This window comes from Malania oleifera, chromosome 2 (genome assembly GCF_029873635.1).
Source record: "Malania oleifera isolate guangnan ecotype guangnan chromosome 2, ASM2987363v1, whole genome shotgun sequence".
Classification (NCBI taxonomy): Eukaryota; Viridiplantae; Streptophyta; class Magnoliopsida; order Santalales; family Ximeniaceae; genus Malania; species Malania oleifera.
Genome location: NC_080418.1, coordinates 109,135,347 through 109,207,435, shown reverse-complemented (window position 1 = coordinate 109,207,435; position 72,089 = coordinate 109,135,347). Strand labels below are relative to the sequence as shown.

Below are 72,089 nucleotides of genomic sequence, written 5' to 3'. Positions count from 1 at the left end.
AAATAATTATTTTACTGCATAAATAAACCTATTAGAATATTTTATGATGATATACAACAAAGTATGATTTTATGCTTATCTTAGGAAATATTGTGAATATTGTGGAATCATGAAATGATGGATTTATACAGATTGTGAATATGACAGCTTTATACTAAATTGTGAAATTAGATCATGTTATTGTATTATTTTATGAATGACATTATATGGTATAAAAACCCTCATGGACCATATATGTAAGAAGCTCGGTACCGTAACTAGTATGATATGTCAGTGCAACCACACTATTATAAGAATGTTCATAGTTGGATAGTCGATTTGGCCAGAGAAGAGTAGAGTACCCTCCTGGAGTTCGGACCAGCTTGGGTGGCAAATCATACTTACAGATGAGTATGTTGACTTAGCCTGGTGGTAGGTCATGTAATGACCCGAAGAATAATGGTATTTAAATAATAACGAGGGAGGGAAAAAGAAACAGAAACAGAAGGAGGCAGCAGACTTCGTCGACGAGGGGGAAAGTTCGCCGACGAGTTGCCTTCTTGACCTCGTCAACGAGGTGACATGGCTCGTCGACGAAGATCAGTGTATAAATAGTCTTAAACTCAAATTTTTACACAAATTATCAGTAAAATCTCTTCTTTCTCTCTCCTCTATGGTTCCTCCCTCCTCTCACTTTAATTTCGGCCCTATTAGTCGCCGGATCGACGATCTGAGGCCACCACAACTCTCTTGGGGAAGTTCTCTCCAAGTCTGCCGGAGTGGATCGTTGGTGGGACGAAGTTGAATTTCAACCCAAATTCAGGGTAAGGTTTCTATGCAATATTTGGCTTTTTGGCAGTTGTAGGAAATGTAGTAGTCAAAGAAATAGAGATATTTGGTTATGAGATATATGATTTTCAGGGTGTTGAGTGGGGAGCCCTGTGGGTGTAAGACCTGTCATAGTAGGGGACTTTAGCAGGAATTAGGTAAGGGAAATATGTTATGTTAGGCAAACCTATTATGATTCAATATAAATTATATGTTTTCAGCAAATTATTATTTAGATTATTTATGCAGTTTCAGAGCCTAATAATGTTGATATTTAATTGTGTGGCAAGAGTTAGTATTAGCTCAGTATAAGGTTTCCAAAATTTTCAAAATACCATGATTTCCAGCATATGCACAGAAACTTGTATTTGTAGTATTTTCAGAATATTATGATATATCTATTTCAAAACCATAACATCCAGTTCATACAGTAAATCAGATATTTCAGTTATTCAATTAAGCAGATATCTCAGAAACTCAATTATTACAGTTTACTCAGCAATTTATATGATGTTATGGTTATTTTAGATGTTACAGAATCATGGTAAAAATAGTATTTTAGAAATATCAGTTACGTATATAGTATTAGACTCTGATGGATCATATTCAGCAGCAAAGCACGGTACCGTAGCTATATTCAGTTCAGAGTGCTACCCTTATTCAAATAATAGGTGGTATTCAGAAGTCGATCGTGGCTATGTTGTAGACAGGCTCCCCATCATATATGGGTTGAGGGGGCCGATCTGACTATTGGAGTTCAGTTAACTTACCTTGGTAGGCCAACCAGGTTAAGTCCCACCTTCAAGCCGCACAACCCTGTCATGAGGGGTTAATTCATGACTTCAGTTATCCATCCAGAGAATTTTCATAGTTATTATTTATGTATATATATTATGATCAAATTTACAGATGACAGTTATACTTATAAGTATTATCAGTATTATGAATATAACATTCTGAATAATCAGTTTATGTTAAGCTACATAAGCATGTTTTATGTGATAACAGGTATTCAGGTTTTTCTCAATTTTGTTATATATTGTATCTTGTTTTAGATCAGATTTTTCCAAGTATATGACTCACTTTCTACACCCAAGTAATAGCATGTTTCTTCTTATTGAGCATCGCCTCATCCCATTTAATTGATATTTTTCAGGTGATCCAATTAGGCGAGCAGATCAAGCTCGCAGGTAGAGGGGCTACAGTTGTGACGCCCCGAACCCTTAATTCCTGTTCCGGTGCGTTATACCTGATAATATCTTGATAGATCATAATCTATAACATACGCAACAGAAAACATAAATCATAATCTCCATATAACATAATACCAGAGTTTACTAATTCTAACTACCAACCATAATAAATTAATCATCCATCAGTATTCAAATATATACATGTCTCCAAAACATTATCCACTAATACCAGTATGTTTCACAACCATCCATATCTTATAAAACTTAAAATATAAATTATAAAACATAAAATATTCATATCAAAATTAACATAAAAATATACCCTTTTTCTTATATCTTCCAAAAAATGTTATAAAATCTCGAGCTCTCAAAGCTCGATCCTGAGAAATCCTGAAAAAAAATGAATTCATATTCGGGTGAGACACATCTCAGTAAGGGAAGAAACAATATATTAAAACAATATGTGACCAACATGAGATTATACATATCATTTTATAATATTTGTAAAACATTAACATAATACTGAAAGTCATTTTCTGAACCTAACCAAACACATGCAAATATTTAACCCATGAGATTACCTGAGGATATGGGTGGTTACCCGCCCATACAAGTAGCACCCCTCTGCTCTGATATTTAGGCAACCCAAAGATCGCAGCTAAAGCATACCAAGGTACTCACCTTACTGATTAAGCCCTCAAGTGATAAATTGATCTCGTACTCACACAGTTTATACAAAAGTTTATTGGTGAAGGCCCTAAGGATAGGGATATCTACCCGCCCATATAAGTAGGTTCCCTCTGCCCTAACGCATTATGCAGCTACTGTCATATCTAAAGCTACTAGTGCACTCGCCTTACTCAGCAAGCCCTCAGACGAAGAGTATGTCTCGCCCAATCGTAACATGTTCTATGTACATTCATACCTCTAATATCATAATACATCATTTTTTCTATCATTATTCAATCGTACACATATGTTCATATTCATAGCTTAACATTGCATTGCATTTCACTTTAAGTGACTCTTTCCCATTTGTATCATTCACATTTCACATTTCATTTCATTGCATTGTCATTCCATTATCATTTCATTGCATAACATTTTTTTTTCATTCTTTCGTACTACAGCTGCTCTTTAGCCATCATCAGTTAGTCCACATAGAAATGCGCTAGAATCTAACACAGCTCCTTTTAGCTGTCATCAGTTAGTCTACTTAGAAATGAGTTAGATCTGCTAACATACCTGCCTTTCAGCTGTCTTACATTTACATGGATGCATTTAACATACACAGGCAACATTGTCCATGTCACATTTTATTCTCATTGCTTTACTTACTTAACCCGCATCTCGTACATTTAACATATATTTGCACAAAATCTCATGCCACACAATTTAGTAATAAAATTCATACAATGCCTGTAAAATAAGCCAACCAACATTTAACGTTTATATACTGAAAATACCTTTCATTCCTTACATAATTACACTGAAAATATTTTTCCACTTTCATTAATTCATTTTCGCATATACATATCTAATAAACAGCCCTAAACTTTTTAAAAAATATAATTTAAATGGCTGGCATTTTACCCATTTTGAAAAATTACACGTACATATAACACAATTTATTTTTCATTTAATTCATAAAAATTATGATTTAATATATATTTTTCCTCTTACCTGGTTTCTTGAACTATTCCAATAGGGATTCCAAAAAATACCTGCGGCGCTCACCTGGACCCTAAATAAAAAATTCCTAACTCCAATAAATTAGTCATGAATAAAATATTATTTAAATATTTTCTTGGGCCATAATTCCTATATAAATAAATATACCCTTAAATTTAGCCAAATTACCAAATTTTCCAAATCGCACTCTCGCTTTGGAGTAGGGCCTAGAAAACCCCAATTGAAAAATTACCTACGCCAAAATGACGATATTGACAACTAGGACCCAGTGGTGGTGCTTGATCGTTGATTTAATAACAGATTTAAAGCAAAATTGAGAAAATAGGAAAAAATTACCTTTCCCCTGGAGCAATGCCTAAGTCGTTCCCACGACAAATCCGCTCCCGTAGAAATGTCGGTGACGGAGCTAGGAACCCAATGACACCTTCTGTTTCTCGATCGGTCGAATATTTGTCGAGAAATGAAGGAAGAGAGAAAGAGCTATTCACGGAGATGACGAAGGAATTCCAGAGGGGGGGGGGGGCGCAGCTCTCTGCAACTCAGTTTCAGATTTCAAATTGAAATCTGAAGGAAGCTTCTAGCTTCCTTTTTATTTTTTTTATTTTTTACTTACTTACTTAAACTTAAATATCATATACTTATATTTATATATCATATCCTTTTATATATATATATATCTTATCCTTATATATTCATATATGTATATATATAATCACCATTTTACTTACATTAATTAATTCAAGTTAATCATTTTTAACTAATTAATTACTAATAAACAATTTTAATTAAATATAATTATTTTTTTCTATTTTCTTTATTTGTTTATTTAATACATTAATTTAATAATATTTAACTGATTAACTAATCAATAATTACTTTTAATGTTAATTTTTTTAATTAATTAATTAATTTAATTTTTTTAATTTTTTTTTTCAGGTTATTACAATAGTGCTACCCTGCCAAGAGGGTGAGCGTTTTTGGGAAAGAGGGTATTTTTATATAGCCCTAGTTCAGTTTTGTATTTATATTTTGGGAGTATTTAGCACTCTGGTATTGTATTGTATATGTATATGGTTGTAGATACTTGACTTCAGCTTCTCACTGCTTAAGTTGATGTTTTATTCCATCAGGCGTTATCAGCGCAGTTTAACTTAATATATAAATATATAGAATTTTAGTAGGTCGTTACAGCCCAGCCATGACTAAGTCTAGTATTCAGACTACACAACCTGATCAAGTGGGGTTAATACATGATGTTATATGATTGTCCATTCAAGGAGGTTCTTTTATGCATATATGATGATTTACATACACAAAGGAATTTATAAAGCTAAAGCATATTTTGAGAAAAAAAGTATGAATTTTCAAATATATAGGTGTGAGTACAGTTTTACATGATTTCTCAGTTAAAGTTAATTTAATTAATGGATGTGTTTTTACTACACTAAAACTCATGTGGCCACACACTGATAATAATCTATTTCGTCTTACTGAAAAGTGTTTCACTCCAATAATTTTAACATTTTAGGGAATACAAGGAACCAAGCTTAGGGAGCTTTAGGGCGGGACTAGATAGTTTAGTATGAAGTAAGTGCTTGTGAGACACTAATATGTATATATATACATATATATATATATATATATATGTTTTTTTGTTTATTTGGGATGTAATGAATTATTAGAGGTACATGTGTAAATATGGTGGTATTAGAACTCTCGTATAGTTGTTGAGATTTATAATATGTTTCCGCTGCATGTTTTAAATGAGTTATGAATAGGTGAACCCGGTACCCCACTTCAGGTTCAGGTCGTCATAGTTATGGTATCAGAGATATATGTATGGATAATAGCACTCTGGGCCCCACCAGGTTCTGGTCGCTACACGTTAGGTGTGGAAATTTCTAAGGCATAATAAACTTCTTTTTGTCTTTTAATTAAGCATGTATGCATAGAAAGGGAGAACTTGTAAGATTGTGCAATTTCCAATTGTTTTTTTTTTTCCTAGAACCAAAAATAAAGCTCGACTTTAATATTGTTGGAAAAATAGTAGAAGAAAAATAAATATAATAGAATTAACAATAATAAAACATAGATATACTTATTAGAAATTAAGATGTGGAAGGATCACTATCCTTGAAGCTGCACCTACAAAGAACATATCTTGATGTGCATAGTTCTTGTGCGCACGATATCTAAGATTAATCAGTAAGCTCCATTTTGCGTGCACTTACAATCAAAAAGTTATATGAGATGTAGTGTTTGATTACCTAACAAAGTCTAAAACATACTAAGAGTATAAAAGAGTGTTTGGAAGAAGAGAGTTCGTATACATGGTTTGAAGTGGATCACACCTCTTAAGATTAAAGTGAAATAACTTTCAACGAAAGTAAATACAAAGCCATACAAAAATTCTTAATATTATAAAACTAACAAAACTAAAATATTAAAATTTAATTAAAAATATAACTAATGATTGTTAAATAGTATGTATTAAATATTGTCGATCATTATTTTTTGACCAAACATTTCATAACTTAGTTGAACAATTTAAGAATTGATTTAAAACAAAGAGGAGAAGAAATTTGTATAAGGCAGTTGACCAATGATTTAAAGGCAGTTCCCACTTAAAAGTGGTCTACCAACCCTTTCCCTTCCTATTTTTTCACACACGCGTGGAGAATTTTGGCGCCAGCCTGATAGGGATCAACTAGTCCCATAGGATGGTCAACTGATTTAATTAAACATTCAAAATTTGAATTTTTGTTTATATGACTGACTATTGATTTCACGTGTGTCATGTGTTCTAGTCGTTGCCACATGTCAAGCAATGAACTAGACATTGTTGGTTAAGGAAATTTAAATTTTGAATTTGAAATTTAAAATTTTGAACTCCATTTCTCTCTATCTTGCATTGTCTATAAATAGACCATGCATGGGTTGTTTTAAGGCACACCCTAACAAGGAAGAGAGAGAAATTGTTGCAAGAAAGTTCATGTGGTGCATTTGTGAAAGGAGGATTACATTTTGACTTTTGAGAAATATACTTCATTCTCTCAAATCCTTCTTCATTCATTTCCACACCTTTGTGTGCATGTTTTTGAGTACTTTTCCACTATAAATATAGGAAGTTCTTAGATTCAAGTCATACCTATTATCCTTCTTTTTAGTTTTCATGCTTATATTAAAATTATGCATCTATAAGTTTACACTATTGTGTTCTCTTTGTGTGGTGTAACATTTTGATTGTTTGTTTGTGCGAAGTGTTGTTTTAGTGTTTTTGATAGGTAAACATGCATATACTTGAAGCCAAATTGGTTTTGATACCATTTTACTCAAAAAATATATATTTTTAAAACCCCATATTAACCTCTTATAAATATTTATTTCATTACTAAATAAATTATCTACTGAGGGCATCAAAGTAAAAAATCAAATAACCGACCTCCAACAATCCCACTAAGAGTGGAGTCAGTGTCTGCCCCCACGGCATGGCGGGGTAGAAAGACATCAGCAAGTAAGAAGGACTATCGAGGGTTCAATTCCAAGTAATTACACTCACGGAACCAGCGGTACCTATGGATGGTGAGAGTTTACTCTGTGAGCCAATGGGGACCATGGATGGTGAGAGTTCGCTCTATGAGCCAGTGGGGACCGTGGATGGTGAGAGTTCTCTGTGAGCCAGTGGCGACCATGGATGGTAATGGAGATGTATCCTGGGAGTCGGGTTGGCCGAACGTCCAACTGATGCACAGAAGTCGTATCCACATCCGGACTTTACCCTAATCAGTGAGACTTAGGGGCGGAGGACGCTGATCCATAGGTTTGGTACTGCACCAAGGGGTCTGAAGGGCTCATTGGTGGCTAGAGTTCCAATGTAATATAAAAAAAAAGAAAATAGTGGATTCAGTTTTGTAATGACCCGAAGAATTTTGTAATGACCCGAAGAATAATGGTATTTTAAATAACAAAGAAAAGGGTAAAATGGAAATAGAACAGAAGGAGGTAGCAGCGCGTTCGTCGATGACGTGATAGTATAGGCTCGTCGACGAAGGTGTGCCTCGTCGACGAAGGTGTGCCTCGTCGATGAAAAGATACCGAGAGGATGTTTTGGACGACTCTGAATTTCATCGACGAATGGGAGAGTTCGTTAATGAATATCCTCTTGACCTCGTCAACGAGATGACGTGGCTCATCAACGAAGCCCATAGTATAAATAGTGCAAAACTTGGTTTTTGAGCAGAAAAATCGGCAGAAAACACTTTCTCTCTCCTCCCTACGGTTTCTCTCTCCTCTCATTTCGATTTCGACTTTGTCGTTCGCTGGATTAACGATCTAAGGCCATCACGACGCTCCTAGGAAAGTTCTCTCCAAATCTACTGGAGCAAATCATTGGTGGGGCAGAGTTGAAATTCATCATTGGGTTAAGGTAAGGATTTTTATGCCAAATTTGGCCTTACCATAGTTATAGGAAATGTTATTCACGGAAAAATACTGAAGTTTAGTTTTGGAGATTGTTGGATTTAGGGTATTGAACGGGAACCCTGCGAGTGCAGGACCAGTGCATTTAGGGGGTTTCTTTTCAATATTAGGTAAGAGAATAAATTAAAGCAGCTATTTTTCATACAATTTATTAATATTTATCAACAAATTAATTTTCAGGAAAACATGTCTTTTATTTGTATACCATGGTAAAAATGCATATTTGGGAAAAATGCTGCTGTTATATAGGAAATATGATTTTAGGATGAAATGTATGATTTTACTCAGCATTGTGTGACATGAATATTATTTTACATGATAAGTATTATATTATGGCAATTTTATGAATAAAGTAAAATTTTCAGAATTTATGAAATATTCGGTGCAAGGCCGTGATTGATAGCCGGCGCAAGGCCGTATGTATTTACGTTATTACAGAAATTCTATCAATCTATTTACGTTAAACTGTATATTATCATGTATTATGTATTATCAAAACTCGAATGATAGTTTAGTTCGGTTATAGAAGCACGGTACCGTAGTTATACAGATCAGATTACTATGTTTAGAATTGTGCTAACCACCCCATGAGGGGGTGGGAGATGGATAGTCGATGTGGCTTTCAGTGCAGAGTGTAGACATCCACCTAGCAGTCTGGACCAGGGTGTGGTGGGCCCATCGTACTTATAGAAATTTTTGACTCAACAGTGGTCAGCCAACCATTCTCAGGTCCCGCATTCGGGCTGCACAACCCGTCATGGGGGTAATACATGACATCAGCTAGCTATTCATCTTGGGGGAATTTTTAGTATTATTAGCTATATCAGACATTTTATGAACTGTATGATTTATTAGAAAATCCGAAAGTATATGATTATTCAGTATGTTATGATGAATGTTTTCGGGTGTATGAAATATACTGTATATGTATAATTACATCAAATATTCATGTTGTCATACAACTGTATTTAGTTTATTTTCCCTTACTGAGAAGTGTTTCACCCACGAACTTAAATAATTTTCAGGAAACTCGGAAGGACCTAGGGGTCGAGGCCGCTGTTGAGTCACTAGTGCTACCCCGTTAGGAGGGTAAAGTTTGAGTTAGGATCAAAAGATTTTGATATAGGATCCTAGAGATATTTTGTATTTTTGGGAGAGTGTATATAAACACAGTGTTTTGGATTATAATTAACTCTGGTATTATGTACTTTTGTGGTTATAAGATTGATGATTTACATTTACTGCTGCCTAGGTTCCGCTGTATATGATAGGTGTCTCCGCTACCCACGGGTTCAGGTTGACTATTTTACTTATTATATTTTATTGTATGATTTGATAAGTAGGTCGTTACAATTTCCTTTTTGAGTTTACGTTATTCTCCTCCTCTCTGTTTTTTGTATTCTGTTATTCTACAAGGGGATCATCTTTCTAAATCCCCAATCCCCATATTAACCTCTTGTAAATATTTATTTCATTTACGAAATAAATTATCTACTGAGGACATAAAAGTAAAAAATTAAATAACCCGCCAACAATCTCACTAAAAGTGGAGTTTTTTTTTTTTTTTTTTCAATTTACATTCTTCTTCTTCTCCTCCAAATCCTCTTCTCCCCCTCTCTATTTTTTGTATTCTATCATTATACAACATCTTAACGAATCAATTGGCATGTTTTCTTCCATTTTTTGTTTCATTTTTCATTAAAAAATAACTAGTATTCGTATCATTTGCCATAGTCAGCCACGACTCCCTCTCTGCACTTAGCTAAATTTGCAAAAGATTCATCTAAATTTGAGAATTCAGGGTTCTGATGCAATTTATTAATGAACTATTAAATTTAATAGTAGATTTGTGATAAGTATTTAAACTTAGTCAATCCTCTCTCTCTCTCTCTCTCTCTCTCTCTCTCTCTCTCTCTCTCTCTCTCTCTCTCTCTCTCCTAGTTTCTCAGTGTTTTTTTTTCTTATATGCATTGAGGTCGTAAGAAACTTAAAATAAACATGCAAATAAACTTCTTTGATGTGTTAATTAAATTTAATCATGGTGCTCTAAATTGATTATAAATGATAATTTAGATCTGGTGGATTGTTTGTTTCAATATTTGAATAGGGTCGCAACCATTTTTGGGATTTTTTTGCTTCTGTCCTTTCTTTTATTATGTGCATCATTTTTCTTTCTTTTTTGGTTTCCGACTTCATTTTTCTACGTACTTTGTTTTTTTTGCATGTGATAGTGTTTGCGCTCCCGATTTTTGGTAATTCTCTTCTTCTTCTTCGGATGACGATGATGATTTTTGGAACAATTAGTTTTGTGTAGTGCATGTTGAGCATGATTAATGCATGCGTTGCAATCTCTAAAAAAATAAATAAGTGCTTTGAAAAAATTTCAAATTGTATGTATTTTTCGCAGTTTGTTTAATCAATCTACGTTTTTCACCTCGAATGTTCGCGTAGATGAGTTTTAAAAGACAGAAGCATTTGTGAAGTTCTACATAACATGTTTTGATTTTGGAGAGCCTTTTAGGCTTTAAGGTTTTGCGTGATGGGGAAGATGCACTCAACCACGACTCCCGCACCGTCGCTAGCCCTGCTGTCCTCCCTCACCCAACTCGTTAAGTTCAATTATAGTTTAAAATAGAAGATAACAATTCATGTGTCATCTAACTAAAAAGTAACAAGATATATAATTTTAAAAAATTAAGTGGCAAGAAGTGATCCAAATTCAAATAAGAAATTTCATAAAAATTATCGAAATCTAAAAGAATTAAAATTTGAATTTTAAAATATTAATTTCAAAATTATATTATATGAAAACAAAAAGTGATTATTATTTAAATAAAGAAGTATGCTAAAATTATCAAAATTCTAAATAATGAAAACTTGAATTTTAAGATTAAAAAAATTGGACATGTTAACATTTTTTTATTTTTTAAAAGATATAATAGCATTTTTTAACAAAGAAAAAAATAATAAACACACACAAAATATTTCAATCACTAAAAAAATTAATAAATATATATATTTTAAAAAAAAAGTAACACGGCGGGAGCTGAAGCGGAGGAGGACAGGGTTATATAACAATTTATGTGTCATCTAACTAAATAAATAATATGATATATTATTAAAAAATTATGTAGTAAAAAGTGATCAAAATTCAAATAATAAATTTCAATAAAATTATCGAAATCTAAAAGAATTAAAATTTGAATTTTAAAATATAAATTTCAAAATTATATTATATTAAAACAAAAATGATTATAATTTAAATAAAGAAGTATGCTAAAATTATCAAAAGTTGAAGTCCACTCTAGTCATAACTCAAAAAAATTAAAAGTAACAAAAAATTAAATAGTATAAAGACATTTTGTAAAGTGAACTAAGAGTTAAAGAAAACTACTTCCAATTTCTTAAGAATGGTTCAACGTGGATGGTACTTTTTACACTTATACCCTCAAGTGTTCATTTTTTTTAACGAATAAAAATATACTTTATATAAGGTTAATTTTGGGTTTTGGAAAATGTCATCAAATGAGGGAATTCCTTTAATAGTAGTATACATGTTCAATTTTTTTAACAAATAAAATTATAATCTATATAAGATTAATTTTTAATTTTAGAAAAATGACACAAATAGGGGAATCACTTTTATAGTAGTATAAATTTTTAACTACTTATAGAGATAGTAAGAAACCACTTATGGAGAAGTGTTTTTCATAAAAGTGTCAAATTTGATAAGAGAACTGAATTAGAAAAGTATTGAAAGTTATAAGGGGTGTTTGGTTATGTTTAAATTAAGTGGTATTTGGATACTTACTTTTACTATAGGGTATTATATGATTATTTTTAAAAATATTTTAAATTACAAATATTAATATTTTAAATTACAAATATTAATATTTTAAATTAAAAATTTCACTAATAACTATTTTAAATTATTTATAATTAAAATTTAAATATTTACTATTAAAAAATAATATAAGATTATTATTTTTAATTAATATATTTAAACTTACTAAAGCTAAAGAAAGGAATAACAAGGACTTAGGAAATGTAAAATGTATAAAAAGTGAGGATCATATTGTTTTGATTAAGGACGAAGATCTTAAAGAAAGATGGTGAAGTTACTTTAGTAAGTTGTTTAACAAAACTAAATAGAAGACTTAAACTTATAATTGTCAAATGAGAAAAAGACTAAAAATATAAGATTTATTCGTAAAATTAGAGTTAACGAAGTTAAGTTGGCACTAAAAAAGATGAATAATGGGAAAGCTATGAGACCAGATAACATCCCAATTGAAATTTGGAAATGCTTGAGTGATAAAGGAATTATATGGTTAACTTATTTATTTAATACAATTGTAAAAACTAAGAAAATGTTAGATAAATGGAGAAAAAACACTTTAATACCTATATACAAAAATAAATGAGATATTCAAATTTGTAATAACTATCGTGGAATTAAACTTATGAGTCATACGATGAAACTATGGGAAAGGATAGTTGAACAAAGATTAAGGTTATAAATAAAGGTCTCAAAAAATCAATTTGGTTTTATACCTGGGAGATCTACCACATAAGCTATTTATCTTTTAAGAAAATTAATGGAAAAATTTAGGTAAAAGAAGAGAGACTTGCATATGATATTTATTAACCTTAAGAAAGCATATGATAGGAGATACCTAGGGAAGTTCTATGGTGGGTTTTAGAAAAAAAAAAGGTATATGTTGTAGGTATACCGATGTCATTAAGGATATGTACGATGGAGTAATGACAAGTGTAAGGACTATAGATGAAGAAACTAGAGAATTTCCAATTACCATAGGTATACATCAAGGATCTGTTTTGAGTCCTTATATTATTGCTTTAGTGATGGACCAATTGACTAAGAGTATTCAAAAGAAGGTTCCATGGTGTATATTGTTTGCTGATAATATTGTATTAATTGACAAAACTAGGGACAAAGTAGAGGCTGAGTTAGAATTATGGAGAAAAGCTTTGGAATCTAGAGGCTTTTGGATACGTAGAAATAAAACAGAATATATGAAATGTAATTTTAGTAATGATAGGAGGAATATTGGAGACAAAGTTAAAATTGATGATGAAAAAATAAATAGCACTTGTAGATTTTGATACCTTGGATCTATTATGCAAGTTAAAGGAGAAATTGAAGACGATGTAATGTATAGAGTTAAAGCAGGTTGGGTAAAATGGAGAAATGTTTCAAGTGTACTATGTGATCGTAGAATACCCTTAAAATTGAAAGGAAAGTTTTATAAGATAGCTATAAGACCAACTATGTTATGTGGATCAGAATGTTGAATGACGAAGAAACATAATATCCAAAAAGTAAAAGTTGTCGAGATGAGAATGCTTAGATGGATGAGTGGTATAATATTGAAAGATAAATTAATTAATGAACACATTCATGGTAAGTTAGGTGCAACTCCTATAGAAGATAAGATAAGGGAGGGATGACTCAGATGGTATAGACACTTGCAACGTAGGCCTTATAGTGTACCTGTGAGGAAGAGTAACTTAGTTACTATGAGGGCAGTAAAAGGGGTAGGGGTAGACCTAAAATAACTTGGGAGGAAATAGTGAGTAAAAATTTAGTATCCTTGAATCTATCAAAAGAAATGGTCCATGATCGCATAAATTGGCGGAAAATGATTCATATAACTAACCCTACTTAGTGGGACTAAGGCTTGGTTTTGTTTGTTTGTTTGTTATTTTTAATTAATAATAATTTTATTACAAATGTATATTTATAACATATTACTATCATATGAAATTATGATAAAAATAATATTATTAATTAAATTTAAAAATTAATTTATTTAATGTTAATTTAAATCAATAAGTAATACTATCGCATTGCGCGTACTCTGCGGCTTTTTAGGGGGTTTGGATTATAACATGGTATTTATAAGTTCCAAATTTTGATTTTACAAATGAAAAAGTGTCATATGAATTTGAACAGTAGTGACAGTATATAATTTTGAACCCGCTCAAATAATGCACTACCTTAAATAATGCAGTTCTTATGAAAGCTATGAATATCATGTTATAGTCCAAAACCTCTTATAAGTCATAGGGAATGCACATCGCACGTGCATGCATCTAGTTTCTATAATTGGCATGCATAGAGGATAGGTGTAAATAAGATCCATGCATTGATTTCACAAAATTTGCATTAAATTTTCAAAATTTGTGAAAAATGCATGCAGATGACCAATCGATTAGTCCAAAGGCTATTTTTAGCACCGTTTCTAGACTTTTCTTGAAATTTTAAGTTAGTAGTTTGTTTGCACGCTTACTAAAGTGTATGGTAGAGTTTGTTGGCTGATTATTCGGCATTGGTTTAATGGTATTTTCCTTAAAAAAACCAAAAACATCATTTTCAAATGTTTTCCACAAAAAAAAATTGTTTTGAAATGAATGTTCATGATGCGACTTTTGGAGAAATTTTATAATGATTTTAATTCACTTTTCAAGTGATTTCAAGATGAGTTTATGGTTCTTCCACAAAAAAACTAATTTTTAAAATTAAGAAAATAAATCATTTTCAAAGTAATAATCAATGATATGGATTGAGGGCGAAAAAATTCTTGTCTTCTAAAAAGTTAAAGACTTCAAAACTTTGCTCATGCAGTGAGTTTTTCTAAAAAAATCAAGTTTACACAAAAAAAGTAATTGATTTTTCATTCAAGATTTCAGGTTGATTTTGAAACTCCAAAATTTTTTTAATTGAAGTTTTGAAACCTTTTAAGAAACTATGAGTAGTTTGATCCCATTTTCAAATGGTATGTAGCCAATCTATTTTCACATAGATGCAACCACAACTTTAAAAAAAAAAACTAAAGGTCTTTTTTCTTTGTGCATGTGTTTTTTATGTTTTAGTGCTTTTTTGTGACATTTTGGAAAGTTATTGAGTAGTGGGATCTCGATGGTGTTTTGGCCTCTACATAGACGCTCTAAAATTTTTTTCAAAAGGTGGGGATAACGTAATTTTTTTTTTCAATTTTAAAATAAAAAGAGAAGGGAACCTACTATAGGTGGTCAATTACCCTTTAGGGGATGGTCGATCCGCCTTACCCAAGTATAAGGTAGGTTGACTGACCTCTAAGGGTGGTTGACCGGTCCTACATCCTTCCATTTATTTTTTTTGCAAATTTTTTATACATTTTGATTTCAAAAAGAAAAAAATTTCTTATGAGTGAGACACACACTTGAGATAAGAGCGGTAACAGATCTTAGAACAAGTGCTTTATGATGCTAATCCTTTAATTCAATTCCAAAAGAATTAACCCTATGTCTGCTATGCAAGAATGGAATGGGATAAGAATAGAATGGATTGAATGATGGAATGAAATGGGGAGTGGAATGGAATGACCATTCACATTCCACTGTTTGGTGACAAACATAGAATTACACTAGAATGGAGTGAACATTTTTGTTCTCCATTCCATTCTCAGGTTTGGTATAAGTAATTAATAATAAAATGGAATACTCATTTATTTTTAAAAATACATTAAATGTACAAATCTAATAATTTTTAAAAGAAATTAACTTTTTTAAAGATGAATTTTAACTAAAGAAAAAGAAATAAATCATTAATTCAAAATCCAAGTAGATTTCCATAAGCTCGTCTCCACGAAGAGATGCTGAAAACAGAGGAAAAAGGGATGGGAGAGAGAGAGAGTAGTGGAGCATAAGGGTGAACATAATTTGGTTTTAATCGAATTAATCGAATTAACTGACTGAGTGATGTAGGACAGGTGTGGTTGACTTAGTTCTACGGTTCAACCCTCATACACGTACATACACTCAAAACACTTTAGATTAAGAATTCATTTAACTAACATAAACACCACAAATGATGCTTCATTTCACATGTTGTCGGATTTTGGAAAAGGTGTTTTGTCTAGAAATTAAGTCCCAAGTGTTACTAATAAAGGAATCAAGCTTTATGTGTAAAGATGTTAATTTTAAAATCAAGATTACAAGTTCTAAGTTAACAAACTAACATTCTCACAATTGATTTTATTTAATAAGTATCAATATTGAAATCTAGGGTGTTGGCCTAGATATGCGTCTAGAGGGGGGGTGAATAGACGTCTTTCACGGATATGCAACTTTTTCTACAATCACATAGATTTCTTGGCAAGAATAAGAGTATTATATCACAGTATAAAAATAAAGCAAATAGCAATGACTGAGCAACACAAGAGAGAAAAGAGAAGAGAAGCTTAACGCAGCGATGTTAACGTGGTTCAGCACCGAGCCTACGTCCACGCCTTGAGACCAACTCAAGGATTCCCCAAATCCACTATATTATCCTCCTTCTAGCGGAGAAGCCTATACAAGCAGCTGCTCATAACGAGCTCTTACAATGGTGCTCACCTTGAGTCACCTTACAATGGCTCACAAAGAACCTTACAATATAAGGAGTTTGACAAGAAGTAGATACAATGTAAAATGTTCATTTTTTAACTGAATATCCCAATACAAACCTCACATTATTCCCTCTTTGTCAATGGAGTGTAAACAAAAGCAAGAGCAAATGGGCAAGAAGGCACACAATGAAACCCTAGTATGAATGCACAATAATTGTTCTCAACAACCAATATGCTTAACTAGTTTGAAATGAATGCATAAGACCTATTTTAAAGGCCAAATGGACGAGCTGAGCGCTGGAGAGCTATTGGGTATTTATTGATATGAGACAAATTGAAAACTAGCTGTTCTGGCGCATTTAATGCTGTTTGTAGCCCGACGTTCGTCGACGAGGTCACGACTTCGTCGACGAGCCCCATGAGTCCCTTCGTCGACAAAGCCCTGTGTTCGTCAACGAGCCATTGTTTATGAATTTAGATAGGTCTCAGTTTCTTTTCATCGACGAGTACCCTGTGTACATCAACGAACCATTGCATATACTTCGTCACCGAATCCCCTGTATTCGTCAACGAAGGTGCTTTGAACTTTTAGGTGGTCTCAGTATATTTTCATTAACGAGTACCCTATGTATGTCGACGAACCTTGGCACAGACTTCATCGCCGAATCCCCTGTATTCGTCGACGAAGGTGCTCTAAACTTTTTAGGTGGTCTCGGTATATTCTCGTCGACAAGTACCTTATGTACGTCGACGAGGTGCTGTGTTGTTCTCATCGACGAATCCCCTGTATTCATCGACGAACCCTTTACTTACCTTCTAAATTCATTCAAACTTTGGTTTTTGTTGAAGTAAAAGGTTTTCATCTTTGTTTTAGAAATGATCTTTAATCTATTTTAAGATGTATTGGGTTTAATAAAATATGTTTGAGGGTTATAGACATCTTGTGTAGTTTACTTGACTTGTTATGTATGTGTGAGACTAGTGCCTGTGTTCTAGTCTATCGTGATCTAAAGAAATATGTGATTTGCCCATCTCTTGCTCGATACTTTTGAACCGCACCATACACAAATGATTACAATATCAATCTCTCTTACTCACAAACACAACCCAGAGCTTGTGCTTGCTATGCAGGATCCATAAACGCTTTGGTTGAGTGGCAAAGTTCCGAATATGTCATATGTTGGACTTTGTTGATGGTCATCTGTTCTTTACTGGTTTGTTTAACTCTTATGCTTGCTTTGGAACTGTCCTGTGCATCTGAACTGGACTAGAGGAAAACTGTTAGTAACCTTAAAGAATAGCTAATGACTTGTTGTCATCAAAACAAGGTTGGAATGAAAGCTCTTAGCCACTAGGTCTAACATAAGGATTCAAATGGCTTATCAAATATGGAATTTCAGGATTTTAAGTAAAGTCTTACACAAAATAAAGTAAGGGTTCAAAACAAGTATTAAATTTACCAAGAGATTAGTTGGATGACTTGACATTGTTCAACATGAGTTAGACCACGCCATAAGTCCTTCGTACAAGCTTTGAATCACCAAGATGAACACAGCAATGGAGTGTAGGGAAGGTGGCCGTGTGGGAGTTTAGATGGGGCTGGCTGTGTGGGTGAGAGGGAGGAGATGGTGATTGTGTCGCTGGACAGAATAGTGGTATTTCACCACTTGATCTCGAGAGAGAATGACGTAGCCTCACACTACACAATCTAAGATTGGACAAACCTTTCAAGCTTTAGCAAATAAAATTTCTTTCAATTCAATATCAGCTCTACATTAAAGTTTTTACAATGCTAAATATAAAGACCTAGAATGGGGAGACAAGACATTAACATTCTTACACTCCCCACACAAGCATAAGAGACAAAGGTAATAAATACATATAACTTACTAACATATTAATTACTTCAACTTACTAGACACACACATGCTTATACTTAGTTGACTTAGACATATTACAAATTAAATATGAAGCATATGCCAAAGGAGGGGGCCCATAGATCCGTGTGGGGCCCATAAGCCCATGTGGGGCCCACATGGGTCTTGATTTGGATTTTGCTTACATATTTCGCTTGGGGTCTTTTTGTACCGAAAGTCTTCTAGTGGTCTTCAATTAACTCCACGCGTACCTATAAACAATTATGAACTGAAGTGGACATTGGGAGGTCATCCACGTGTCACCATTTCGGCATAAGGAGTGGACATCGAAAAGTTGTCCACGTGTCACCATATCTGCAAAGGAAATGAGTAAGACATGTTGATCCCCATCACCGAGTTCGATCGATTCAATCCGAGTAATTTATAGTTTGACTTGGTTCAGTTTTAAAATAGGGTAATTTCGAGTATTCGGTTTTCAATTTGTTTATGAGTAATTTGTATTTCAATTAACCAAATTACCTGAATTTTTAATTAATTAATAATTAAATATAAATTATTAAATTATATTATTTATGATTTTAATTTTTAGGCTAGGTTGGCCGCTAGGTTCCATTCAGGATTCAGCCATTCCTAAATCCCAATTTCCCATTTGCCTCTTCCAGACTTCCCTCTTCATACTCTCTTCTCTCTCCGGTTCTTCCCTTCCCAAGTTCGCAGTTCGCAAGTCGCAACTTTGCCGCCAGCCGGCACTCCCTGACTCCCAGTCCCAGTTCCCTTCAGCTTCACCTTCCCTTCCCAATTCGCAGTTTGCACACAGTCGGCGACGGCGAGTTCGGGCCTCCTGTTCCAGATCGGTAGATCCAGTCTTCCCCTTTGGACTTCGGCTTCCACCTTCCCAATTTCGCAGCTCGCACTCTCGTAGACTCGCAGTGCTCCTTTGGACCTCCCGTTCCTCAGGTTTTTCATTTTTCTGTTATGTTCAAAACTTAAAAGTCTTTGCAGTTTGATGTTCATTGAAATTTTAAAATGCCCTAAGATGAGCACAATGTGTTTGATTAAATGTATTTGAGAAGATTTCCTCCAAATTATTATATTCATGTTGATCAGTCTCCCGCTTTAAAATGGGTTTCTTTGTGTTATTTGTTTATATTTGTTTGAATGTTCATTGAATTTGAGTTTTGTTCCTTTTTAATTTTTTTTATATTTGTGTTTTCTTACTTTTGTTGTACCCAAAGTCCAGTGCCCTATTCTCTTCTTCTTCGGTTCTTCCCTGCTCTTACCAATAACCCTTGTTTGCGTATCATGGGAAAGTTTTTCGGTGTTGAGAATTTTTCTGATGAGTTGTCTTCATTAGTGGGTGCAAAATTCTCTTTGAGTACAAAAGCATAAAATAAAGGATAGAAAGAAGATAAAAGGATGGAGGATGAATATTTTTTTTTGAGAATTGCTTAGTTGTTTAAAGGGAGAATTACTCATAATTAATTTTATTTTTATTCGGTTAAATTCGGTTAACTAGAATTACCCAACAATTCAGTTCGGTCGGGTACGGTTCGGATAAATAGACCAATTCGGTCAGTTCAGTACTTCAATTATGGGGTGGAGTTAACCGAAATAATTCGGTTAATTCAGTTAATTGGTCGAATTGGTCGAACCGACCGATTGCACACCCCTAGCGGAGAGAGTTGAGGAGGGAGTGGGGAATTCCTATTTTTAGAATCACTCCTCCATTTTAATAATTAATCCCTATTCTCACTTTTTTGTTGGAATGAGCATTCCCACCTTCAAAAATATAATCATGGGAATGAAAATAAAATATTGAAATGATAATTCCATTTCATTCCATTCCATTGTACCGAATATTACATAAAAAATTATATTTTCTATTCACAATGTTACTCTTGAACCTAAACCTCTTTAAAAAAGGTTTTATTTATTTTGTATTTTCAAAATTAAAATAAACTGACAATTTCGCGTTTAGACAAAAAAGTTAGATAGTCAATTGTTTGGTTTTCTGCATCTTACTTGTTTTCCAAAATGATCACCAAATTAGTTGGCAACAAAACAGATCCTTTGAGTTTGGTGCCGACAATTATATATATATATTTTTAATTTGAAATAAAGCTGTACCCAGTGCACAAGGCTCCCACTTTGAGTGGGGTCTGGGAGAGGTGAATGTCAGCAAGCCTTACCCCCATTTTTGGAGAGGCTGCTTCCAAGTCTCGAACTCGAGACCACCCGTACCGAGGCGGAGGCACTTGCCATCGCACCAAGGCACGACATTATTACCAACACTTTGTTTCCCTTACCCAATGGCACAAACCCTAGCACTCTAGTAGCACTTATCCACGGCTCCATGCCCCTACCTCTCTCTCTCTCTCTTTGCCATGTCTCTACAACACAGTACATCTTTTGCATGGTAATAATATAATACATTTTATTTTGCAAGACAAATTTTTTGTAGTACCAATGCTCTTTGTAAGGATTCATTAGGGCTGTTAAAAAACATTTGAAAATCGATTCGATTTGAAAATATGATTCGAACCGAACCAAAATTTCAGTTAATCGATTTGTTCAGTTCAGTTCCTTTTTGTTTTTTCTTTACAGTTTTTGGTCTCAGTTGGGTTTCGGTTTTTATGTTCATGAACCAATGGTTACCCGAATGGAACTAATATATATATATATATATATTTACAATATATAATATTTATATTATATATTATTACATAATAATGTATATAATATATCTCAAAGTTACAAAATAATATACACATATTTTTTGGGTGATTAATTTATATGATAAAGTGTAAATGCACATACAAAATCAAAACCTAAGTAAATTATTTAAGTGTTCTTTTAAAAATTATAATAATTTGAAAATCAGTCCGGATTGGATATGAACAATCGGTTAACTGGACCATTAGTTAATCGAAAGGTTCGAATCAATTTCGGTTCACAAAAATACCAAATCGAAACCTTTTGTTCTATTCAATATCTAGAGGTTTGGTTAAAGTAATCAAACCATGAACACCCCTAAATTCCATGCCTTGTTGTGCATTATTTCCTACTAATTTCTCTGAATAAAATGCAGTTCAAATTCATTTGGTGTTGATTTCTTATAGAATTAGTGCTCCTGCCTTCAAAAATAAATGAAAACAAAACCTTTGAGTTTCGTTTGAAATTTTAATTGCATCTACCGGTCCACTGAATGGTAGCCTAAAATTCGATTAATAAAAATTCACTTAATCGTTTGAAAAGATTGGATTTCGATCGGTATTTTCTGACAGATTGAAATTTCAATGTGATTGAAGATCCAAACCGAGACACGCCCTAGGGATTAGAGATCAGATATATTGGTTTTTTTTTTTTGTATTAAAAAATTTCTGTACTTTTAGAACCGTCATTTTTGTCAAAATCTCAGCGAGGTGGCCTTACACTCTCGCCCAAACGAAGTTCAAACAGAAGAAAGTAGTAGAGAGAGGATATGCAGCTTTGTAACCATAGCCAAATGTTTGAGGGAAGCGTCTTAGCAGAGGGACTGCTGCACAGGGTCGTTGAAGTGGGTTTGGAGATCGACTGTTGACTACAAGGCCGTGTTTATTCGCAAATGTCGATGGGAAGCGACACCTCTTGGGTCGGGAAAAAGCCTTTGAGACGCCTTGGGGGCATGTCCGATGCCCTTTCTATCGCCGCTGATCTTGGCTTCTCAGTCACCCCTTCTCCTTCCCAGGTTCTCTCTCTCTCTCTCTCTCATGTCCTGTTTTCTTCATTTTTTGCGATCATGTGCGTTCGATCTGGACCCATACCACTATAATTTATAAGTAACTTGATTTGCTTTGATTCCCACAATTTAGTGAACTACATTCTGTTCCAATGTGTGTTTTCTTCAAATGCAATTATAATTTGAATGTTAACATTTGTATTTGTAAACTGAGTTGATCCCCATTGGGAAGCGAACAAATTCATGTAATTTGAGCTTCAATTTTTTTAAATTTGAGAATTTGGGTTGTTTGGTAAAGCATAGCTTTGTCCTTAAGTGTCCAAGTTTTGATGTCCTCTGGTGTTGAAGTCTCTAATTGAGGTAATATTAATTAAGACATGTTGATTTAGTGCTGGCATTTCCGGAGTAATTGAATGAATAGAGTGCTTAAGAGACTGGTATTGCTAGAGGAGCAAAATTAGTCTTTACCTTATGCCCAGAGTATCTCGTAACCCTGTACAACTAATTATCGTGAGTGCTGCTGACACTTAAACTTCTGGTTATCTTCATTGAAGTTTGTTAGGAGTGTAAAAGACAAACACACCCTATTATGAACTGTGCACACTGGATACGTTTTTGAAGACTTAATCCAAGACATTCTTAGGCTAGAGTACCTTTGAGCCATGCATTTGTGGATCCCTATGGCTCGAGCAACTAAACAACTATTTTTTCATTTGGCTTTATTTTTATCGAGATTTTCAAAGCAAAGTTAATATAAATGCATTGTTTTATGAAGCTACTTCTTTGGAATGTGTATGAGGTACCACTACTAATCAGTTATTGATATACATGCTCTACTAATTTAAAATTCCTTGGGAGTAATAAGAATGCATGCTGTTGTACTTTCAGTTGTGTATGCGAGATTGCTGAAGTGACAAACTATTAAGTGCCTATATTCTTAAATGTGTGTGGATGTAAGAGGCTAATGGATCTCATAGTAGATGGCTGGCGTTGTCTGTTTTTCTATGGCAAATTTCATAAGTTGTCTCTGAAGTTGAGCTCAATGAAACGAATGAACAACTTATGATCCGTTGTTTATTTGGTCTAATGCTTTGCTATTTGCAATATGAAACAAAGTGGGGCTTAACTACCTCACTAATCATAAGAATGCATAACAAGATGCACTCTTAAGCAGAAGAATGAGTTGCTTGCTTGTAGAACTCTTGGCATCTTGTGTTACTACTTCAGAAAACACAAGAAATACTGCTGGAGGAAAGCTGTTCAAATAGCCCCAGGAAAAGGCCTACAAGCTATAGGTATAGGGCAGACAGCATCTCAAACTATGAGGGAAAATAGTTGGTCTGAAATTCTAAGCAGGTGGCACATTTTAGTGCTACGAGGAGTATAGGTAGCAGCTCATATTTTTTGGGGGGCGGGGGGGGGGGGGGTGGACAACAAGTTTTATGTGAGTGACAACCAAGGTATTGCGGTCTTTTCCTTGGTTCTTTTGTGGTTGTTTATTTTGGTGACATATTAATTAATAGTCAAGAAGAAAAGGAGCATTTGAAACATCTTAGACAAGTCATCGAGGTTTTTCACTCTGAGAAATTCAATGCTATTTATTTATTTATTTTTATAAATGTGCTCTTTTGTGCGATAGTGGGAGTGTTCTTGGGCTTTACTATTTCAGCTTAAGGGTTGAAGCAAGATCCTAACAAAGTAAAAGCCATTTTTGAGGGGCCTTACAACAAACTATGTAGATGTTTGTAGCTTTCATGGACTAGCTTCCTTTTAATGAGAGGTTTCTTTGTAATTTTAGCACAATTATAAGTGCTATTTCTTAGTGCCTCAAGGAAACTCTGTTTTTATGGACAAAACAAGCAAAGAAGGCATTCAACTAGATCACTATACCACAGTTGAAACACTAGTCTTTGTGCTTCCCCAACTTTGATGAGCTCGTTATGGTAGAGTGCAATGCATCTTATGTTGGGATAGGGGCTGTTCTTAGACAACTGGCTTTTTTAGCGAAGAGTTGTCTCTAGCAAACTTGTGATACTCCACTTATGTTTCGAACATTAGATCATTGGCTGCATAATTTATTGCATTGAGATTTTGTAGTTCAGTCTAATCATGAAGCACATTGGGATCTTAATTCATAAAAGGAAGCTGAATCCTATTACACTAAATGGAATTACCTCCTTCAACAAGTCTCATTCACATTGAAACATCTGAACTTGTGAACAAAGTGGTTGATGCATTTAGTCAGCCAGCGTTGGTGCTCATTGGTGCTTTGGTTGATTAGCTGGTGTTGGATCTTCATTGTCGGTGTAGTACGACTTAAGGCAGTTGACATGAAATGCTGGCTGCACTTTGTTCCATGTTGAAGGGTCAATCTTGTAAGAGGCCTTCCCGACTTTCGCCAAAATGGGGACTAGTCTTGCATATTTGTGAATTTATCTCCTATTTGGAGAGACTTGAGTTTTTCTTAAAGGAGCTTGACAAGCTTCAAGTCTTCTAAGTTGAAGTGCAATGATCTTCTCCCTTGATCTATCCATTTTAGATTTCTCTTGGTGGGTTTCTCTAGCTGGCTTAGGTAATCTTTTGCATTCTGTCTCCATTCTTTGGTATGGATGTAAGCTATGAGATTGCTTCATCTCTAGGGTCCATCCACTATGTTGGGCTATAGTGGCTGCTGACATGCAACAAGCCCAAAAAGATTCTTGTTGGTAGTGGAACTCTTTTGGGGGCTGAAATAGAATTGAGCCATGCCAAGTAGTTGTGCTCGATTCTTTTGGTTGGCATTGACAAAACGATGTAAATATTGCTCGAGCAGCCTATTGAAGCACCCTGTTTGGCAATTGGACTATGGGATGATGGCTCGAGGAGATGTCTAGTTGTGATCCGAGGATTTTGATTAGTTTTCATCAAAAGTTTCATTGTGTCTTGTGGACCGTCCTGAAACCTCATAGTATGTTTAAAGAATAGTTGTCGCTTGTCAAGTATTCTCTATTAAAGAATACTTTTAATGAATGTACTATACTTAAAAAATTGTTCACAATTGCAAAGATAGAACCAAGATCCCTAACTCTGTCAATGTTTGTGATGAAATCAAGTGAGACACTTTCCAACATTCTCATAACCACTAGAGGGTTTCTTGTAACCTTGCAATCTTCCCTTGTGTATTTGATGGTGAGACAAGCCCCACCAATAATACTCTTGCTTCAACAATGCCAAAGTCTGATGTTATACTAGGTGGTTTGCCCATAACATATCTACTAATGGGCCTTCTTGAGATTATAAGCTCAAGGGATATAGATCCAATTTCCTTGTGTCTATGGTAAGCTGTTCTCAATAGAGAATCGACTAGATTTTCCTTTTTCCTCTAAGTTTATGATGCTGCTCTCGACTTTTGCATTGTAGTGGCAACTTTACTAGCTATCAAGTGTTTATGGCCATAGGCTCAACCTTCAGACCCAAAGCATCTGTAAGCTCATTCATTTGTTGTAGCTTGTGATCAAAGATGAAGTCAAATTTTGCTAAGAATTGTTACCAATGAGCTTTCTTGGAGGATAACTTAAGCTGTGATGATTGAGTTGTCATGTCCCTATTTTTGGCATGTGACTCACTGTAACTCCATCTAAAATCCAATGGAGGCACTAGGCCTAGGCAAGAACTTGTATTACAAAACCATCATTTGAAATTGTTAAGGAATGGGGTGAGCAACCATGAGCTCAGTAGACATTCTTAATTCCCCTATTCAAATAAGGATTTCAATACTTTAACATATGATTTCTTATATACACGCATAATCGTGTATGAACACACTCTTTATTCTAAACAATATGCATGAAAAACACACTCTTTATTCTAAGCAATCTCTTCATCAAAATTTACCAGCAAAGACATCAAAATAGCATGCATTGACACATTTTTTTTTTTTTTTCAAAGTAGCAGTGCTGTTCCAACTAAGTGCGCATTTGATCTCAAACAAGTGCCAAATTCTAGCTTGGCGAACCACTGCTTAATGTGGAAATACCAACAAGTGCCAAATTCCTGTTTGGCGAACCATCGCGTAATGGGGAAATACCCTCTAGCGGTTTAGGGCCTTTCACCCAAAGGAGACACAATCCTTACTTGCTCAAATTCAACAATATCACAGCTACAAACAGCACATAGTGCCAGCTATTTCACATAATAGCAATTCAACATTTGCAGGCACAAGCTATGCCAAAGAAAGTAATACCATCATCCTTAGAGATGAATGTATATCACAAGAAAATTTCCCAATTAGACAAAATATGCATCTATGATAAAAGAGAACATATATCCGCCATATCAAGTAATTAGAAAAGCAAGCTTAAACCTTCCTTATTAGGATTCAATCCATGCAAGTTTCTACCCCTTATTTCCTTTGAATACCCAAAATCCCTAGGTGAATAAATGAAAATTAAGAACACCTACCTTGATTTCCAGCTTTGTCAAACTCAGTTTAAGTTTCCCTCTGAATTTCCTGTAGTTGCTCCTGATTTTCTCTGAATTTACTTGATTTCTTGCAGAGTTTTCTCACATTCCCTGTCTCTCTCTCTCTCTCTTGAGTTAGGGTTTACAGCAAGAGTTTGTGGTATTTTCTCTGTTGTGGCTGCTTTGCGGGGCTGGAATGGTGAAGACAGCAGCTACTTGCTGCCAGCTGCCTTTCAAGTTTCTCCCTCTCGGCTGGAAACATGACAGGACTGCAGCAGCTGGTGGTGATAAGGGTCTGTGGTGCTGCCATCTGTGCGCTAGGTGTTGGCTGCTGGTTTGAGAAGCTGCTAGGTGGTTCCTGCTGGTTTGTAAACTTTGTAGTGCTGCCAGGAGTCACACCTGGTTTCAGCATGCCCCGTCCTGGTTTTTTTTTTCCCCCCCTTTTTTTGCTTTTGTTTTTCTCTCTCTTTGCCCTCAATTCTATTTTTGTTGATATTTTAACATATCCCTCATAATTTCCTTTCATATAAGCTCCTCCTACCACTAATAAGTCAAACGGAATTTCCAATATTAGTTAATACAACTTAATTAATGAATAACATGGCTAGTATGAACTTATTTATTATGAAAACAAAGCAAGATCATGCCAATTTATCAAAGTAATTTAAATTTACCTTGGCCTAAAGGGTATGGTCACATGAATTGTCTGTCTTTGCAAGGAACTTAACTCAGGTGGTGTCTAACAATCGAAGGCAATGGATAATTGCTAACAGTACTTCTTCTTTGTGGTGTACTTCAGTTTGGATTTACTAAGCTTCTTACTCTTATAGGCAACAAGATGGCTCTTCTGCGATAAGAAACCACCTAGGACTAAGTTTGATGAGTTTGTACCTCCAAGGGCTTCTTGATGCAAGAACATGAAGAGGACTGATTTGATCTATATAGTTCCATTCAAGTTGTCAAAGGCTTCCTAGCACTCCTTTGTCCAATTTCGTATATGACCTTTCTTAAGAAGTTCAACAGTGGGATGGCTCTCTTTGAGTGTCCCTTCACAAAATTTCAATTGTAATTGGTGAGGCTGGCACCTTCACATTTTTGAAGACCTTCTAGTTTTGGATAGTTCTCAACCTCTTCTTCTTGGGGTTGTTCATCACATGACCAAGGAATATAATTTGCTTGTGAGCAAAGGACTATTTATCTTTCCTTGATGCATAGGTTATTCTCTTTCAAACACCTTCCACTGCTCTTAATGCTTTTTAAATTACATTTGCCAAGGTATACCTCCATAATTTGTTTGGGAAGTGATGGAATACTTTGTTCATCAAAGTGCAAAAAGTTGTTGGCACAAGTTAATCTAAGGACTCAAAAAATATCCATAGCAAGCACACAAATAGTCTTCTACCATCACCTTCCACCATCTACTCTTGATAGTAACTTGGTTCAAACTTGGTGAAGCACTAGGCATGACTAAGTTTGATCAAATGAACCCATTATGGATAGTTGTTGGTCATAGTGACTTTTTTAAGTGCGCTATATTCCACATACAACCACAATCTCCTACGACCTATCATATTTCGTCTAAAAAAACATAGGTGCTTGGAATGGTGCTTTAGAGAGGGTTGTATAAAAACTACTTTAGTAGTTCATCAAGTTGCTTCCACAATTCAGCTTACTTTAGGGGCGTGATTCAATATGGTCCCTTAGCTGGGGTTTCACTTGGTAACAACTCAATCAATTTCATAATTTACACACCTTGTTGTGGAGGCAAGGTGTAGGTAGCTTACTAGGTAGCACAACTTGAAACTCTTTCAACATGAATTAATGGCCACATGCACAAACTCTTGATCCATTTTTTCTACCTCCACTGAGGAGGCGAGATAGGTTGCTTTACCCCTCATCACTCCCTTTTTAAGTTGCATGGAAGAAGAACTTTTCATCATCCCCTTTCTTTGGTACAACTTGAAGTATGCTAGGGTGATCACCCATAAAGAAAAAGCATGAGGATGGCTCTGGCCCTAGTCTTCTATAAATTCCATCTCTATTACCACCTAAAAGTCATTCCATGGAAGAATAGTAAGATTGGCACACCCCGCTGTAAACAATGTTTGAGAGGAACATGCTTGGCCACTCCGGATGTCAGTTTGGTAGTTGAGATCATTGCTTTCATATAGCCAAAGTATTTGCCAAGTTTTAAGCTTAATATCTTTTCTTTGCCTCACGAGTTACAGTCATGGTTGATTAGTGTCTATCATGGCACATAGGAATTCTTCCCTTTGGTCTTTATGTCTACAAACATCAATCCTGTTGCTTGGTTACCCTTCGATTCTTTCATTTGTCTTTGCAATGTGTTGATATTGCACCCATTTTTGTGGCTTGCTTTTTCCTTGTGACTTTGCAGCAATGGAAGCTTGCAAGAGATTAAGTGAAGACTTTTAAGGGCAATCCACAACTTAATGAGGGCCTTAGCATAAGGAATAGACAATCTTGGCGGTGCAACTAGGGGTGTTAGAAGCTTGAGATGAGGAAGACAGCATTGAAGATTTTGGCTTGGTATTGGCTCTCCTAGCCTTGAGCAGGTCTTCTTGAAAGACTTTCAATTGCCCCCACAATGAAGGAAGTTTCTATCGAGAGGCTGCAATGTCTCGAATGTCCAACAACAAAGCAAAGAAGTGTTTCTTATATTCCTTGACTATTCTTGCATGTTCAAGGTTTCGTAGGTTGCACTGGTCATCATGCTCGACATTCTTGGGAAAGAATTGCATGGTGGTATTTTTGTACTCCATCCTTGATGGTTGATATTTCCAATGGTACCAATTAAAAAGTTCAGTGTGTTGGTTAGCCCCCTTCACATTGTAGCACAAAAATCTTCCTATTTTAATGAAACAACATGCGCAGCAAGTTGGGCCATCTCCATGGCCATTTCATTGAAGTAGGAGGCTTGCAACTTGAGCTCATTGAGCAGCTCCTTATTAGTCAACTGATCCGTTGGATGCATGGCGTCCCCACTAATGCTTCAAGTGAGCGTGCAATTAGGAGCAGCTGAATCATGTAGCAATAAAACCAAGCTCTTATACTATCTGTCAGGGTCAAACACTTCCTAGAATGTAATAGCTATGTGGCACTAGTTGTGGCTGAACTAGTTGACTAAAAATCATAGATCTATTGCATAAGCATGATTGCAAGTATCAAATAGAAAGTAGCCAGCAATAAGTAAGGGCGGTTTATTTCATTACGTAAATGTAAAAGTTTTTATGCAATTTCAACTCTGATATGGGAAAAAACATCATTCATTGCTCCCCAAACTTCTATATAAGTATATATTTACAAGACATAGGATTGGGCACGACAATGAAACTGTGGGAAAGGCTAATTCAACAAAGACTAAGGTTAGAAACGAGGGTTTTAGAAAATCAGTTTGGTTTTATGTCTGGGAGATTGGCTACAGATGCTATGTATCTTATAAGAAGATTTTAGTGGAAAATTTCAGGGAAGAGAAGGGACTTGCATATGGTTTTTATTGATTTAGAGAAAGCTTATGATAGAGTATCTAGGGAAGTTCTATGGTGGTTTTAGGAAAAAAGGGATTAAATAGTAGGTATGTTGATGTCATTAAGGATATGTATGATAGGATAACGATTAATGTTTGGACTACACATAAAGAGCCTAGGGAACTTCCAATCACAATATGGTATGTCAAGGATCTGGTTTGAGCCCTTATCTTATTGCATTAGTGATGGATGAACTTACTTGAAGTACCCAATGAGGTTCAATGGCGTTTGTTGTTTGGAGATGATATTGTCTTGATTGATGAAACTAGAGGTGGAGTAGAATCTAAGTTAGAATTGTGGAAAAAAGCTTTAAAATCTGGAGGTTTTCATATAAGTAAAAAATAAGATAGAATATTTGAAATATCTTTGTACTGGTTGGAGGAATATTGGAGAAAAAATTAAACTTGATGGTCAAGAAATTGATACCTCTACACTAGTTTTTGATATCTTGGATCTATTATGCAAGCTAAAGGAGAAATTGAAGATGTTATTCATAGGGTAAAGCAGGGTGGATAAGATTGAGAAGTGCTTTGAGCATTTTGAGTGATCTTAGAATACCCTTAAAATTAAAAGGAAAATTTTGTAAGACAGTTATAAGACCAACTATTCTATATGGATTAGAATGTTGGGCAATTAAGGAACAACACATCCTTAAAGTAAAAGTTGTTGAAATGAGAATGTTAAGCTAGATTAGTGGGTATAATTTTAAAAGATAAATTAAAGAATGAACATAGCTGTGGTAGGTTAGGCATAACATCTGTAGAAGACACAACGGGGACGATTCATATGGTTTTTGTACTGCAACATATGCCAAATAGTGCATTAGTGAAGAGGAGTGAGCTGGTTATTATTAGTGGCAATAGAAGGCATATGTGTAGATGTAAAATAACTTGGAATGAGACAATAAGGATTTAGTAGCCCTTATGTTGTTAGAAGAAATTGCCCATGTTTGTGTGAATTGGCGGAAAAGCATTCATGTAGTTGATCCCACGTAGTGGGACTTAAGGCTTGGTTTTTTGTTGTAGCATTGGGCACGATAAGCGGCCATAGGCAAGATCAAGGCCGTGGACAATCTTGGCTCTTGATCCTTGTTCTTGATGACTGCACACAAAGTCACAGGTTTTGAGGAATTGAAAAATCAACACTATAACAATTATTTTTTCAATCATGCGATGAAGGAATTGAAAGATCCAGCACCTAAATCAGCCTCTCCATTTGATTTTTATGATGGTTACTTATTTTGTGGAACTTAACTATGTATATCAGAAGGATCCTTATTCACCAATCATGTGGGAGTTGCATGGTGGTGGCCTGAGAGTGCCACAAAATAAGTAATAGAGCCAAAGGTGAGGCTGAGAGAGCCAAGACTCTAGTTATGGATAGAGCTAAAGATGACTCAGGTTGTTGAAAGGTTGGCTAAATACTGGTTTGCATACGATTTCTCCAATTTCTTGTTCACCTTGGCTGCATTTTAGCACCGATTTTGTTTTTGGACTTACAATGACTGCGGGGGGGGGGGGGGGGGGTTGGCATTGTTCCATATTTATTGTGTTTGGTTGTTTCTCCAGTGTGGCTTTGTTCAGAAAAGCTGAGCAGCTTCATGGAGTTCCTACTTCTACTGTGTCTGACCAAGACAAAATTCATTGAGCATTATGGGAGGACTTCGTGGAGGAAATTAGGGACACAATTGCAATACTTCAGTACTTGCCATATGCAAAAATATGGTCAAAGCAAGGCGACAAATCAGAGCTTTGGTAATTTATTGCGATGTACTGTTGGGTACCAGGTGAAAATGTGGGATATAATTATTCATCTTGCTGAATTTGCCTACAAAATTCAGTAAATCCGACCACCAAGAAGATGCCTTTTGAGGTTGTATATGGCAAAGACCTCTAGATGTATTCATTCAATCTTGTGCTAAGATGGTAATTCTTTTGGTGATCATATAAGGAGGATTCATGAGCATTAAAGCCAGCAATGCACTTTATAAAGAGGATGCAAAAAATCAATATTGAAGGTCTAAAGAATTTCCTGAAGGTGATACAGTCTTGCTGAATCAGCCGCTCACCTTCTCCTGCATTGTTCTTTTACTAGGTAATAATGTAGTTATCTTTTTAACATTGTAGTGGGAGAATGTTGGATTGGTCTGAGAACTTTGGAAGAGAGGTTTTTTATTGAATTTCAAGGCTTTGGAAAAAGGAAGGATGCTAGCATTTATTGTGGTGCAGTTGGTTAGAGAGGAATTTGAGAATTTTCCAGCCTTACTACAACTACTCTCAACATTATTGTATTGGAGTTATTTTTTTAGGTCTTTGTCTTTCAGTCCTTTCTTTAAGTTCTTGGACAATTGAGATTACACCTTTTTTAAGAGCTAGGATTTGTCTTTTTATTAAGGTTTTATGCTACGTAAGATTTTGTTAATTGATGTGGTGAGGTAGTCCAGTTTTTTAAAATTGTCATTCCATAAAGATACATTTTCTCTCTTTTCCTGGATTTAGGCTCCAGAAGACCAGTCCCCTGGCTGACTGTTTGACCTCTATTGCTCCCTTCTTCAATTCTCTTACTCTTTCTTACGATAAAATTCTAGCTAGGATATGTTTGCTGATATCCTGACCCTCAAAATTAGTGCTTGTTCTCCTTTGTAAGCCCATTGGTGCAAGTCTCTCTTTCTCTCTCCCTCTCTCTCTCCGAGAGACATACGGAGGAGAATCATCTGAAAGATGATGTTTACGGAGGAGAGATAAGTACTTGTTGTCATGAAGTTCCTTTTTTGTCGTAAATTCCTTTAGGGTTTGTTTGAGACAATTGAGTACTTTGTGGAAGTCATAATTTATTTCACTTTTTTTTGAAGATTTTTTTTGGGTACTTTAATGACTTGACTGTAGCTAGAAATGGGCAAAGGTGGGTTAGGTTGTTGTCCTCAACAATGCATTGTGTTGGTACCCGAGTATGGTGTCAAATGTGCAAGGGTTCCCTCATTATTTTGGAAGTGGGCAGGTAAAGAAGTTAGTTCAGGAGACTAGGGTTAGATTTGCAACTTGGAACGTAAGGACACTTATTGCTAAAAGTATGGAGATGCTTGACACAATGATAAGAAGAACGTATGATTGGGGTAGGAATTGAAAAATTGGATGGGGGGAAAAGCTGGAGAAATTGAAAAATTGGGTACATTAGGAAAGAAAAAACATAAGAATGTGGTTGGAATCATTGTAGACAAGATCTAAAAGATTGTGTCATAAGTGTTAATAGTAGGGGATAGAATCATAAAAATAAAGATGGTCATAGGATAGAGAGATAATAAATTGAGGGATATTATTGAGTGAGAGAATATTGATAGGAGCAGATCGGAATGGTCACATTGGTCAGGACTATAGAGGGGGTGAAGAGGATGCATGGAGCACATGGATATGGTGATAAAAATATGGTCAGTGATATGATCTTAGACTTTGATGTGTCAGATGATATTATAGCAATGATTTCTTGTTATAAGAAAGGAAAAGAACACTTAATAACCTTCAAGAATGAACAAAATAAAAGTCAAATAGGTCTTTTATTAACTAGGGGTTAGATCCCAAAGTTAATCCAGGGAAGTTTAACTATACAACACAAAGTATTTGTGCTATATATAATTATATATGCATTAAAAAATGGAAGAGAAAGGATAATATAGATCAATCTAAGAGAACTAGGTTGTGGAACCTAATATAACAATATTTGTTAAATAAAATGATAAAATATGGTGACTGGAAAATATATGGTAATGTAGATGCAAACACTGATATAGCAGAAGAGGTTTTAGGTGAATGTAGAGGAAGATGCTGGACTAGTAGGGATAGTTGGAGGTGGGATCAAGATGTCCAAAACAGTTGTGTTTTTGAGACTTGATAAAAATTTAGAAACATGGAAAGTTTGAAGATTATAAAAAGGCTATATAAATGCAAAAAATGTTCTTAATGAAACTAAGCACAGAGCTCATTCTAATTTATTTATTTTTTGATAGCAAAAGAAATTCATTAGATAAAATAAGAATGTACAATCAGGAGAAGAGACATCTCCTCAATAAAGTCTGGAAACCCCAGGGAAAACAAAAAAGGAAAACCCAAAAGTGTAAAAAACAGCCCTAGGAAATCAGCATGGCCTAAGAAGTCGACAGAGAATGGCAGAATGCCAATCCTGCTGAATATCTGAGAAGTATTATATCCCCTTGAAATTACTATTACCCACGCACTACAGGGAAGCCAGAGAATGAATCTTCTCCCACACCAACAAAAATGTTAATTTGCTTCCCTTAAAATATATGCGAGTTTCGTTCCTTCAAACCCCAAAATACTGCAAATAAAGCACTAATCCATAGCATTTTTCCTTCTTCCTACCAAACCCAACAAAAGATATTTCCAGAAACGCCTCCACTGTCCCTGGGCAAACCCAACTTTCTCTAAAATAACTAAATAACTTGTTCGAAACCTTCCATGAAAAATTACAGTGCGAGAAAATATGTGGGGCAGATTCTGAAAAGTTAAAATAAAGCATGCATATATCTGGAGAGAGAGCCTTTAAAGGCCTCCTAATCTGCATCAAGTTATTAGTATTTATCCTATTTAGAACAACCAACCAAATAAAAATTTTGACTTAGGGGGGATTTTGGACATCTGATTAGTTTTGTAGAGAGGAAAGGAAAAGTTGGTGCTATCCAAGAATTCACAAAAAAGATTTGCAAGAATAGACCTCCAAGGGGTCCAACAACCAAGATCAGCTATAAGCTTCTGAGGATACTTGTCAATTATTTAATAGAACCAACAATGAACATAGCTCATTTGTTTTTCCTATTGTTCGAGGATCTCCTAAAATGAATATATATATATATATATATAAATTTGCTACAGCTACAGAAAGAAAGAGTAATGATTTAGGCATAAATTGAATAAAAAATACGGATTATAATGTTTTTAGTGAAGAAGGAGATATAAAGGTAAGATGGCGAACTTATTTTCATAAGATATTTAATGAAAACTAATTAGAAGGCTTAAGAATTAGAATTGACAAATGAGGAAAAGGCTAAAAATTTCAGATTTGTCTGCAAAATTTGCATTAAAGAAGGTGAAAAATGGAAAAGCTATAGGATTGGATACATCCTAATTCAAGTTTGAAAATGCTAAGGTTATAACGGAATTATATTGTAAACTAATTTATTTAACACAATTATAAGAAATAAGAAAATGGAGAAAAAACACTTCAATACCTATATAAAAAACAAAGAAGATACTCAAATCAGTAATAGCCATAGTAGAATTAAACTTATGAGTCATACTTTGGAACTTTTGAAAAGGGTAACAAAGGCAAAGACTGGAGATGAGGGTTGAGAATCAGTTTGGTTTTATGCCCAGATCAATTACAGAAGCTGTATAATTATTAAGAAGATTAATGCAAATGTTTAGCGAAAAAAAGAGGGACTTGCACATAGTTTTATTGACCAAACGAAGCCTATGATAAGGTACTTGGGGGATTTCTATGTGTGCTCTGGGGAAAAAAAAGGAGTGTGTTGTAGGTATTTACATGTCGTTAAGGATAGGTATGATAGAGTCATGACTAGCATTAAGACTATGGGTCAAGAGTTTAGGGAATTCCCAATCACAATAGGTGTACATCAAGGGTTTGCTTTGAGTCCTTAGTCCCTAGAGTTTTGTGTTAGTGATAGATGAACTTGTTAGGAAAGTACAAAATGAGGTTCCTTGTTGTATGTTGTTTGCAGATGGTATTGTTTTGATTAGTGAAACTAGAGGTGGAGTAGAATCTAAGTTGGAACTATAGAGAGAAGCCTTAGAATCTAGGTTTTAAGATAAATAGAAATAAGACAAATATATGCATGTAATTTTAGTCATGTTAGTAGGAATATTGGAGAAAAATTAGACTTGATGGTTAAAAAATTAATTGCACGAATAGATTTTGATACCTTAGATCTATTATGCAAGTTAAAGGAGAAATTGAAGAATATGTAATACATAGGGTTAAAGAAGGTTGGATAAAATAGTGAAGTGCTTTTGGCTTGTAGGCGATTGGAGAACATTGTTAAAGTTAAAAGGGAAGTTCCATAGGACGCTATTAGACCTTTATGCTATATGTATTAGAATGTTGGGCAACTAAGAAACAACATATCCAAAAAGAAAATGTTTCCGAAATGATAATGCTAAAGTAGATGAATGGTATACCTCTAAAAGGTATATTATGGAATGAACTTATTTGTTGTTAGCTAGGCACAGAACCCATAAAAGATAAGATAATGGAAGGATGGTTAAGATAGTTTAGGCACATGCAGCCTAGGCCAAATAACACACCATTGAGGATTGAACTAGCTAATATTAGTGGTTTAAAAAGAGGATGGGTGGGAGGGGGTAGACCCTGAATTACATGGAGTGAGGTTGTAGGCAAGGATTTGACCACCTTCATTTATGAGAGGACATTGCCCTAGATTGTATAGAATGGTGGAAGAATTCACGTAGCCTACCCCACCTAGTGGGACTCAAAGCTTGTGTGTTGTTGTCGTTTATTGATTTTGCATGTCAATGTTGTCTTTCCCTGTTAGGTTTGATGATAGTATAAACTTTGGAAAGAGGTACATTCATTGTTTAATCAGCTGTAGTGCAAAGGCTTGACTAATTTTAGTTTTATGCTCTCCTTCTTGCCCTATGCAGGAAGAAATCCAAAATTTATCAAGTACTGGTGAAAAGGGAGATGATCTGATAAGGGTTTTAAGAGACCTTACCACTGTGCAAAGAAAGATAGCGGATTTACAAGTTGAACTACAAGGTCGAAAGGTGAGGTACCATTATTCATTTCTAATATATTTTCATCTTGTATTCTAATTCATGTTTGATTTTTGTTTTATACGTGGGCATGCTTTCTGCTCTGCTTTGATAATGTTCTGATCTACCTACTATCACATGGATTAGCTCCAAGGGTGTACGTATGCCACTCAGTGGGGACGTCTACTAAATTACTTGATTATGTTTGTTTGCAATCATAACTTTAATTCATGCACTGTATAAGAAAGAAAATAGCGTTGTAGATGGCAAGGTGCTGACCAGAGGTACTCTTTGGGAGACTGAAAGTTGGTTTAATACTTATTCTATTCAAGTTTTGTGTTCTACATTCAAAACCAATTTTTTGTAGGGTTTATTACTTCCAATCTGGAAAATTTGCCACATGTTTCCAGCCAATCCAGGCTGTGAAGCACAGATACTTGTAAACATTTATTATGTGCATGTCATACATGTATTGGATATGTTGACCCTGGGATATGCAGGGATACATATTGCATACACATCCCTGACTATTAAGTTATTAACATATTTTTAGATTTTAGATACAACATGGGGATATGTGAGGATACGCATGGAATGCTTCTGGGAAATGCCCGAGGGTCGTTTTAGATTTTCCTTTTAAAAACGACAACTTTGAAATTCTAAACTCTGTTTATTTTGAATAATGGTGTCAAATGTGCTAATTATTGAAGTTGGTGGACATCTTCATAGAACAGATTATAAGAATCCCTAACCTTATTTCGCCTGCTCTTTACATGATAATGAAAGAAAAATCTATTTGCTTTCTCAGCTCTCTCATCCTCCTTTCTACATTTCTCTGGGTCTCTCTCTTGATTCTATGCTGCTTTTCCTTTAGACAAGATTAAAGGCTGAAGCTTAGTCATATTTTCGGAAGTTTACTATGTGTGCGGACTAGTTCGAAGCAAATCCAGTTTTCTTATTTTGCAAGTTTCGGGTTTCATTTTCCAGTTTTTCCCCCTCCTAATTTTGAGTATTTGCCCAATAACTAGTTTATTTTGGATTCGGACAGCTTCCCACCCCCTATTTAGCCCCCATTTTACATGATCAAGAAAGAAAAATCTATTTTCTTTCTCAGCTCACTCATCCTCCTATCTACATCTTTCTGTGTAGACTCTTGATTCTATGCTGCTATTCCTCTGGATAAGATTGAAGACTGAAGCTTAGTCACAACTCTGGAAGTTTACTGTATATGTACTAGTTCTTAGGAAACCCAGTTGCTTTCTCTTGCAAGTTTTGGGTTCCATTTTCTTGTTTTTTCCCCTCCTAATTTTGAGTATTGCCCAATAGCTAGTTTGTTTTGGACTTACGCTCTCCTTCAGCGGCAAGTAACCAATGGTATCTTGGTCCCTTTCAAAACTCAACTAATCCACTGAAGGAGGGGCTTCCCTTAGTTTCCACCTTCTAGATAAAAAGGTACAAGATTCAAACCTGTGACCAACAAACAAGCATTGTCCATTACTTGCTTGAGCAGGAGTTGGACAACTTGCAAAATTCCCTTGGGTTTTGTTTGTGTTAGAATATCTATATTGTCTCTACACATGTTACGACCCTCTTGGGTGCTTTTTAGTTTTGTTTAAAATCAGTAACAACAATAAATATACACAATTTTTAAAATATTTCACTGATATATTCTGACCATATCTATTCTAATGGTCAAGCATTTCCATATTAATATAACTGTATCAATTATGACCATCTTGCTTCCTTGATTTGAGATTCTCTGCATGTGTCCTACATGCACGGGTTCTGTCATCTGCATTTTTATGGTCTATGTGGTTCAGAGTACACATCTTGACCCTTAGTTTCTTAGTTTTTTTTTTATTTCTCTATTCACTCATAGTTTAAGCATGTATTTGTTATAGAAGTACTTTTTTATTCTTTTTGTGTCATATATTTATGTACCTTTTTCTTATATCTTTACCATCCGCGTCAATCAGGGTTTTTGGAAATTTCTTTGTTTTTTGTTTTTTTCCTTTTCTTTTCTAAATCTTCTTTGATATATGTTATGCACATGAGGGCTTTTTTTCTTTCCTTTTTTTTTTTTTGAAGGTAAACAGGAATTTATTAAAAGCATACTAGCTATGCAAGGAAGAGGGAATGTAAAAGTAAAGGAGAAGTTACAAAATAAAAAAAAAAAGGTAGACAAAAGAAGAAGCTTTTACCTGCCCAAACAACTGCTGTAACATTGAGGGGACGACTGTGCCCAGTGCCCACTGTTGTGCCAGGGAAGAGCACTATAAAGTTCATCCAAAGATAAGGGAAAAGGCTCATGCTTAATTAGACTTCAGATGTATAGGTTTTAGACTACTGAGTAGAAGTATAGAATGGATCTTTCAACAAACTCTGAAAGGCTTTTTGATTTCCTGTGGACCAAAACTCTTGTAAAATAGCTGCTGGAATAGTGAATCTTAAAAGCTGGAGATCACCTTTCAGTTTGTATGCTTCCAATCCCTGGAAAGAAGAAATCCTGTAGGGGGCGTTTGGTTTGTGCACGGTTTTAAAACTGGATCAGATGGGCCGGTCCAACCAGGTTGGGCTGGAACCAGCTCCCTGGCCAGTCCAGGTGATATGATCAAATTTGGAGGGAACCAGAGTCAACTCGGACAAAACCGGACAACTTTTCCTGACTCTGCCTGACCCAGTTAACCTGCTTGGGTTGATCCGACGCCTTATACAAGGGAAAAAAAACATGGAATAATTCAGCAAAGCCATCCAGAAGACTTGAACCTGCGACCCCCTGACCCTCACTAGGGGTGTATTCAAGTCGAGTTGAGTCGACATAGTAAAATACTCGAACTCGACTCAACTAAAAAAATGTTATACTCGAAATTTGATTCAAACTTGATCAATTTCATAATTGTTAGACTCGAACTCGATTCGACTAGAAGTTTGTAAAGCTTGAGCTCAACTCAATTAAGCTCGACTCTATTAGAAATTAATATTAAATACATATACAAATACATATAATGTACATATAATATTAAATTTATTTGTACATATATATTATGTGACATATATAATATGAAAAGAATAAAATTAAAAGCTCGATTAGGCTCAAAACTAGACTCCAGTACTATTACTGAGCTCGAACTCGACTCGTTAAAAATACTCGAGTAGCTCAAACTCGACTCGAACTTGATTAGAATCGAGTTGAGTGGAGTTAGGGGACATGTCGAGTTTGAGTAGCTCATGAGTAAGCTTGACTCAGCTACGCCTCTAACCCTCACATTAAGTCTCTAGTTGACCACCGCACTGTCTTGCAAATTATGAATGAGAATATATATGTGTATTCCTATATGACATGCAAATTTGTGTGTATATAATATATATAATTATATATGTATATATGGTTTTTAATTGGATAAAATATTTTCTCAATAATAATAAGTTTTAAAAATATTTTTTATAATAGAATAAGTAGAACAAAATTTGTTTTGGTTTTGTTGATTTTTTCCCCTAATTGACTTAGTATAACTAATACAAAGTATATAAATATATGCACACTGCTGGCACATGCTCAATGACCTCTTGTTTTTGGAAAAAAATTGAAATTATTTAATGGAGATAATGGAAGAGTTAAAATTATTTAAAAATTTAAAACTAAAATTAGTTTGTTAAAATACTTACGTGTCCGTGTTTTGTAAAATTTGTAAATTAATGATAACTTTTAAGATTAAAGACATTTTTGGAACAATGAAAAGGAAAAGTGTTGATTGTTATATATGTATATATAATACCAATTCAACCACTGGTTTGACCTATCCAGTGGCTTCGCTGGGTCGATCACCGTTCTGGGTTTTAAAACTATGGGCTTGCAGTATCTTTAAACATTCTTGGTTCCTATATTTGTTTGTGCGTGGGAATCTACGTGGTAGGCATCTTAACATTCTTGGGAATGAAATATTTCCACAAAAACATGGGCATCTTATTCCCATCGTCTCTCATGGATGAGTTTTATTGGAATTCTAGTATTCTACTTTTTGTACCAAATTGCTGTTTTTATTTTAGCAGTGTGGGATCCCATCATTGAAAAATTTGAAAAAAAGTTGGCTAGATGGAAGAGGAATTTCTTATCAAACAGTGGCAAACTCACTCTCATCAAAAGCACCTTGACAAATCTCCTTGTTTGCTTCATGTCTCTTCTTTACCTACCAACTTCAGTTGCCAAGAGATTTGAAGGAATTCAAAGGAGGTTTCTTTATGGAAGCTTCGAGGCGGAATTCAAATTTCACCTTATCAAATAGGACAAGGTGAAACAACCCTTTCATTTAGGAGGCTTGGGTTTGAAGTCCCTCCACATTTTCAATAAAGCCCTATAGGAAAATGGTTATGGAGATTCATGATTGAGAAAGACCACCTTTGGCGGGGAATCATTGCTGTGAAAAATATGGGCTTGAACATAATGATTGGATCTCCCAGGCTAATAGAGGACCACATGGTGAAGGGGTGTGGAATTTCATCAGGAAAGGCTGAAATGATTTGGCTTCTTGTATCAGGTTTCAAATGGGGAGGGGGGACAACATTCATTTTTGGCATGACTCATGGCGCAATCAAGAAGCTCTTAGCTTCTTATTTCCAGCCATCTATAACTTGGCATGTGACAAAGGCGCCTGTGTCAGTCAACACCTTCAAACCTCTGATCAAATGCTCTTTTGGAACATCCCCTTAGAAATGTGGAAGATTGGGAACTCAACCAGCTCACAGACTTATACAGCTTTCTTTACAGCTTCCAACACCATAATAGCACTGATCTTTCTATTTGGCCTTAGATGAGAAGAGGGCCTTCATTGTTAGATCCTTCTACATCCCTTGAGACTCAGATGTGGAAGACAGCAGCCCCCACAAAAGTTGCCTTTCTTGCATGGGAGGCAGTCCTTGGTAAGATTTTGACTATGGATAATTTGCAAAGAAGGGGTCTGTCAGTAGCCAACAGATGTTCCCTTTGCATGGATGACGCAGAATCTGTTGAGCACATCCTCCTTCACTGCATTTGGACAAGGAATCTATGGAATATGGTGTCGACTCTGGTTGGACAAATGTGGGTTATCCCTAACTCTGTGGAAAGGGAACACTGGGCTTGGAAAGGGATTTGGGCAAAAAAGGATAAGAGAAAGGCTATGTCTCTCATTCCCCTTACAATTTTCTGGTGCGTTTGAAAAGAAAGGAATGTGTGAGTGTTCTCAAATTCAACCTCAACAATCCAAAACAGCGAAGAACACTGGTTTACTGCAGTCAATGGCTGGCATAGTGGGACTGTTATTAATGATTATGATGTAATCTTTGATTTTTGTGACACCCTTCATAGTGCTTGATTTACTCTACTATGGGTTGGCATCCCCTTGATGTCTCTTCAAGAAAGTTTCCTTTACTTATAAAAAAAGCACAATAGTAATTACACTCTATTATTATATTTAAAATAATGAATTATTAGTAAATTGAAAGTAATATTATTGTTGTGTTCAAATAATATAATTTAATTATTAATATTTAGACACTTATTACCTCAATTGTTTCGGTTAATTGGATTCTTTAAGTGTTATTATTATTTTTTATATTTATGATTGTTGAGAATTTTACGACATGGATTTAATTAAGTACATATTCTTAATAATTTTTTTATATTGAAAATATAATTATTCTTCATATATTAGGTATACACATGTCAAGGGTATGATGGTATCTTTTTGAGATGCCTGTTAGGATTCCCATGTTCAACCAAACATTGACATGGGAATCTTATGTACATTTCTGGTAATCTTACAATGCAAACCGAGTAAAAATATTTCCATGAAGCAAGCATACCATTCCTATGAATGAGATTCCTGGGGATGTCATTTCACAGGTATATTTTTGATACCGCAAATTAACTGTCCCCTTAGGCATTGTCATTGAAGCTGCAAGAGGCTTAAACAATAGGACCAAATCTCCCAAACAAAACTTTCTTCATTTTTTTCACATAAATACCTGTGGTTAGGAATCTGCTAATCTCTCCACTGCAGGTTGTTGAAAATTAGGGCCTTTCCACAACTCCCAACCAGACAAGAAAACTAGTTGTTGATGGAATAAGGGCGCACTGAATTACTTTGCGAGCAAAATTGTTCACTGGCAATAAACTAAAAGCAGAGTTGTGAAAGAGCAATAACTTGTATAAAGATTTTATAGAGAACAAACCACTACTTGAATTGAGCCAAATGAAATACCTTCTTCATCATCAGAAGATTTTACAGTTAGTGGGCTATTGCTTTGCCTGTTGGCTACATTATTCCTTCTTCTCCATTCAGCTTGATTGCTTTAGGACCATTTCTGTTGGATTAGATTTTATCAATCCCTTTTTCTTTTTTGGGTCTCGTTAAAGGGAAAGTAAAATTCTGCAACATTTTTTGATTCTTTTTGCTTGTATGTAGTACTCAGTTTACCAAATTATGCATGTGTAAACTTTTAGGATGACAAGAACGTGGCGCATTTGACCCATGTGAGTGAAATGGAAAAGAAGTGTGAGACTTTGGCAAGAATTACCACCATATTGAAGGATGTTATTCAAAATAAGGTATTTTATCTTGTTTTAATTCGTTGATATATCTTAAGGTTGAGCTCCATGATTTTATGTTAGAAATGCATGCCATATTTCATTTTTATTATACTTTTTACATATATAAATGTGCATGTGCGTACATTACATGAAAAAAACACTATGGGCCTGTTTAGTTGTGGAAAACACTTTTATTTTTCCACGTTCAAATTTTTGAATAATTTCAAAAAATGCCACTTTGTTTTTCATTTTCTAACATTTATATAAGAAAACTAGAAAACAATAAAAAGATGTTTTGACTTTCTTGTACATATTTTGAAAACTAGAAAACAAAGTGGCATTTTTTTAATTATATTGAAAACTGATAATGGAAAATACAAATGTTTTCAACAAGTGAACAGTGCATATTTAATTTTTGTATTTGAATTTGAAAATTAAAATGTATTAATGAGTGAGATCAGATTTGCCATGGCACAGCATATCCATTCAATTTTTCGTTTAGAAGGCTCAAAGTTTTCCTGTTCTAGGTTAGGTCTACGGCTATTTAGTGTTACTACATTGTTGATATATTGATTCACTAATCTGTTTCATTCATTATTTTACAAATGAACCAGTTGACATCCTTAAGTGACAATTTTCTGTTTGAGGGTTAATGACTGAGAGTGTGTTGTATTAAGAACACATTTATCTATATTATTGTAGTCATGTATCACATTGGATTTTGAATGAGTTCGTCAATCATATTCAAGTTTGGATTCAATATTTGTCTCCTTTATCCTTTTTAATTTTTAATTTTTATTATTCTTTTATCATTGTCATTGAGTACTTGTAATTTTTTTTTTTTTTTTTTATAAAACATTTGAATAAACAATCAACCCTCTTGACCACCTCATGGAAAAAAATATGAAATCTTTGGGAAATATTTATTGTGGAAGTTGTTTCGCAAACTGAACTGTGGGGTGTAATTGGAAGATAGTTTGCTAATAGAATAGTTTCCCATGGCCTCTTTGAAGCATCTATCCTTGTTTCTGTGATTTTAAGTGTGGTGATTACCATGAGGCAGTATATAATAGCATGCTGTTTTAAGTTGGGCCTGTTTGGTAATTCCAATGAAATCTAATGTGAATTCTTGTTCTACAAAATAATTAATAGAATCCAGCAACTACCTCCCCCCCCCTCTCTCCAACTCAAATTTTAGAGAAGTTGGCGTTGGGGCATTGATTGAGACAAAAATTGAAGGAGGAAAAGAACAACGTCTGAATTCACTCTTTTGACACTATTTATGTGGCAGTATTCTGCATTATTCGTCTCACCACTTAAATTGAAAAAAATTAGAGATGAGCTCTGAGAAATTGCAAATTGAAGATTTGAAGTATTGTAGCCAATAGATGGTATTCTTGCTTGGATATGTTCCAAAAATCAAACAAATGCTTTGGTATTTTCTTTCATCATTCTGCTTGATAACATTGGTAAATTAACTGCTAAACATCAATTTAAAATTTTGGCAGGACCGGATTATAGCTCGTCTTCAACAACCATATTCACTAGATTGCATCCCAGTTGAAGCAGAATATCAGGTCTGTCCTTTAAAAATGTATATTGTCCAAATCTTGCTTGAAGGCTATTTAATGGTTATCATAGTTCATTTAAATTTTGAAAAGAGTACATTCCTAAAGTTTATGGGATCTTTTCCTTGGCCCTACAGAAACAATTTTCTGAATTACTGATGAAGGCTGCAAGTGATTACGGTGCCCTGACAGCATCTGTTGCAGACTTTCAATGGAGTCAGAACTTCAAGGAACCACCTTCAGTGTGGGGGGTATGTGGAAAGCATTATGATCTTCATATGATAGATTCAGAGTGCATATTATGGCCTATTAAATCTCTCTCTCTCTCGCCCTCGTTCTCTCTCCTGAAGGCACATCTTTCTTCCTTTTGTAGCACACATGTTATGTTCTATAATATTACTTGTCCTATGCTGATTAATTCCACTCTAATATGGAGCACACATTATATTGCACTGTGTACTCTTGTTGTATTTATTAAGGTAGACTTTTTGAGATAGAAAAATTTGAGTTGTTAGGAATCAACATGTACATTTTTAAATTCATTTTTTTTGGTTAAAAAAGGTAATATTCAGCTGAAACAAGGATGTTGAGATGGATGAAGTCAACACAGAGAACTATAGTGAGTGGAAGTTGTTAAGATTATTTGATTTGCAAGAAATGGAAAGTCGATGTAATTGTGACTGAAGTAGGAGACTATTATTCAAACTAGAAGGTGCTACTAAAATGAGGAGATGTCAAGATAATTTGATTTGATTTGTGAGATATGAATGCCAGCACAAGACTATGACGACCAAAAAGGAGTTGGTTGAATCATTGTGAAAAGGCATCATGGTCGATGACTTGATAAATCCAAGTCTCTAGATAGAACTGAATGGCGAAGAAATTCATACTCCAACCAACTGCACCAAAGTAAATTCATTTTAAGGCTCCATTAAATTACATATTACATGAGAATTAGGAAGTCTTAGATACTGCAGGAAAAGGGAATCTTTAAAAAAAAAATAGTAGCCTAGGATTAGAAAGTGATGGAACCATGTGATAATTTAACCTTAAAGGAAAAAAAAAAAATTAAATAGCATCAGAAGCTGTAAATTTCATTATTTAGTATGAAATCATGTGAAAAAACCTGAATTCAGTTAGAATAAAACATTTATTGTAATCCATTGATCTCTTCATACCTCACTTAGTTGGGCATAAGGCATGGTTTGTTATTGTTGTTGTATTGATCTCTTCCTAGGTTTTTGAAACAACGGTAATCTACCTTGTACTGATTAAAAAAAGGTGATCTGCTTTGGTGTTTGAGTTAAATCTTTGACCCTCATTCCAGCTTAGTTTGCTATGCTAAGTGGCTAAAGACTTTGATTTGTTGCTGGTGTGGATGTTGATCACAGCTTTTTGGTAGAAGAAGAAGCTTTAGTGAGAAAAGAAAAGATAACAAAACAATGAAGGAGAACAAGAAGTCCTCTATAAAAATCAGAGAAAATTAAAAATGAAGGCAATTTAATAAAACCACCTAATCTCAGTTAACATCTTGAAAACAGCATGCCTTAATGCAGCCAATAAAGCCCATAGACCAAACACAACCATCACTCCTACTAGAGGTTTTCCAATCCTCCAAAACAATGAGCGAAGAAGACAGGTCGTGTGCCTCTCTATCATTTAATCCCTTCTATAATGGAATTCCAAAGAAAGGGAATCCCTCAAAAATAAGAAAAGAATAAATCACATCATTGTGGAAAGAAAGACAATACAAAGGAGGAAAGGAGCTGGATGAAGCATTCCCCCACCCAAACGTCTTCCCCAAACCTAATATGGTTGCCTTTACCCAATTGAAACTTTGTTAAAGAAGAAAAGAAGGATAAATCTGCAAAATGAACCTTCAAGGACTCTGAAGAACTTCTTAAACCCAAATGGCATCCCACCCATTGTCCTGTATACCATATTTACTTTTTATTAGTTACCGAAGGGAATTCACCTCCAAGTGAAACTGCCACAACTATTAGCCAAGAGGGCAGTGTTTTAGACACCAAAATTACCAAGACCCAAGCCCTCTCTTTCCTTTGACATACACACCTTCCCACTTTTAACCAAGTGATCTCTCCTCTCCCCTAAACCTACCGAAGAAAATTCCTCATAGCGCTCTCAAGCTTTTGAGATACATCTTCCTGGATCCTAGAAAGAGATAAGACATATAGAGGAATGGTAGAAAGATTGGTTTGTATAAGTGTGTTTGATCAAAGTGGGTGCCAAACACCTTTTGAGATAGATGCCTTACTACGCATGGGGTGTTTATGTGAAACATGAAATTATAGGTGGAGAATTGTGGAACTCATAGAAATTCATAGAAAGGAGGGAGAAAAAGAGAAAGGTGAACAGACTCATATTGGAAAAGGCAAGGAGATATAAAGGAATAGAACAAAGATAGAGGATAATAAGAGAGAGAGAGAGGGATAAAATGGCATTGGGTCGTTTAGCACTGGCTAGTTGTATTGATATGTTGAATTGGATTGATGGTCCTTCGCTAGAGTGCCATTACAATTATTTATTCTTCCTCTTGGTCAAACCTGGAGTTACAAAAATGACCCCAAATTCTTACGTTGAATTTTGCTAGTCTAGTTTTTCATATGCCTGAGAGGCTCATTTATCATCAATAGATCCCCCATTTTAAATTTATGACATTTGACTTTTTGCTTATTTATCCTTTTCTAGGACTAGCTATCTTTGGAACATGTTTATAGCCAACTCGTTCCCTTTTTGACTATAACTGAACTAGTCAATGTTTTGGCAATTACATTTGCTTGGTGTTTTTAAAATTCTTGTATTCAAGTCGTCCTTATGACAGTGGTCGAGGTGAGGCCTCAATTTCGGGAATGGTTCTATTTTTCTTGTGCTTTGAGTGATGCTCAATTGTTCTTGCCTTGTTGACCTTCCTTGTAGCTCCTCAGGCTTTGACGATGTTGATTTTGCCTCGCTTCGACGACCTTCCATTTTAATTCCTTAGGCGATTACCTTGCTTGGGTTATTTCTTTTCTTGTGCTTCACCTGTGCAACTTCCTTTGTAATTCCTCAGATGGTTGGGTGATAATTGGTTTGCCTCGCCTAGAGGGCTGTCGTATGCCCTAAATAGTGTTTGTCTTGGCTTACCTAACCATCATTACACCTCTAAGGTATGATCGAGTAATTTATCCTCATGCAAATATCTAACCCTTATTTTCTATTTGCCAGAACTTTGCCTGTTATGCACTTAATGTCCTAATTTTTTCACACACGGCCGGTCCCAAGCCCGGGTAAAGGAGGAGGGTTATGTTAGGTAGCTGATAGCCAGCGTAAATTTTGTCAGATCACTATGATATGAATCCTTACCGAATATTTGCTGAGGTGCCCCCTACGAGCAACGCATTGCACTTGTACCACTTGGTGTAGTGAAAAGTAGGCGAGGGTGGGCTAGGTTGTCGCCCCGAAGTGACGCGCCGTGTTGGCGCCTAGGTACGGTGTCAAATATGTGAGGGTTCTTGCATCATTTTGGATGTGGGCAGGTAAAGAAGCTAGTTTAGGAAATTAGGATTAGATTAGCAATTTGGAATATAGGGACACTTGTAGGTAAAAACATGAAAATTGTGGACACAATGATTAGAAGAAAAATTAATATAATTTGCCTTCAAGAAACTAAGTGGGTGGGGGAGAAAGCGAGAGAAATTGATAAATCAGGATTTAAACTTTGGTACATTGGAAAAGAAAAACACAAGAATGGAGTAGGAATTATTGTAGACAAAAGCTTAAAAGATAGTGTTGTTGATGTAAATTGAGTAGGTGATAGAATTATAAAAATCAAGATGGTATTAGGCCAAGAGATAATAAATATCCTCAGTGCTTATGCTCCTCAAGTAGGCTTAGCAGAAAATTTTAAGAGACAATTTTGGGAAGATATGGATAGTATTATACAAGGCATACCACAGATTGAGAAAATATTCATAGGAGGAGATTTGAATGGACACGTTGAAAGGGATAATAAAGGTTATGAGAGGATACATAGAGGATGAGGATATGGAGACAAAAATGAGCCTGGGGAGATGATCTTAGATTTCGCTATGTCATATGATTTTATTACAATGAATACTTGCTTTAAGAAGAGATAATAACACTTGATAACCTTTAAAAGTGGACAAAATAGAATTCAAATAGATTTTTTTTAACTAGGAGGGTAGATCGTTTATCATGCAAGGATTGTAAAGTTATTCCAGGTGAAAGTTTAACTACACAACATAGAGTCTTAGTGTTAGATATATGTATTAAAAAATGGAAGAAAACGGATAAAATAAACCAATGTAAGAGAACTAGGTGGTGGAGCCTAAAGGGAAAAAAATATAATAAAATTTAATGATAAAATGATCAAAGATGGGGATTGGACAATAGAGGATGGGATAGATACAAATACTCTGTGAAGTAGATTAATTAGCTATATTGAAAAGATAACAAAAGAGATTTTAAGTGAATTAAAAGATTCTTGAATAGCAAAGAAAGTTGGTGGTGGGATAAAGATGTCCAAAAAGCTATAAAGACAAAAAGAATTTGGTATAAAACGTGGCAAAAGTGTAGAAGCATGGATAACTTTGAAAAGTATAAAGAGGTGAGAAAAGATACAAAAAAGGCCATTAGTGAAGCTAAACATAGATCATTTAATAGTTTGTATGATAGGCTAGGTACAAAAGAAGGGAAAAGAGATATATTTAAACTTGTTAAAGTTAGAGAAAGGAAGAGTAAGACTTAGGAAATGTAAAATGTATAAAAAGGGAGGATGATATTGTCTTGGTTAAGGACGAAGATATAAAAGAAAGATGGCGAAGTTACTTTAGTAAGTTGTTTAATGAAAACCAAATAGAAGGCTTAAATTTAGAATTGACAAATGAGGGAAAGACTAAAAATATGAGATTTATTTGCAAAATTAGAGTTAATGAAGTTAAGTTTGTACTTCAAAAGATGAAAAATGGAAAACCTATAGGACCGGATAACATCCCAATTGAAGTTTGGAAATGCTTAGGTGATAACGGAATTATATGGTTAACTAATTTATTTAACACAATTATAAATACTAAGAAAATGTCAGATGAATAGAGGAAAAACACTTTAATACCTATATACAAAAATAAAGGAGATATTCAAAATTGTAATAACTATCGTGGAATAAACTTATGAGTCATACAATGAAACTGTGGAAAAGGGTAGTTGATTAAAGATTAAGGCTAGAAATGAAGGTCTCAGAAAATCAATTTGGTTTTATGCCTAAGAGATCTACCATAGAAGCTATATATCTTTTAAGAAGATTAATAGAAAAGTTTAGAGAAAAGAAGAGGGACTTGCATATGGTATTTATTGACTTTTAGAGAACATATGATAGGGTACCTAGGGAAGTTTTATGGTGGGTTTTGGAAAAAAAAAGGTGTATGTAGTAGGTATACTGATGTCATTAAGGATATGTATGATGGAGTAGTGACTAGTGTAAGGACTATAGATGGAGAAATTAGAGAATTCCCAATCACCATAGGTGTACATCAAGGATCTGCTTTGAGCCCTTGTCTTTTTTGATTTAGTGATGGACCAACTGACTAAGAACATTCAAAATGAGGTTCCATGGCGTATATTGTTTGCAGATGATATTGTTTTGATTGATGAAACTAGGGGTGGAGTAAAGGCTAAGTTAGAACTATGGAGAGGAGTTTTGGAATTTAGAGGCTTCAGGATAAGTATAAATAAGACAGAATATAAAAAATAATTTCAATAATGGTAGGAGGATATTGGAGACAAAGTTATACTTGATGATGAAGAAATAAATAACACTTGTGGTATTGAAATTGAAGATGATGTAATACATAGAGTTAAAGCAGGTTGGGTAAAATGGAGAAGTGTTTCAAGTGTGCCTTGTGATTGTAGAATACCATTAAAATTAAAAGGGAAGTTTTATAGGACGACTATAAGACCAACTATGCTATATGGATCAGAATGTTGGGCAACGAAGAAATATAATATCCAAAAAGTAAAAGTTGCTGAAATGAGAATGCCTAGATAGATGAGTGGTATAATACTGAAAGATAAATTAAGGAATGAACATATTTGCGGTAAGCTAGGTGTAGCTTCCATATAAGATAAGGGAGGGATGACTCAGATGGTTTGAGCACTTGCAACGTAGGCCACACAGTGCGCCAGTGAGGAAGAGTAAGTTAGTTACTGTGGGGGGCAGTAGAAGTGGTAAGGTTAGACCTAAAATAACTTGGAATGAGATAGTGAGCAAGGATTTAATAGCCTTGAAATTGTCAAAAGAAATGGTCCATGATCTCATAAATTGGCAGAAAAGGATTCATATAACCGACCCAACCTAGTGCGACTTAAGGCTTGGTTTGTTGTTGTTGTTGTATTTTCTATTTGCCACGAGGCCAATGGCTAGATTGTTATCATCATCTTCCAAGGGGATCCACAGAGATTGCACAAATAATGTCCCCATGTTTACCCTTTTTAAGGGCAATAATTGCCTGCAAAAGGCGTGATCATGATTCCTTGGTCGTATAGGATTCCAAGCCTTGGATCTTGGCCATGTGATATTGAGATCTCATTAAACTTCAGCCATTGATGATCAGCCACCATGATATAGTAACTTTAGTTTGCCGAAGATGTGTTTCTGCCGCTTTGGCCAAGTGGCAATGCATGCCACCATTCGACCTTGAAGAATATTCAATTTTATATTCTTAGTTTATTGATTTATGATGATCGACCGTCATGATAATAGCAACTTGGTTGGCCAATGGATGGTTTTTGGCCAGTCTAGTTGAATGGTAGTGCATGGCATTAATTCCTTTTTCGGCCTTGAAGAATATTAATTTTTTTAGGCCAGATGATTTCTTGATCGAAGAGCACATTTGACCAATCATGAATTAAGAACATAATCTGAGCATCCTAGACCCAATTTGGGCTACAAGCCAAGGAGTGATTCTCGACCAACTGTGAATAGTTTTGTTGTTGAATGTGCCAACATTAGGTTTTTGTTTAACTATCCAAGCCCTAGTATAAGGATTCAAACCTACACCATATGCTGGTTTAGGATCCTTCTGATCTTTGGGTAATCTTAATTCTTAAGATCACTAAAGCCTTCATCATCAATAGGCTTCGAATTCTTGTCTGAATAGGAGTTCTTTAATTCTCGATACTCTGCAAGGTTGGATTCCTCCTTCTCATGTTGGGCTTGGATTCTTCCTCTCCTTTAATGTAATCAGCTAGTAGAAGACTCTTGTAATCCTTATAATCGATAGTGTCTATAAAAAGATTTCACTGTCCTCCATGCTATTGAGTTTGGCTGAAATCATCAGTGATGGTTAAGCCAGGAAGATATAATGGAGTGACCAGCACTTGCCCCTCAGTGTCTACCTGACAAAAGAACAAGTTAGCTGAACCCATACAGATCACTATGGGCAATGGTTTGATGATACCCACGAAAGGACTGGGGTGAGCTGCAGCTGTAGTTTCTATTGTGGACCTTGTAGCCCAGAATGTCTTTCTGCATGCTCTCTACCCAAGATTTCCTCTCAACCTTCAAATCATTAACAATCATCTCCACTGTAGTCAATACCTTGTGAGAGGGGTGAGAAACCAAATGGGGATTTTCTTTAGCAATTTGTTGCTGAATCATTGCCAAGTCAATATCAATGAGTTTGATTGGCATTGGCAGCATTGTGCCTCTATTGATAATTTATCCTACACCTCTAGTAACTGGTAGCATGAAGAGTCTTGTTAGGTGTTGTGCCAAATAAGTGTTTGACCAAAATGAGTACCAAACACCTTTTGGGATGGTGGCATGGGGGTGATTGGTTATGAAGCTGGTCAATATAGATGGTAATGGGATCAATATGCCAGTCTTCATCGGAGGTGTTAGGATAGATGCCTTACTACACAAGGGATATCCCGGTGGAATAGGAAATTATAGGTGGTGAGTTATAGAAATCATAGAAATTCATAGAAAGAGGAAGAAAAAGAGGGAGGTGAACATGCTCAGATTAAATGGCAGAAGGCCGTTTAGCACCGAGATAGTTGTATTGATATGTTGAATTAGATTGAAGGTCCTTAATAAAATTGTCACTAGCGTTATTTATACCCCCTCTACGGAAAAATTGGAGTTGCAAAAATGATCCCCAGCACCTTGAATTTTGCTAGTCTAGTTTGCCGCATGCCTGAGAGGCTTATTTATTATCAATAGACCCCCTTAGTGTGAATATTTATGATATTTGAATTTTGGCTTATTTTTCCTTCTCTAGAACCAGCTATCTTTGGAACATGTTTATAGTCAACTTCTTCCCTTTTTGACTATAATTGAACTAGCTTATGTTTTGGCAACTGCATTTGCTTGGTGTTCTTATAATTCTTGCATCCTAAACCTTATGACAATTCTCATAATTCTTGACTCTTTTGGCCACCACTCTTACCCAAATTAAATGTAAGACTGGAAACTCTCTCAAAGACATGCAATGTATAGTGAGAATGTTAACAAAAGAGTCGACATATTCATATAAGAAAAAATTTCATAAACTGCAAATGAATCACTACAACCTCCTCATTACTCACCTTAATAGCCCTCATACCCTCCTTATCTACAACCCTAGCTATCATTCTACTCAGTACTGAGAGCATCCACAGTGACAAACAATAAGGGGACAAAGGATCTAAACTAATCTTAAGGCTGTCCATTAATAATCACTGGAAAATGAGAATGAGTTAGACACCCCTTATCCAATTCCTCCCCCTATCTCCAGAAACTTTCTTCCAAAGAGCCCTATCCAACAATTCCCAGCTAACTCTGTCATAGTCCTTCTCAATGTCCAATTTAAACACAACGCCTTCCTTCTTTCTATACCAAACAGCCTCCACATCCTCATTTGCAATCAAGATAGCATCCACAATCTGCCTCCATCCAACAGCAGTTTGAGCAAGATAAATAGTATCACTGAGGACAGAATCCAGTCTATTAGCAAGCACCCTGCAATGATTTTATATTACACTAGATAGGAGTCTGGTGGAAAATGGAAAAAGTGCTACGTTCCGGGATTAGAGGGTTTTAAGTTGTCGAGAAAACTAAAATTTGTCAAAGAAAAACTGAAAGTTAAAAAGCTGTTTAGGGATTAGGTTAGGGGAAAGAAAAATGACATTTTTTTTGGAGATTAGTCGTTTGGATAGACCGGAGGAATGTCGTTTATTAGGGGAGGAAGAGTTAGAAGGGCTGACCTTAGTAATGATTTGGAGGTGCTTTTAACGAGGGAGGAGAGGAGTTGGTGTTAGTAGTCTGGAGTTAGTTGGAAAATAGAAGGGGATTGTAACTCTAGGCTCTATCATAGGGTGGCTAATGGGAGGAGAAGGAAGAGCCTCATTAAGGAGTTGGAGGCTGATTAGGGGGAGGTGGTGAGAGATCATAAGCAAATAGGGGAGGAGGTTGCAAATTTGGAATTTCTATAAAGGGTTGTATTGCGACGAGTATAAGAATATATTAATGGTGGAGGGGCTGGATTGGAAACCTATTGGAGAAGAGGTGGTTAAGTGGTTGGAGAAACCTTTTGATTTGGGGGAAATTAGGAGGGCAGTGTTTGATATGGATAGAGATAAAGCAGTAGGCTCAGATGGTTATACATTGGCTTTTTTTCAGGACAACTGGGAAGTGGTTAAAGAGGATGTTTAGGATTCATTTGAGGAATTTCATAGGAATGGAGAGGTGTGCGAGAGCATGAATTCTACTTTCATTGCTTTAATTCCTAAAAAGGATAGGTCTGGAAGAGTGAAGGATTTTTGGCCAATCAGCTTGGTGACTAGTTGATGCAGGGGCAGCATCAAGGTACTGCAGCCATGGAGAAATTAGAAAAGAAGGGGAAAGGAGGAGAGAGGAGATACAAGGGGGAAACTTACTTCCACTTCAATTCAAATTCATCAACAACTAACTTACAACATGGCTTTCACACACTATTTATAAGAAAGACTAAACACATAAAATTACACACATACCCCTAAAACTGCATGAAACAAACGAACCCATTGTTTACACAAATATTACAAACAACCCCCAAATACACGTAATACTATACTAATTAATACTACACACACATAATAAACTACTAACTAAACCCAACAATTCCTCAACCCTACTCTTCTTAATTATTCTCCAGCAAGGATCTTCCCAAGGTCTTGCTTCTTGTCCTACATCAACTCTCCCCCAATTAGAAAAAAAATTGGGCCCGAATTTTGAAATGTTGAAGGATCAAAGGGGAGAAGCAAGCTTGGACTCTTTGAAAGCTAGTGCTTGAATGAGACAAGAAACCAATGTCCATTGGCAGCACCATAGACTTGACTTGAGAATTAGCATCAATGAACTCATTGGGGATGACAAACTCTGCAATAGGAATGTTTTAAATACTTTGGATGCCTTCAAACACATTCATTGCCTTGTAGTGTCTTCAAGTTGAGTGACTTTGATGTGATCAATAATCTCAGATTCTTTGTCTTGGTCGGATGGCAGAGCATGCCTTTGGATGATTTTCTTTCCATTATAATGGAAGACATGCGTGTTCTCATGTCCCTGAATCACACCCAAGGTCGTAAATTTCAATTTTGAAGCTCCAAAAGTACAAAAATGTTGACAAAAATTTCGATTTCGATGTTAATTTTGATTTCGATTTGAAAAAATAACAGAAATTAGTAGTAAAGCATGGAATTCTTTGTGAAACTTTAGAAATGTTTAACAAACATAATAATATAAGTTTTAGGACTAATATATAACAAATTAAATACATCTATGTTTTGTATGAGGTGGAAAAGTTGTAAAATAGTATGTGTATCAAATATATTTGTGAAATAATGTACATTAAACATATTCAGTTAATACAAATGAAATTCATAAATCATTTAAATATTATTTATTATACAAATAATGATAATTTAGAAATGAATGGTTAAATAAAATGTTACTGTAAGTTTAATTTTTCTATAATTCAAAAGCACTTGCAGTAATATTTTGTTTTGATAAAATAAATAAAATAAATTAAAAGAGAAATTTCACTTCACTCCTAAATCTCTCATTTGAATTTCGACAAAATTTCATTGTATAGTTAAAATTTTGACAAGTTTCGTTAAAATTTCGAGATTTTGATAAATTTTGGAGGATTTGTTGAGATTTCGACGGAAATTATGCAAGACGGAAATCGACTACCATTTTGATTTCAAGGGTGATGGAAATCGGAAATTTCGATGGAAATTTCGACAATTTCGTGGAAATTTAAAACCATGATCACACCCAAATCATCTAACCAAGGAGAAACAAGGACTGCATGGCCAATCTTCATAGATATGATATCACACGAAACATTATCGAAGTAAGCATCCATTTGGATAGGAACCAAACATCTTTCATAGACATACAAGGCAGTGTTATCGATCCAAGACATGTCATAAGGCTTTGGATGGGATTCTGAATGAAGTTGCATACGAATAAACTCCGTTTCTAGAAATGACATTCATAGGGTATCTTTCATCAAAAATGAATTTGCAGACTTTTTCCTCGCACTCAAAAAAGGTATGGAATGACTTGATATTATGCTTAGAGTATGACAAAAGCCATTCATTTTCCCAGGAAGTTGTCACCAAATTGCTGGATTTATTCATACATACTGCAACTATATCACCAAAAGCCTTAACACAATTTGCCCACAAGCCTTACTCCCAATTTCTCAAAAACTATCTTTAATGCACCTTTGATATTGATTATTGTGCTCAAATGAAACAAATTCACAAGGAAAACTCACTAATACAGGGATGTAAACTGATTTTTATTGTTGGCAGTGACAAATCCATGCTCCAAAGTGCTGATGGTACCCTGGTACCATAATTGTTCAATTTCTAGTCTTTCGTGTCAAATTATTGCACTTGCTTGCAATAAATTATGTCCACAATCAAAATATCACCTTGCAGGTCAAAATGTTGTAGATAAATTCCAAAATCTTGTGGCTGAAGCAATTCTTCGCGAGACTGCAAATAGCAGAACATTGTGAAAGTTTCCCAGTTGCAGGTCACTGGTGCGTGGGGTGCGTGCGCTGCTGGCGAGATACCTTTGGTGATGAAACCCCAGGAGAGGGTAGATCAGGGAGTGAGGATTGCAGTGATGGTTGTTTTGTGAGGAGAGAGATCAGAAAGTTAAGAGTTTCGAAGGGCTGACGACTGGAAAATATTTTACCAGCGCGTGGGAGTCACTCCAATGTTCGGATGGCAAAGAAACTTCAGAGTCTAGGGTTTTGGGGGTTTCCGTTTTTGTTGGTGTGGGTGGTGTTGTAAAATCTAGGATAGAAATTAGGGTTTTGAAAAATGAGACAACTGGAATTTTTGAATTTGTTCAGAAACTGCTTTTTGATTTTTTTTTTATAATATAAATACTGAAGTTTTAGAACAGAGATGAAGAAATGAGAGACTAACAGAAAGGGAGAGTGATTAGTGGAGAGAATGGAAGATGAAAGAATAATTTCAGAATGCAGAGTATCAGAGGAAGGAGAAGACAAGAATAAGAAGAAGAAGAAAGAAGAAGGGAGAAGGAAATAAAGAAGGATAAAACTGCTGCAGGCAGAGCAGTGGGTTAAAAAAAGAGCAGAAAATAGAGGGAAGGGGCTGCTGGACAGCAGAGAGCATGGTTCGAAATCGCGGTCGCAGGTAACGTCGCGTAACGGTCGCGGGACGTGGGAGACACGGGTGTTACGTAACGGGAAGAGGGCGTAATGGTCGTGAATTTTTTTCATGCATGCACAACCATGCCAAAATCGAAAAATAAGCATGAAATCCATTAATACATGATTTTTAATGAATTTTAAAGGTCTTTATTCAACCTACAAATGTTTTTTAATAGGCATTATGATTTTTATATTAATTTTAGTGCGCTGTTTACAAAAAAAAAAAAAAAACATATTTTTTAATAATTTACATTACTTTAAAATTTACAATTTAACAAAATAAATATGAAATTGTAAATCTTACAATTTAATTATTTAAATGGTAATAGACTTGAACTTGAGTCACTTAAGAGTTGAGACTTGACTAATTGTGTACAAATTAGAATTTATTATAAATTGTAGATCTAATATTAAATTATTAATTGTCAAGGACCTCAAGGTATTAAAATAAATAAATATGTAGAATATTAGTTAATAATTTTTTACTAAATCTGTACTCTAAGTTTCTACATTCTAACTCTCTAAGAAGTAACTCTATAAATTTTATATTTTAAAAACTTTATACTATTTTTTTTATTTTAATTAAAAAATTATACTTATACAATCATTAATAATTTGCAATTGTTAATTTGTATTCTAATTAAATAATAAATAAACTAAATTTATATACTAATTATATTTATAAACTGAAATTATAAAACAAAATTTACAACTTATATACTAATTAGTAATTAAATAAACTGAAATTTATAATTTATATAAACTATAAATTGAAATTATAAAACAAACTAAATTTAAAACTGAAATTTACAATTTATATACTAATTAAATGAACTGAAATTTATAATTTATATACTAATTAAATAAACTAAAATTTAAAACAAACTGAAATTTACAATTTATATAAAGCAATAAAGCATAAATTGAAATAATAAAGCAGAATAAATTATTAAGCAATAAAGCATAAATTGAAATAATAAAACAACAAAAATACTACATACCCACTGGCCACCACCCACTTCCCAGTTACCACTTACCCACTCTTGACTCCCACTCCCACGGAAGCTGCGACCCTGCGACTGCGAGAGAGTTGTTGGCCTGCTGCAGCTGTAACCTGCAAGCCTCCAAATTTTGGAGGAATCGAAGGCTTCGAATGGAGGAATCGAAGGCTTGCTGATTTTTGGGTTCTTGGACGAAGGAGACGAATTACGGACTGAGAGAGACGAAGCTATACGAAGCAGATTTTGGGGGTTTTAGGGATTTCGAAGCTTCAGATCAGTAGATCGAAGCTGTACGTATGAAGGAGACGAAGAACCGAAGAGTGATTCAAGTGAAAAGGGAACTGAACTCAGCTTGCAGACGACAGATGTAAGGGTTTGAAGGCTTGAAGCTGCGTAACGGACGTTACATTCCATAACGTTAGTGTAATGGCCGTTACGGGCTGTTACGTTTCCCTAACGGCTGTTACCCATGTGAAGTTTTGGCTCGCCGCTAATGCGGCCTGAAACGGTATCGGAGACCTGTTTTTTCGTTATGTAACGGCCGTTACGCTACGTAACGACCGTTATTTAATACCATGGCAGAGAGAACAGGGAAAGAGAAGGAATGGAGAAGGCAGAACTGAGATGGGGGATGAAGGGAATAAGAGGGAAGCAGAAGACTGGAGGAGGAAGAAGAAAAGAGAAGAAGAGTGAGGGAAAAATTGGGGACTGAAATGGAAGAAAGAGATTGTGGTTGGGCTCTGATACCAAATGATGCAGGGGCAGCATCAAGGTTCTGCAGCCATGGAGAAATTAGAAAAGAAGGGGAAGGGAAGAGAGAGGGGATACAAGGGGGAAACTCATGTTTACTTCAATTCAAATTCATCAACAACTAACTTACAACATGGCTTTCACACACTATTTATAAGAAAGCCTAAACACATAAAATTACAAACATACCCCTAAAACTACATGAATTACAAAAAAACCCATATTTTACACAAATAATATATACAACCCCCAAATACACTTAATCCTAGACTAATTAATATTACACACATAATAAACTACTAACTAAACCCAATAATTCCTTAACCCTATTCTTAATTATTCTCCAGCAAAGATCTTCCTAATGTCTTGCTTCTTGGCCCACATCACCAGTGTCTATAAGTTGTTGACAAAGGGTCTGTCAAAAAGGATTAGAGAGGTGCTGGGGGGCATGGTATCCATGGTGTTACGTAATGGCCGTTACTTAACGGAAGAACAGGTTGTCGATACCGTTTCAGGTCGCATTAGCGGCGAGCCAAAAATTCACATGGGTAACAGCCCGTAACGGCCGTTACACTAACGTTACGAAACGTAACATCTGTTACGCAGCTTCGAGCCTTCGAACCCTTACATCTGTCGTCCGCAAGCTGAGTTCAGTTTCCTCTTCACTTGAATCACTCTTCGATTCTTTGTCTCCTTAATACGTACAACTTCGATCTACTGATCTGAAGTTTCGAAATCCCTAAAACCCCCAAAATCTGCTTCGTACAACTTCGTCTCCCTCAGTCCGTCATTCGTCTCCTTCGTCCAAGAACCCAAAAATCAGCAAGCCTTCGATTCCTCCAAAATTTGGAGGCTTGCAGGTTGCAGCTGCTGGCAGGTTGCAGCTGCAGCAGGCCAGCAGCTCTCTTGCAGTTGCAGGGTAGCAGCTTCTGTGGGAGTGGGAGTCAGAATGGGTAAGTGGTAACTGGGAAGTGGGTGGTGGCTAGTGGGTATGTAGTATGTTTGTTGTTTTATTATTTCATTTATGCTTTATTGCTTAATAATTTATTCTGTTTTATTATTTCAATTTATGCTTTATTGTTTTATATAAATTGTAAATTTCAGTTTGTTTTAAATTTCAGTTTATTTAATTAGTATATAAATTATAAATTTCAGTTCATTTAATTAGTATATAAATTGTAAATTTCAGTTTTAAATTTAGTTTGTTTTATAATTTCAATTTATAGTTTATATAAATTTTAAATTTCAGTTTATTTAATTACTAATTAGTATATAAATTGTAAATTTTGTTTTATAATTTCAGTTTATAAATATAATTAGTATATAAATTTAGTTTATTTATTATTTAATTAGAATACAAATTAACAATTGCAAATTATTAATGATTGTATAAGTATAATTTTTTAATTAAAATAAAAAAAATAGTATAAAGTTTTTAAAATATAAAATTTATAGTTACTTAGACTCTTAGAGAGTTAGAACCTAGAACCTAGAACGTAGAAACTTAGAGTACAGATTTAGTAAAAAATTATTAACTAATATTCTACATATATATTTATTTTAATACCTTGAGGTCCTTGACAATTAATAATTTAATATTAGATCTACAATTTATAATAAATATACACAATTAGTCAAGTCTCAACTCTTAAGTGACTCAAGTTTAAGTCTATTACCATTTAAATAATTAAATTGTAAGATTTACAATTTCATATTTATTTTGTTAAATTGTAAATTTTAAAGTAATGTAAATTATTAAAAAATATGTTTTTTTTTTGGTAAACAACGTACTGAAATTAATATAAAAATCATAATGCCTATTAAAAAACATTTGTAGGTTGAATTAAGACCTTTAAAATTCATTAAAAATCATGTATTAATGGATTTCATGCTTATTTTTCGATTTTGGCATTGTTGTGCATGCGTGAAAAAAATTCACGACTGTTATGCCCGCTTCCCGTTACGTAACACCCGTGTCTCCTGCGTCCCGCGACACCCGCGACCGTTACGCGACGTTACCCGCGACCGCGATTTCGAACCATGATGGTATCTATTGCCCAATCTGCTTTTGCTAAAGATAGGCAGAGATTAGATGCTGGTTTCGTAGCCAATGAGGTATTCAAGAATGTGAAGAGGAGAAATAAAAAGGTTGTCTTTAAGTTGGATTTTGGAAAAAGCTTTTGGTGTGGTAAATTGGGGTTTCCTAATGAAGGTGCTTCAAAGAAAAGGATTTGGGAGTCTTTGGTGTAAGTGGGTAGGAAGGTGCCTCAATTCTGCCAACATGTCAGTGATTGTTAATGGCCTAGGGAGTGGTCTGACATTTCATGGGGGTTGAGACAATGCGATCTGTTATCCCCTTTCTTCTTCACTTTTGTTGTGGATGTCTTGAGTAGGTTGGTATCCTATGCTCATGATTTGGGGACTATTAGCAGTTTTTCTATAGGTAGAGAGGATGTGGAGCTGTCTCATCAATGATGCTGTGAAATCTTCTAAGATTCTTGTGTTAAAATTTTTGAGAAAATCTCGGGTCAAAATCAATTTGTCCAAGAGTGGTTTAGTGGGTATCAATCTGTGTAGTAGAGATTTTGAGACTTTTATATCTTTGGCAGGTTGTGAGTCCCTTTCTTGGCCATTAGCATTTCTTGGTCTTCCTCAAGGGAGTAGTCCTTTGTTTGATGATTTTTGGGATCCCATGATTGAGAGAGTGAGCAAATAGATTGGAGGGATGGAAGAAGGTTGTTGTTCGTTAGGAGGTAGAATTACGCTTATTAGCGCTTCCCTAGCCGACATTCACATGTATTTCCTATCCCTTTTCAAATTACCTGCTAGGGTGGCTAGGAAGTTGGAAAAAATTATGGGACCTTTTTGTGGTCTGCTACTAGTTAGTTGGGAAGCTGTTAGGAGGCCCAAGTCAGAGGGGACCCTGGGACTTGGTAATGTGGTTTCTAAAAAACATATCTTTTATTGGGAAATGGTTATGGAGGTTTCCTTTGGAACCCAAGTTCTTATGGCATGAAGTTAGAGAGAGTAAATATGGTTTGCACAAGAATGGGAAGGATCCCTATGGAAGTGGCACTGTTACTCATGCAGGTCCTCGGAAGGTTGTTTCACAGGTAGCTTGTATTTTCTTTCTACTCACTTTTTTCAAAGTAGGGATTGGGGATAAAGTTCGTTTTTAGGAGGATATTGGATTGGTGAGTCTTTGTTGGAGCTGTTGGCATGTTTGTTTAGATTTTCTTCTCTCCATGTGGCACCTTTTTATTTCAATGAGGGGGGCTCTTTTCTTGGGATTTCCATTTTTTTAGAAATCTCTACGAAAGAGAGGTTGATGAGTTAACTTGTTTGCTGAGTGTGTTGGACTCGTCCTTGCCAAATTTGCTGTGGGGACACAAGGCTTTGGATTGGGAACACACTTCAAAATATTTTTTTCTCTAATCTTACTGAATCCACAAATTCTAGCCCTTTCTTGTTAAACAAAGTTGTCTGAATGGTAGTTGTAGATTAGCAGCTCAAGGAGTTGCATCGTGGGAGCCGATTGGGGACACTCTTCAAAGTAATTTTTTCTCTAATCTTACTAAATCCACAAATTCTAGCCCTCCTTTGTTAAACATAGTTGTCTGGAGAGTAAAGATCTCATTTAAAGACTGGGCTTTTGTTTGGACCCTCATACTCAATAAGATCAATATTGAATGATGTGTTACAGATCAGGAGGCTCTACAAAGTATTAAGCTTTACAACCCAGCTGCACACAAGGAAGCATTTTCACAAGTAGTTGGTGTGCAAGAATCTGCTTCTGCATAATCTGTTATTGCTGTATATTTTTATTATTCCCTTTTTCTGTTTACTCAACAACCTCTAACAAATTCTTTCAGTTGTAATATTCCTTTTTCCTGTATATATATATATGCAATTATCAATGAGAAAGTGGCGAGGAGCATTCACAGCTTATCTTCTTCTTATTCTCTGCCGCTATTCTTCTTCTTCTTCTTCTTCTTCTTCTTCTTCTTCAACATGGTATCAGAGCCTTCTCAGACCTCTAGTCTCTCTGATCCTCCCTCAATGGCAGCGAGTCTGTCATCTCCCTCTTCCCCTCACTTCTCGGCTGCTCCATCCTTCTTGCACATCGTCACCACCAAACTCTTCACCGATAACTACCTGCTGTGGAATGCCCAAATCTCAGCTTATCTTCGTGCACAGGATCTCTTCGCTTTCGTAGATGGCTTGTTTACCCCTCCCTCGGAATTTCTTTCCAACTCTTCCCAATCGAACCCAAAACCCAATCCCGGCTATCATTCCTGGAGGCGTACTGATCCATTGGTTCTCAGCATCCTTTTCTCTTCTCTCTCAGACTCCATTCTCGGCCACGTACTATCCTGCCAATCTGCTCATCAGCTTTGGACCTGTCTTTCATCCATGTTTTCCTCTCATGCTCATGCCAAGGAATTCCAGATTCGCTTCCAGCTTATGAATCTTTCCCGTGGTGACCAGTCAATCACAGATTACTTTGGCAAGGTTTGTTACCTTGCCGACTCTATTGCTGCGACAGGTACTCCTCTCTCGGACAAGGATCTGGTTACTTACCTGCTCAATGGCCTTGGCCCCGTGTATGAGCACTTCGTCACCAGCGTCACCACTAGATCGACCCGTCTCTCTCCCTGAACTCTACCAAGTGCTCTTTATACATGAATCCCGTCTTACTCTCAACACCAGTCAATATATTTGTATGCTGTGCAGTGGTTCAAATGAGAATTCTAGCCATTTATTTCTTCATTGTAAGGTGGCAAGACACGTGGAACAATCTGTTTTCATTTTTTGGAGAGGACTGGGTGGCTCTGGAATCTATCTCTGACTTTTTGAAGGTCAAGTTTTGGGGCTTTGGGAAGAATAAACCAGGAAGGAACTTTTGGGTCTCTGCAGTTTTCACTGTGCTATGGGTGCTATGGATTCAAACGAATGCCTGAATTTTCAGAGGAAAAAGACCCTCCTTTCTTTTTTTAGAAGAAACTTATTTTTTATGCTTATGTTTGGGCACATTCTTTTGGGTTTTTTGAAGGTCTTTTGTTGTTTGATGTCCAAAGAGATTGGAAGGTGACATTAATGTAACTGTGTTTTTTGTCTTTTAGCTCTCTGTTTTACTGTTTTTTGTCTGTTAGCTCTCTGTTTACCGTGAGGATTTCTCATCTTCCAGACACCTATAATTATTTTTTTCTTTAATAGATTCGTTTTTGTTATAAAAGAAAAGAAAAAGAAAAAGTAAAAGAAACTAATATGCTGAAACTCTGATTACTTTAGCTGTACGCTACTTAGGCACCGAGGCAATAAATATAGAGTTAATAATCTTTTCTTTCCATTACCATGAAATTCATGAAAAAACCCTTCATTAGATATTCATCACCACATCCCAACACTCTTGGAAAAAAGTTGTTGAACTCATCAGACACGAGCCTTATCCTTCTCTAGACTAGACACTACTTAAAACAAGGCTGAAGATAAATGCATCCAAAAGCCCAAACCACTCAATCCTGTATCCTTTTTATGGGCACCAATCTTGGTGCTGCAGCATCAAAATTCTAAGAAACATTCAATGTAGTCGCGACAGTTTCTGATATTTACCCAAGAATATAAAATGATGTCATGTCAATTTCTGATATTAACCCAAAATAAAATATAAATGATTTCCTTTCTTGAAATTGTAAAGATGACTCGATAAACATTATGACACAAAATAAAGATGACTCAATAAATGTTATGACGCAAAGTAAAGATGACTCAATAAATGTCATGACACAAAATAATGTAGGCATTGAGTGATGAATAGATAACAGTATTCAGTAGACGAAAGTTAAAACTCTGATAATATTACTACATTTCGGAAGGACAACTTTGTTGTTCATTGTGATTTTGTTGTTACTGATGCAGGAAATGCTCCGCCCAATCCCTGTTGCTCTGGCATCATGCACTCGATTCTTTGAAGCTATGTCTGCAATGAGAGAATCATTTGCCACACTTCAATGTTTGAGAGTGGGTAATTCCCCTTCCAGCTTGTCCACAACACCAGCCAATGGCCACTCTCAAAGATTTCCTGCCGATTCTGAATGTGTAACACCACCTCCGTGGAGAAACGAACAGAGCTTCGATGATTTGGCTCTGGGAAGCTTGAGGAGGCATGAAACTGTGCGGCAAGAAGCGGAGGATGAAAATAGTGAAGTGGGTGATTCAAATCCGGTTGATGGCGCGAGCCACAGGAGATTGTCTTGGCCTCCTTCAGTTAAAAAGAGTGGTTTATGAGGGAAATAAGCCAATTATTGCTATGCCACTCGAAGATTATCATTTTCCTTATTGAAATGTTAAATGTCGCGCGCAATATCTGTAGGTGTGATTGATTTCTTCTTTCCATTGGTGTACATTTTTTTTATTTGTATATGACATGGGAGTTCATGTTGTGCAGTGTTGGGGGAAAAATTTTCTTTCGAGTGAGTGTCTTAACATGCTTTATACACAGATAATATGCATGAAAATTATTTTTCACAGCTAAACGTGATATCTTATTAGGTCCAAGAATAAGATTTTTGTTTCATAAGACTTTATCTTTGTTTGCTTGGTTCATCAAAGTTTTTGAAAATGTAATTGATGTTACATGATTTGAGAAAATATGGGTATTTTAATAAGATTGTCTTTTGTTTGATAATATAGAATCCATACTTTTTGAGTTCGAATTCGTGGGATTTTGACGATACAATAAATTTAAATCCTAATATTGAAATGTTTCTATATCTCACCTTACTCCTAAATATTTAGGAGCTTAGTATTTAAATCCTAATTTGAATTTGGGTAGATATAATATAAACACATTGAGTTTTTGTTTAAATCTACATAAACCTAAATTTAAAATTTAAGAGTCATGCTTTGAAACAAAAAGATTAATCGTGTTCCTTGTAAGGTCACTTAACATATAATATTTAAATGTCTATAATCTATGAGCATTTTATAATACAATATGCGTCCACTTTTGGATGAGTTGATGCTATTCATTTTAAGAAAAATTATCACTTGAGATGTCAAAATGACACATTCATTTAATATTTTACATTAATTCCGTATTTGCAAATATAAACTTTAAATTTTAAATTTAAATCTTTTACAAATATAAGTAAAATATAACACAAAATTACAATTAAATTTCTTTTAAATTCATATAAATTTAAATTTAAAATTTAAAATTCATACTATCAAATATAAATTTAAATTTTGAAATTAAATTTTATAAATTTAAATAGAATTTGATATAATAGTGTACACTAAAATTTTTTAAATTAACACAAATATAAATTCAAACTCTAAAATAGGTAAATACTATTTTAATAAATTTAACAAATTATATGATGCCTCATTCTATAGACTGACATCACATGATCAACGCATAGGCCAATGCAGCAGCCAGCAGCTGTGGTCCTCCTTGAATCTACATGTTCTGTTGAGTCCTAATAAATGACATGCAAAGGGAATTCATGTGTTGATGCGTGGGGCTAAATCTCGCTCCAGTCAGTGAAATTTGCATGGATTAGAAGAATAAGGCACTTCATGTGAAGTGAAGGTAAGGTGGTGTACTGGTATGTGTGTGTTTCTTCTTCTTGGTTCGAAAACTAGGCGGAATGGTTGGGGATGGGATCATCGTCGTCTGCCTCGTCGGGAGTGGAGAGCGGAAAGCAGGTGTCTTCGCCGCCGGTGCTCCACAGAAAATTAGCCTCAGCTCTTTCTTTTTTAATGACCTCTCTTCCTCTCTACTAATTAGCTAGCTAGCTAGTGTTTGCTAGGTTCGTTAATGCTGGACACAACTAGTGGGTCGGCAGCAGCCTCAGCATGTGGCGGCGCAGGGAAGAGATGGTGCTCGTTGCCGGAGAGGGTGCAGCTGCACATGGCCATGCTGGCCCTGCAGTTCGGCTATGCTGGCTTCCACGTTGTCTCTTGAGCCGCCCTCAACATGGGCATCAGCAAACTCGTCTTCCCCGTGTACCGCGACATCATCGCCTTCCTTCTCCTCCTCCCCTTCGCTTATTTCCTCGAAAAGTAATTCCACATATTTACTAATTTAAATATTAATTTCTCCTAACTTCAAAATTTAACCATTCTTGATAACTAATGATCCATCTTCATTTTTTTTTTAACTTTTGGTGAATCATCAGGAAGAAGGGGCCCGCCATCACTCTTTCTTTTCTTCTTCAGTTCTTTCTCCTCGCCCTTGTTGGGTGCGTATTCCAAAGACGTACATTAATTTAAATAACGTGTGTATACGAAATTTTTGTACGAAGAAAGTAACCATATATTCTTTTTGGTCAATATATATATACATAATTCATAGAATAACGGCAAACAAAGGGTTCTACTTGCTGGGTCTGGACAACACTTCTCCAACTTTCGCATCCGCCATACAAAACTCTGTCCTAGCAATCACCTTCCTCATGGCAGCCATCCTCCGGTAAGACCCTCAATCTGATTAGACACCGCCTGTACTTTCGCCGGAAAACAAACCGGGATATATATTTTTTAACATGTGTATGCGTTTTTTGAATTTTGTAGAATAGAGCAGGTGTGGTTGAACAGGAAGGATGGGGTGGCGAAGGTGGCGGGGACGGTGCTGTGCGTGGCGGGGGCGACGGTGATTACGCTGTACAAGGGGCCGACGATATACAGTTCGGCACCGCCGTTGCACCAAACGACGCCGCTTTTCTTGGCGCTGGGAGACGCGAAGGGTAAGAATTGGACGCTGGGGTGCATATACCTGATTGGGCATTGCCTGTCATGGTCGGGTTGGCTGGTGCTGCAGGCGCTGGTGCTCAAGAAGTACCCCATGAACTGCCTTATTCTTCTGATCCATGCAAGATTTGGCCGCCACGCGTGAATTCCCTTTCCGGTTTAAATTTTGCTACTTGATTTGTTTAGATCTCGTCAGAATCATTTGGAGAATTATTTTCTCAAAAAATATATTATTTAATATATATATTTTTTAAGAAAGATAAATCGGAAAAAAACTCCAACTATGGGCTCTCTGACCGTGGCATACGCTTTCCAACACTCCACATTAATTAATTAATTAATTAATGAGTTTACCATTCCTTGCACCTTAATCTTTTTTTTTTTTTTTGCGCCTCCTATTTTAGCTAACTGCGAAATCAGATTATTGTCTTTGACTGCCACATCTTCAATGCCTTTTATGACATATGTATTTAAGGGTGCCATTCCTTCCGTAGATAAAATAATATAACAAGTTTAAAGTATTGTTAGGTGGGATTGGTTGTCCTAACGTCTTAGGGCTCGGATTATTATAATTTGAATTGAATCGTCACTAACCTATTATTCACTTAGGTACGTTTAGATAACTTAATTACTACTTATTGATTGCTCTTTAAACTATTCCTAAGTCAAAGAACTAGCAGTCTCAGTCTGTTTTACCAGAATTGGGATCGAAAGTTCAGTTATATGAGGAGAAGCTATCAGCACTCCCTTCACACCTGTTTTATGAATAACACCTAATTAATTATGAATTATTTTCAAATTAAATTTAATAGTATTTAATTAACTTATTTGAAATAAATAAATAAATAAATAAGAAAAATTAAAAGGGAAATTGAAAATCAAAGTGCAATTAAGCGGGTGAGACCTTTGCCTCAGTTCTGGGCTTTGTTGCTTTCGTGCCCTTTCCTGACCCCTATCTAAGATGAAGGCTCTCATCACACGTAGCTACTTCGAAGTTAGAATCTCTAAATCAGTCTAATGAGACCTCCAAATGAGGGGATCTTGTTAGATAAACCATTCTTAGAGCTAATACATGTGAGGTCTAAAATACATTTTTACCCCCTTTTGAAATCATTGTGATGCATACAAAAAAGAAAAAAAATCAAGTAAAATCATCACATTTTAAGCAAAAATATCTAAAAAAATATTCTTAGATTTTTTTCAAAATTTTTTAGATATCTTCAAAAAATATTTCAAAATTTTTATAGGATTTTAAAAGAATTTCCCTCATTTTTGGCATTTTTATTTTCCATTTTTAGCCAAAATAAACTCAAAATATTTTTATAGACTTTAAAAATAATTTTCTATTTTTTAAAAAAACTTTTCTTTGATTTTTTAATGATTTTTAATTATTTTTCTCCAATTTTTGAAAATTAAAAAATTAATTAAAATAAAATAAGTAATAAAATAAATAAACAGTTTAGGAAAATGGACTAGTTCAACCGATTCAACTCAGTGGGGGTCACATATCAACCCACAGTGGTGACACATGACATTTTTTTTATTTTGTTTTTTTTTTATTTTCAATTTACTAGAATAGGGTGACGTCAACATGTCGTCATCCTTCCACATGGCATCACCCAATTTCTCCTTTTCCTTTTTCTTTTTTTAAAAAATTTCTATAGTAGGGTGACGTCACCTTGCCATGTGGCATAATTCGAGTGGCCTAGATCATTTAACAAGGATCGCTGACGTGATTGAGATCCAACCGCCAAGAGAAAACACAAATTGGATGATTGGGATCAAGTCACGTCGCCCATTCAATACTTAGCCTAGAATGCGACACATGTCACCATGCGGTGGTGACACGTATCTCACTACCATGAATATAATGTTGGCCTTACAAGGCTTAACATCTTGTTTTGATGCGAACAAATAAGTAGAACTTAACATGCTTTGTTTAAGTGATGTATTTTCAGGACTCAAATGATGAATGCAAGGTTAAAGAATTCATGAAAGCTTATATTTCAAAGAAGGATGATCAATATAAAACTTAAAGCATGGTTTCAAAAATGGATTTAAAGATAAAACTTGAAGATCATGAGAGCATGAGGATTAAAGAGAACTTGATGAAAACTCAAAGAAAGATGAAGCAAACATAAAAGCCTCGAGGAATTCAAGCATTGAAAATTCAAAAGAGTCTAGGAAATTTCATGTAAGTACTTCAAAGAATTTCAATATGGATGCATGAAACTCTTAGGTTAATTTATTGGACCTAGATACCTTTTAACATACTTGAAAAATATTTTTATAAGGTCAAAAATTGTTTCAAAAAGGTTAGAATCATTTTTGAAATGAAAAACACCAAAAAAAAGATTTCTCAAATGCTGTCAATTTTTCTACATCTGAATTGATGTATATTTTTCTCCATCAAAATTTTAAAATGTGTTCAACATAAAAGTTTTAAGATTTTCTCTTAACTTTCATTTGACACCAAGAACATTAAATTTGGAGTTACACAGAAAAAAGTTATGATAAAAAGACTAAAGGGTGCTCGAAGCTGACTGCATGATAGACGACTGTCAAGAACTTGACAGACGACTACCAGTGCACTTTGAGATGCCTGTCCATGTTCAAACAGGCGACTGACACCCTACTGCCCCCTTTAGTTTAACTGGACAGACGATTGCCAAAAATAGATAGTCATCTATCACGCGGTTGTTTTGAATTTTTTCATAACGGTCAAATTTTTAAATGAGGTTGCTTAGGGCTCAAATTTCGTGGAAACTTGGGGAATACTTCAAGCCACTTGGGGATCAAGTTACATACTTTTTAAAGTCTATAAATAAGCCTCAAAGATCATTGAATCAATAAAACAAAGAATTCAATTCAGCAAAAATTCAAAATCTCTCTCAATTGCTCTCAAATTCTCAAGGTTCTCTCTTGCTCTCAACTTGCACGAATTCAACTGAGTTTTTGCTGATCTTCTTCCACCGGAATTGTACCACAAATTCTAAATCTTTCAATCATTGAAAAAATTAATCGGTGATATACTTCATTGAACTTCAAGTTAAAATTCCATATTGTTATTTACTTTGAAGTATATATTTATGAATTGTTGTACTAATCAGCTCTTTGAGGAGCAAATTATTTGTACACATCTTTTGTTTGTGTTTCTTATAGATTGACAATTCTAAGGGTTGTTTGGATCGTTGGCTAAGTAAGGGGACATTGCTTAGAGAGGTGGGCTCTAGCCTAGTTAAGGAGTGACCGGACGAGGGGATATCGTTTGGAGAAGGGGGGCTCTAGCCTTAACCAAGGAGTGTTGTAAAGGTTTGTTCTGCCCGTTAAAGGAACATGTTTAGTGAATCCTTTGGTGGTTTACCAAAGGCGAGGACGTAGGCTGGGTATAAGCCGAACCTCGTAAAAATCTCCGTCTCACTCTTTCTTTCCCTTACTCTTTATTTTCAGTACATATTTAAATTGTGTGGATGGTTTAAATTGGAAATCATATATACTACGTATATTTGGAAATCAAGTAAACTTGAAGTCTGATTTTGATTTGGGTTGCGAAAACCGAAAGGGAGTACGTTGGTTATACCATATCTTGTGGAAACCATACGGAAGTACGTTACTTGGTTAAATATCCCATAGATAAATTAACTGAGAATTTATTTAGATTTTGAATATTAGGAAGAGTGTGAATATTGTGTTGGATTTTATATTACATATCATATTAAGTAAACAAATTAATACAAGGCTTCACATAAGCAAATACAAATTATCAT

The 72,089-nt window shown here is 35.2% G+C and overlaps 1 protein-coding gene and 1 pseudogene across 2 annotated transcripts; both read left to right on the top strand.

Annotated features, from left to right (window-relative positions):
* The first annotated feature begins 19,038 nt into the window (after positions 1 to 19,038).
* On the top strand, positions 19,039 to 66,148 carry LOC131149620 (AUGMIN subunit 2). 2 transcript variants are annotated; one of them, XM_058100235.1, is made up of 7 exons: positions 19,039 to 19,398; positions 21,860 to 22,168; positions 36,837 to 36,959; positions 43,429 to 43,533; positions 45,024 to 45,092; positions 45,221 to 45,334; positions 65,488 to 66,148. In XM_058100235.1, the coding sequence occupies exons 2-7, from the start codon at positions 22,046 to 22,048 to the stop codon at positions 65,854 to 65,856; spliced, it is 903 nt and encodes a 300-aa protein (XP_057956218.1). In that variant the 5' UTR covers positions 19,039 to 19,398; positions 21,860 to 22,045; the 3' UTR covers positions 65,857 to 66,148. The 2 variants fall into 2 exon arrangements, with proteins under 2 accessions (XP_057956218.1, XP_057956219.1); XM_058100236.1 differs by having other exon boundaries at positions 19,057 to 19,398; positions 21,834 to 22,168.
* Positions 66,149 to 67,390: 1,242 nt separating this feature from the next.
* Positions 67,391 to 68,678, top strand: LOC131148304 (protein WALLS ARE THIN 1-like; annotated as a pseudogene).
* The last annotated feature ends 3,411 nt before the right edge of the window (positions 68,679 to 72,089 follow it).

Coding starts and splice junctions, on each gene's coding strand:
- LOC131149620 (XM_058100235.1), top strand. CDS start 22,046: ATGTCGATGGGAAGCGACACCTCTTGGGTCGGGAAAAAGCCTTTGAGA. Junction 22,169..36,836: donor TCACCCCTTCTCCTTCCCAG/GTTCTCTCTCTC, acceptor TGCCCTATGCAG/GAAGAAATCCAAAATTTATC. Junction 43,534..45,023: donor AGGATGTTATTCAAAATAAG/GTATTTTATCTT, acceptor AAATTTTGGCAG/GACCGGATTATAGCTCGTCT.